At 42.1% G+C, this 72,089-nt stretch overlaps 1 protein-coding gene across 1 annotated transcript; it reads right to left on the bottom strand.

Moving 5' to 3' along the window:
* Positions 1–22,669: 22,669 nt before the first annotated feature.
* RAD23B (RAD23 homolog B, nucleotide excision repair protein) lies at positions 22,670–64,690 on the bottom strand. The gene is made up of 10 exons (XM_068973739.1): positions 64,294–64,690; positions 46,726–46,807; positions 43,598–43,677; positions 40,582–40,850; positions 37,221–37,276; positions 33,042–33,169; positions 30,075–30,207; positions 28,401–28,528; positions 27,561–27,731; positions 22,670–22,890 (listed from the first exon to the last, which is right to left on the bottom strand). The coding sequence occupies exons 1-10, from the start codon at positions 64,357–64,359 to the stop codon at positions 22,777–22,779; spliced, it is 1,227 nt and encodes a 408-aa protein (XP_068829840.1). The 5' UTR covers positions 64,360–64,690; the 3' UTR covers positions 22,670–22,776.
* Between the last annotated feature and the right edge of the window lie 7,399 nt (positions 64,691–72,089).

Raw genomic sequence — 72,089 nt, 5'->3', positions numbered from 1 at the left:
CCCTTCCTCATTAGAGCCAGTTCTCCTCCCTTGCTCTCAGCCAACAGGTCTAGACTCCCCAGTCTTTGAGTGTGGGGCACTGTTCTGTACAGAATGGTCGAAATTTTGAGCTGAGCCTTACAGGAAGACTAGTCAGTCAAGCAAGAGACAGGTTGCCAAGACCAGTAGGTGTGAGAGTGCTGGGTTTTCCAAAAATGATGGCTCTTCCCATGTGTCTGGACCTTGCAGGTGGCCTGAGGGGATGCAAGGAGAGATAAGCCTAAAGAGGTTAAGAGGGACCAATGCAGCGAGCAATGGATAATGAAACTGGCTTATGGCTTGGAGGGTCCATGATGGGAGTCAAACCAGACCTCTAAGTCTCGAGGCTATTTTAAGCAGGATGGAAAAAACCCAGAACTTTCTGGGTGCTTCCAGCTACCCCACAACTGATTGGCAGCAAGAACAATATTTTTGTTGTTGAGTGAACTCATCTGTTTTTCTTCCCAATTGTAAGTTCCTTATGGATAATTCTGTTTTCCCTAGATTTACCCATCTACCCTTCCCATTGCTAGGATGGTTTCAGATGAAGATGATCTTTTCTGAATTTGAGAGCAGAAATACTTAGAAACATGCAATTATAAAGTCAGAAAGGTTTTGATTACTGGTATGAACGAAGGATTAGATTAGAATAAGAAAAAACAAAACAGATAGCTGCCTCTTAGCTTGGCCTGTCTGCAACACAGCAAAACAGATCAATAAGTTTATTACTAAAACCAGGGGAGAAAAATTCTCTAAAGTTTAATGAACAAGAAATGGTACAGAGACTTCCCTGATGGTCCAAGTGGTTAATAAGAGTCCATGCTTCCAATGCATGGGGCATGGTTTTGATCCCTGATAGGGCTTCCCTGGTGCCTCAGATGGTGAAGAATCTGCCTGCAAGGCAGGAGAGCCAGGGTTGATTTCTGGGTCAGGAAGATCCCCTGGAGAATGGAACAGCTACCCTCTCCAGTATTCTTGCATGGAGAATTCCATGGACAGAGGAACCTGGCAGGCTATAGTCCATGGGGTCGCAAAGAATCGGACACGACTCAGCGACTAACACTTTCAGTTTCTCAGGGAATTAAGATCTACATGCTGCGTGGTGTGCCCAAAACAACAGCAAGAGATGGTCCACAGAAAATAATAGCATGATATCTGTAATTTCTAACTGTATGTTTATGACATGCACCAGCACTTACTTTGACAGGCCGTCTTCATTTTATTTTTATGGACATGAATGTATTTCTAAGCATAACCTAGTTTCCCCAGGCCTCGCCAAACTGTGGGTAGTCTTGGGGTTACATTGAATAGTAATAACTTAATTTTTTCAGTTTATGCCAGTAATAAGCAAAATAATGCACCCTTCCCCTCAACCCAGATGTTCACATCCTAATCACCAGATACTGTGAATGTTAGTCATATGGCAAAGGGGAATTAAGGATGCTAATCAGTTGACTTTAGGATAAGGAGCTAATCCAGGCAGGCCCAGTGTAATTAGAGGGTTCAGATAAGAGGGAGACATGAGAGTCAGTTGAAGGGGTAGATGTGACAATGAAAGCAGAGCCCTGAGTGATGTGGCCGCAAGCCAAGGAATGTGGGCAGCCTATGGAAGATGGAAAAGGCAAGGGAAACAGATTCTCCCTCGGCACCTCCAGAGAGAAACAGAGCCCTGCCAACACCCTGATTTGAGCTCCGTGAGACCCCTGGACCTCCAGAACTGTAAGATAATAAATGTGTGTTGTTTTAAGCTGCTAATCTTGTGGGGATCTGCTGGAGTTGAAATGGGAAACTAATCTAATACCTTTGCTTGCTGCCCCAGGAGCTGAGCCCTCTCCACCCACCCCAAGTCTCACTGTTTATTCTGGACAGGCATCCCCGGCTGACTCATGAGAACTCGTAAACACGGCCCCCACACTCTTCCACTCCATCTCCTTTGGTGACATGTGATGTCTGTGTTACCTTTGGGCCATGCTCTCCACCGCTGCAGGTGTCCGCTGAGAGCACCCAGGCCCATCACCAGGGATCCCTGCAGGGCACACAGAGCATCAGGGGCTTATACTTCCCAAGCGACACTCTGTCCCTGCTGCCCTCAGCCCTTCACACCCCCTTCAAGCTGACCATGAAGGAGCTGAGAGAATCCCCCTTCCCACAGTCCATCTTTTTCACCCAGGCATCTGGTCTCACGAAGTGTAGCCCATGTCCCTGTGTGATACCATTTGCTGGCAGCCCCAGGCTCTCAGGGGGTGGTCTCTGGGGAAGGGCCAGGATCTAGAGCATCCCACCTCAGCCATCTGTCCCGTCATGGCCCTCCCAAGGCTGTCACTGCCACCTGCCCGGGTCCTTCAGCTGCAACCCCTCCCCTACACACAGACTTTCTGCACACATGCCCACTCTCGCCAGACGTACCCAGGTGTATATCCATTCCTGCTAAGGCCACAGAGATCCCCTTCCGTGACCACAGAAGAGTCCCAGTTTTATTTCCCCACCTGGCCCCTAACTCCTGCTTCTACAATCCTGAGGTCCTCCACACTGAACTGGGCCACCACAGTGGTTTTTCAGGACCTGCCAGCAGGGTAGAGCCACTGCGAAGCTTTACTCCCAGGGGCACGGGCACCCAATCGTCCCTTTTCCACCTGCAGCAGCTGGGACACCCAGCAGAGAGGCCAGGTGTGTGCCCTCACAGACTCATTTGCCAAGGTAGCCTCTCTGGGAGTGAGATGCGGATGTGGCTGCAAGTAAACTCTATTGCGGACACGCCCCCACCCCATCGCTAACAGAGCTTGCCCTCACCCCCTGATGGCCAGCGAGAGTGGGCAGGGGTGACCCTGCTGTCCCAACCCCGGCCTCTCTGGAGGACCCCAGGTGGCCGGCTCCAGCTGACAAAGCAGCGTGGGAGAGGGGGGAGAGGAAGGGGTTTCCTGCAAGCTGGGCCAGGACCCACCAATCAGATCGTGTCTCGGCAGCTGAGTCTCTCGCGGAGCTCATTTGCATAATTTGGTTCAATATTTACCGAGCCAACCTCATTTTCTGGGCTGTCTCCACGGCAGACAGCTGGGAAGGCTGCAATTACGGCATTACAGGCGCACAGGGAAGCCGCCGTGAGCGCACACCGAGACGCAGCTTCCAAACAAATGCGGCCCCGGGGAGCCCCCGCCGCAGCTACCGCACATCTCTGCAGCTGGAGCTCTGCCTGGGCCGCATCTGCAAGCCAGCTCCACCCCGATACAGCCGACAACCACAGCGACTTTGGCCACGGCAACAACAACTGTTACCTTTTATGAAGCTAATCCTAAGAGCTGACCGCGGCTGGGGCTTAGGTGCAGGCACTGGGCTAGAGTCCCTCGGTGGAATTTCTCACTTAACCCTCACTGCCGCCCTGGGAGGCAATGAATCTGTGAGGACTGTTTCAGGCCACCGTTCAGACAACATGAGACTTTGTTAGCCCAGGGGGAGCCCCGGCTTCAGACATAGCTGGGTTCAAGATGAAGAAGGCATCATCAAGACTCTTTTTCTCCAAGGAACTGCTGAGGTCACTCAAGGAGGCTCCCCACTGCGGCAACTCCAGTCTGGTGCGCTGAAGTCTGAGTGCAGCTGCCAGAGTCCCTGAGACTCACTCGGATTGAACGGGCAGGGAAATTTACTTTTCAAGGGAAGCCTTTTGTGGTCCAGAGTGGAGCGAAGAGAGGAGAGGGAAGGATCCAGGGCAGACAGGCAAAGGATGGGCATATTGGTCCACAACTCACTGAAGCTGCCCTGGAATGCAGGTTCCTTTAGGGCAGGGACCCATCATATTTACTCCCCATCACCTAGAAGTGTCTCTGGACATGAGAGGCTCTCAGTAAAAAGCAACTGATTGAGGCTGATTTCTGTTTCTTGAGGGACTGGAACATATTTGAGGCTTAGACAGCCATTGTGTGGATAAAAATAGCCATTCAAGTCGGACTGCCATGATTAAATGAGAAAATATAAGCAAACATGCCTAAAAATACGGACACCACATAGGGACTCCGTAAGAGTGCAGACTTCATAGACTCACCCATTTCCCAGTTGTACTTGGCCATGGTAATCTGACGCAGATGGACAGTGATTTCCTATAGGCTACTTGTGTCTCCTGATACAATCGTTTTAAAAAAGGTTTAGGGGGAAGAGAGAAACAGGTCATGGAGATTAAGAGGCACACACTTTCAGTTACTAAATAAGTGAGTCACAGGAGATGAAATGTGGGAATATAGTCAATAATTATGTCCTAATATTTTTGTATGGTGACAGATGGCAACAAGATTTATCATGACCATTTTGAAATGTACAGAAATATCAGATCACTGTGTCGTGTACCAGGGACGAACATACTGTTGTAGGTCAATGATACTTTAAAAACAACAAACAGACTCATAGAAAAAGTGATCAGATTCATTGTCACCAGAGGTGGAGGTTGGGGTGGGGGAATTGGATGGAGGCAGTCAAAATGTACAAACTTCCAGCTAAAAGATATATAAGTACTGTGATATAATGAACAGCATGATAAATATAATTAACACTGCTGTAAGTTATATGTGAAAGTTGTTAAGATAGTAAATCCTAATAGTTCTCACCACAAAGAAAAAGATTTTTTGTCTTTCATTTTTTATCTATATGAGATAGTGTTCACTAAACTTATTGTGATAATCATTTCATGATGTATATAAGCCAAATCATCATTATGCACCTTAAACTTGTAAGTGCCGTATGTCACTTACGTCAATAAACTGAAAGAAAAATAATAGCACAGGTCATTTTTAGCATGCTTTGCCATTTACAATGCACCTTTACAATAATGATCTCATTTGATTCTCTCTACACATTCAGGTTTACATCCTGATGAAGGTGAAAGAGGAGAGTGAAAAAGCTGGTTTAAAACTCAATATTCAAAAAACTTAGGTCCTGGCATCTGGTCCCATCACTTCATGGCAAATAGAAATGGGAAAAGTGGAAACAGTGACAGACTTTATTTTTTTGGGCCCCAAAGTCACTGTGGACAGTGACTGCATCCATGAAATTAAAAGACGTTTGATCCTTGGAAGGAAAGCTATGACAAACCTGGACAGCATATTTAAAAGCAAAGACATCACTTTGCTAACAAAGGTCTGTATCGTCAAAGCTATGGTTTTTCTAGTAGTCACGTATAGATGTCAGAGTTGGACCACAAAGAAGGCTGAGCACCGAAGAACTGATGCTTTCAAACTGTGGTGCTGGAGAAGGACTCTTGAGAGTCATTTGGACTGCAAGGAGATCAAACCAGTCAACACTAAAGGAAATCAACCCTGAATATTCATTGGAAGGACTGATGTTGAAGCTGAAACTCCAATACTTTAGCTGCCTGATGCAAAGAGCCAACTCTTTGGAAAAGACCCTGATGATGGAAAAAATTGAAGGCAAAAGGAGAAGAGGGTGGCAGAGAATGAGATGGTTAGATAGCATAACCAACTCAGTGGACATGAATTTGAGCAAACTCTGGGTGATGGTGAAGGACAAGGAAGCCTGGCTTGCTTAGTCCATGGGTTCACAAAGAGTCTGGACACAACTTAGCGACTGAAAAACGACAAACAAAACCTCCATGTGAATTAGACGGTAACACCTAGTATTTGTGGAGAGTTGATCCATGCCAGGCATGGTTCTAGACGGTGTGCATTCGTTCACTCCCTTCATCTTCACGAGAGCCCTCTAAAGTGGGTGTTATTCTCCCATATCACAGATGAGGAAAGTGAGGCACAGAGGGGTTAAGTAACATGATGATGGTCACACAGCTGATGAACAGCAGATACTCCAATCATCTGGCTTCGGCCCACCGTATTTAACCACTAAGCAAGATGCTGTTTTAGTGAGCTCCATGAGAAAACTTGACCTAAAATAATGCAGTGGCCTCACAAGCAGTAAGTAGCCAAGCTTTGGAAGCGAGAGCAAGTAATCTGTACTTTTCCCACTTCACAGTCAGTAAAGCCCAGTCTCTTTCCTTCCATAGTTCAAAAGTGGGTGCTCAGAGCACCCCAGTTCTCAGGGGGCAGCCACTGTGGGACTCCGGAGCCAGAACAGGCAGCCAGCAGGCACCTGGGAGGTCCGTGAGCTGGCTGAGTGGTGTGGGCAGGAGAACGGGGATCCCCTTCTGAATTCCTTTTTGCTTCACGCCAGACCTCAGGGCCAGGGAGGCCGGTGCCGGGCAGTCAGAGAGAGGGGTGTGCTTGCTGGGCGCACCTGGAGCCAAGCCCAAAGCAGCTCTGGGTGCCCCGATAAGACATCCACGCCCACACACACCGGAGAGCTCCAGGAACCATCCGAGAGGCAGATCACAACAAGCATCTCACCGAGCTGGGCCTGGTGGGAGTTTTTTCCATTCACCAGCAGAGAGGAAAACAGTGGACCAGTCAGCACGCCACACTCTGAGCCTGCCCACACACACCTGGGGCACCTGAAGGGCTTATGGCCACAAAGCCTCTGTGGGAACAGCAGGCAGGAGGGCCACCGGGTCAAAAGTTTACACCGCAGAGTCCCAATCTCTGAATGCAAGGTGGCATTGAGATCTGACCTTGGAGCCGTAAAAGGATATCAGTGGAAATCTGCCTAAAGCCAGTGATTTAATCATCCGTAATGTGCTAATGCCTCAGTTGTGAACAATGTACTGTGGTTGTGTATGATGTTAACATCAGGGAACACTGAGAGAAGGATAGACAGGAGCTCTCTGAGTTACCATTTTCTGAAAATTTTAAATTATTCCAAAGAAGTTTTGTCAAATTAAAAAAAAAATTTCTCCAGAGGGACTCTCAACCCCATCGCATGCTCTGCAGCCTAAGTCATTTCCACTTTTTGTGCCTCGGATTCTTCATGTGGGCACACAAACAGGGGGATAATGATGGTCCCTGCCCTAGAGTATAAAGAGCCCTTAGCCTTATCCGGCCCTGTAAACACGGAACAAACATGGGCTGTTACAATTATCCACACAGTCCACCTTCACCCACAGACAACATCTCCAGGACTGCCCCCAGATTCCCCTCCATGGAAGGACTTGCTGCCGAGCTGCAGAGAGCAGCCCTTCCTGGGGCAGCCAGACCTGCTGACCGAGTGATGCGGCAGGGGACTGTGGCTCAGAGGCCCAGGCACTTGTCAGACGTGGGACAGCTCTGCCCAGGAAGGCTGGCTCCAGGTCTCCCTGCGGACTGGTGGAGGCTTCATCAGGCTGCTTCGCAGTTGCCTCCCTCCTCTGCTGATCCCCTACAAATCTCTTGCCCCTCGAACTCCATTTCAGTGCTTGCTTCCTGGGAACCTTACCTGCGGCAGCTGGTCCTGGGAGCGGTTCAAGAAAGCAGGTAGATAAATGGGGCTTGGGACTGCCTGAGTCCCCACTCCGCTGGCAAGGAAGAGCCCATCACTGGTGGAAGGAGAAGCATTGGCAGGCGCCAACATACGGTGGCTATCGACTGATGAATGGGTCCTGTACCTGTGGGTGGAGTGTGCGGGCAGGCCTTGAATGTACCGGGCATGTGAAACTGAGGGTGGGGTGGCGAGTAATCGTAGCTTTAAAGATGACAGTATTAGGGCTTCCCTGGTAGTCCAGGAGTTAAGAATATGCCTGCCGGTGCAGGAGACAGGGGTTTGTTCCCTAATCTGGGAAGATCCTACGTGCCACAGAGCAACTAAGACTGTGTGTTGCGATTGTGAAGCCTGTGCTCTAGAGCCGGGGAGCCGCAATGACTGAGTCCCATGTGCTGCAGCTACTGAAGCCCGGGTACCCTAAAGCCCGTGCTCTGCAGTGAAAGTAGCCACTGCAATGAGAAGCCTGCTCACGACAACAAGAGAAAGCCTGCCTGCAGCAAGGAAGACCCAGTGCAGCCAAAAATAAATTAATAATACTTAAAAAAACTTAAGCGGAAAAAAAGATGACAGTATTAAGCGGCTATCACTGAGTATAGGTTAGCCCAAAGGTTGGTTTGGGTTTTTCTGGAACGTCTTTCAGAAAACCTGAATGAACTTTTGGGCCCACCCAATACTATGGATTCCCCCACTGAAAGATAATGAACAGCTCAGGCCTCCTGGCAGCCAGCGGAAAGGCAGGAATGGAAGGGCTTCTGCAGTTGCACACAAGCCGAGGTGCATCTTCTGTCTGGGAGACATTATAGTCTGAGTGGCTGAAATTCAAAGATATTGCACTGCTCCACCAGGGCAAGTCCAGTGAGGCCAGGGTAAAGTCCTGGGATCCCGACCTTTGGGAGAGGGACACCTGCAGAGAGGCCCTGAATGTTTCAAGTCCCCAGACTCCACGGTACCCTCTGAGCCAGAAGCCTGGTCCAGCCACCCCCTCCACCCAAGACAGTACATTGGATCCCTCCTACAAGGCAACACATGCACCTCTATCCTTCTGGGATTGCCTTGTGAAAACGAGACTCACATTCCTTTTACTAGTTTTTTTTTTTTTTTTCCTCTCGTAACATCCAAAACCTTTTTCACAACAAGGCTGGATGTGAGGTTAGTTCCTAGAGCCTTAGCTGGTGCATTGGCCTCCGGTGTTCCTGAACTTCTGGCCTTTGGAGCATTTGCTGGGTTTGGTGTGGCCGCGTCGGTTCCCAGGGCCCTTGGGAGGACCAGGGAGTGAAAAGGGGCGGCAATCCAGGGGCATGTGGCGTCATCCCGGCGAGGATGGCGCCCCTCACCAGCCTCTTCCTGGGGGCGCGGCTGCCCCCCATGAGGGCGCCAGCCTTCAGTGTGGGTGCCTCCACACCCACACAGCATCTGTTACAGCGGTCTGCCCTCCCGGCTGGAGAGCCTCGTCTTCTGGATTATCTGCAACCGGGATAGTGGCGGCGAGTTGCTGCCACTTATGAACAACCTCTAGCACAAGCTGGTTGCAGGTAGAGTTGGTTCCTCTGGGACAGAAACTGTGTGGCTGGACGAGCTTTTTGGTTCTCCTTGGGCAAGTGTTCACTCCCATGATGGCGTCTCTTGCTCAGATAGGTCCCTAAAACATCCTTTAATTCGTTTTCAGCTTTCTCTCTTACACTGAGGTCTTAGTTAGCTGAGGATGGCTTCCCAGGTGGCGTTAGTGGTAAAGAGCCCACCTGCCAATGCAGGAGACATAAGAGACCTCAGTTTGATCCCTGGGTCGGGAAGATCCCCTGAAGGAGGGCATGGCAAGCCACTCCAGTATTCTTGCCTGGAGAATCCCATGGACAGAGGAGCCTGGCAGGCTACAGTCCATGGAATCACAAAGAGTCCGACACGACTGAAGCAACTGAGCAACAAAGCAGCTGAAGACAGGCACGCATGCATGTGAGATGACTTTATTTTTGTCCAGGTAGAAGCCAGTCTCCCCAGCAGCATTCACTAAAGACTCCAGCCTCTGTGCGCTGATTTTGGCGTCTTCCCTCACATGTCAAGCTCTCCTCTGTTCCTTGATCTGCTGCAGGATTTCTGGCTTTTTTCCATTTGTCTACTTTCCCCTGAGTTACTTCTTAGGCCATGGCTTTGTAATACATCTTATCACTGTTAAGTGAGGTCGGTGTAAATAATAATTATTATCATTACAGATGAGGGCACTTAGGCTCGGAATATTTGAGTGAGTTGGCCAAGATCACAGGACTAATTAGTGGCCAAATCAGGATTCAGACCCACGTTTACTTCCTTGGTGGCTCAGCTGGTCAAGAAACTGCCTGCAATGTGGGAGACCTGGGTTTGATCCCTCGGTTGGGAAGATCCCTGGGGAAGGGAACAGCCAACACTTCAGTATTCTGGCCTGGAGAATTCCACGGCTTCTACAGCCCATGGGGTCACAAAGAGTCAGACATGACTGAGTGGTTTTTATTCACTTGCATTGTTTCAAAGACTGGGATCTTTTTACTCCACAAGGCTGTCCTCAGAGTTCCCAGGGAGCAGAAGGGGTTGGTTGGTATGGTGTTTTAACTACATTGATTTTATGCTCCCTATCTCAGAGAAGGTCATATTCCTTCCCAGAAGCAACTGACATTTCCTTTGGCTCCTGGAACCAGAGAGAAGCCACATTTTCTGCCATTGTCTGCCCTTCGGAGGACCCAGCAGGGCAAAGAGGACCAGTGCCAAGCTCAGGACCCAGAGAAAGCTTCCATGTTAGTGGGCAGTGGGCTTCCAGATTCCTGTATTGTGGCTGTAAGAAAGGGCGGAGAAGCCAGATAATTATCTTTATTTCTTTGAAAACAGATCTGACCATAGCTGTCTCCTTTGCTAAAAACAAAAATAAATGACCCTTCCCCCCACCACCCCCATTAAGAAAAAAAACAGAACCTACAGTGGGTCTCCAATGAAGCAATAGGGCACAGGCCTTGCGTTTTCTTTTTCTGTTTCTTTTTAGAAAGATAAACAACTTAAAAGATAAAAAGATAATAATTCTATCTTGTTTCCGTAATGGAATCATACAGATTCTATTATGTGCCTCAAATGTAAAACATCAATGTGTAGCTTTAGAGGCAGCTGGTCTGTTCAGCCATCTCCTTGTGTCTGGCATACAGTAGGTGCTGAGTAAATACATATGGCTGCAGAGGCATGTGGCTGAAGAATCCCCATGGTTAAGAGAGAGCCATCAGTTCAGCTGGAAAGTGACACACAGACTGGGTCAGGGCCAGACAGCAGGGAGCAGAGGGCTTCAGGTGGCGTCCCAGGTCAGCCTGGGATGTCTCCGTCACAGCACCTAGGAGAAGGCTGGAAGACCCTGTCTGTGTGTGGCTGGGTTTTGAAGGTGAACAGGCTGATTCTTCTAAAGGGGGTTTTCTCCACCCCCACCTCACTCCATGTACTGACTGTAACATAAATCTGAAAGAGAAACATAAAAACAAAAAACCCATCTGACTCCAAATCCTAAGAGCTTTCCCTGGGTTCCTCCCTCCCCGCATGCCATAGGAGGGCAAGTACAAGAGCATCTCAGATGTCGACAATCGCACTGTCTCCTCAACCCCAGTGCTTACACAGACAGAAAATCAGCATAAAGGGGGAAACAAGGGTGGCCTGGAGACAGGTCCCCATCCTCCCTGGGCTGTGTTCTAGTTATGTCAGCTTCTCTGAGCCTCGCTTCTCATCTACATGGCAGGATTAAACGAGTCAATGTGGATCAAGCCTAGTGCCCATAGTTCCCTTCTGTCCTTTCCCCTATGCAGAGCACCGCAGTGTTCCTCGGGGCAACAGAGGGCCACTAGGGGATGGCTTTTCTAGACCAGCATCTCCCCTACCTCTTCCCTGAGCTGGATTCCCCACAGAGCCTTCATCTCTTCCAGGACACAGAGATGCTTGTTCCCCCTAACCTGCAGGGTTCATCCCCATCCTCCCACCTGAAACACTGCATAGCTCTCTCTCACCACAAGGTGGGGTGTCAGGGCACGGTGGAGAGCCTGTCCTGGCATTTCCCCATCACTCAGCTTGGGCTCGAAGAAGGCAATGGCATCCCACTCCAGTACTCTTGCCTGGAGAATTCCATGGACGGAGGAGCTTGGTGGGCTGCAGTCCATGGGGTCGCTAAGAGTCAGACACGACTGAGCGACTTCCCTTTGACTTTTCACTTTCATGCATTGGAGAAGGAAATGGCAACCCACTCCAGTGTTCTTGCCTGGAGAATCCCAGGGACGGGGGAGCTTAGTGCGCTGCCGTCTCTGGGGTCGCACAGAGTCGAACACGACTGAAGCGACTTAGCAGCAGCAGCAGCAGCAGCATCTTGGGCTTTCCAAGTTCCCCCTCCAACGCTAGAGCGGCCTCCCTTCCACCCCAAACCTGCAGCAGGGCTCCAAAGCACAGTTCCTTCCAGTTCCCTTGTAAGTCTTGGGTGCCGAGCTCTTTCTGCTGATGATTGACTTGGCAAGTTTTGTTTTGGCTTTGACGTGATGTCCATAAAACAAACGTGCAAATGAGGTTATGGTCAGATATGCAGTGAGTGCACTGCACGTTGAGAAAGCAGAACAAGTGAGTAGCCCTCTGCTGGCTCCTGGGCAAGAACGCCTTCTCAGAGCTTGTGATACTGAAGCGGGTTTTAAAGGTGGGAAAGGAATTCAGATGAGAAGAGAAGAATATGGAGAATTTCTAGGCAGAGTGACCAGCACAGGTAAGTGTGTGTACAGGTGTGGAAAGGCCTGGGTAATGGGGTCGTGCTGCGCGTGGTGGAGAGGCAGGGAGATGGGCTGAAGGCACTTGCTGAAGCAAGCCTGTAAAGGGCACGGGAAGTCAATCAGAGAAGTTCAGCCTTCATTACCCTGAGAGCAGGAGTGGAAGGCACTTGGCAGCAAGACAGCACACAAGCTCCAGGTATCAGTATCCCCACCCTGTCTGCAGCAGACAGGAGGAAATCTTTCACCAGTGTGCCAGTGACTATCCCATATAGTGTATTTGGGGTCATTTAACAAGACTAAAGTGGAAAAACCATCATCTAACACAACAGTTCTCAAACTTTCTAGTCTTGGGACCTCTTCTCCCTCTTAAAAGTTGAGAAACCCAAGAGTTTTTCTTTGTGTAGGTTAGATCTACCAATACTTAATTAGAAATTAAAATCGAGAAGTTCTAAAAGTTGATTCATTTTTTAACAAGATTTCTTTTGATGTGGGCCATTTTTAAAGTCTTTGTTGAATTTGTTACAATATTGTTTCTGTTGGTTATGTTGTTTTTTTGGCCACAAGGCATGTAGGATCCTAACTCCCTGACAAGGGATCAAATCCACACCTCTTGCATTGGAAGGCAAAGTCTTAACCACTGGGATGCCAGGGAAGTCCCCCCAAGTTAATTCATTTAAAATAAACCTACTACATATTATTTTTAATTTTTGTGAAAAATAACTTGAAGAAATCAGTGACAGGAATGGTGTTGTGTTTGATCTTTGCAAACCTGTCTGTTATCTGGCTTAGTGGAAGGCAGCTGGCTTCCCACAGCTGCTCCCTCATTCCATCTGCTGTTATGCCACATTCTGTGCAACCTCTGGGAAACTCTACGATGTACCTGTGTGTGTGGCGGAGGGAGGGGGGTGAAAATAGCAAGCAGAGTCAGTGTTGTTATGAAAATGGTTCTGATGTCATAGATGCCTCAAAAGCAGTCTTCAAGCCACATTTAAGAACGGCTAAGCAAATCATCAGAGGAGCAAATAGCTGTTGAAACAGCAAGGAGGAAATTTTTTAAAATCACAGGAAGGAAAGAGACTTAATTCAGGAGATAGGAAGAGGTTGGGATGAAAACAAAGCAACATCACCAAGGGCGACGTGTGTTTGCCTCCTGGCTCTGCCACTTAGTAACTATGTAGCTTTGGCCTGATTGAAACCTCAGTTAAAGTGAAAGTGAAGTTGCTCAGTCGTGTTGGACTCTTTGCCCATGGACTGTAGCCCACCAGGCTCCTCCATCCATGGAGTTTTCTAGGCAAGAGTACTGGAGTGGGTTGCCATTTCCTGCTCCAGGGGATCTTCCCGACCCGGGCATCAAACCTGGGTCTCCTGCATTGCGGGCGGACGCTTTACCGTCTGAGCCCCCAGGGAAGCCCTGGACCTCAGTTAATCCATCTGTAAATTGGCGGTAACACTAGTGTAGGTAAAGCACACAGCACAGGGTGGGACACTCGGACTTGTAAAGGTCAGCACCTTCTCTCGGGTCCAGAGAGGGCTCCGCGAGAACAGCCTTGGTTCCGTAGCGAGGAGATATACACACGCACACAAGCCTGGGGTAGGCTATTTATGCTTCTGCAACATGGGGCAGATGTGGACTCCAGGCACATGCGTATCTTGAAAACTTTGGTTATTATTAGCACAGCTGCTCAACTCAAGGCCTGTCAAACCAGCAAGCTCAAATTCAGGCAGCATTAATGGAGATATCATGCACAGAACAAGGGAGGTAAGATCTCCTCTAGCAGTTTGCACCGCTGACACCCTCCCTCAAGTACTGTATTCATCAGCATAATATTGTCATGTGTTCTGTGCTTAGTCACTCAGTCGTGTCTGATTCTCTGCGGCCCCATGGGCTGTAGCCCGCCAAGCTCCTCTGTCCACGGGGATTCTCCAGGCGAGAATACTGGAGTGGGTTGCCATTCCCTTCTCCAGGGAGATCTTCGCAACCCAGGGATTGAACCCAGGTCTCCCACATTGCAGGCAGATTCTTTAACATTGGTGTAACTCATTCCAAGTGAGGGATTTTTTTTCAGCATGGAGGAGACTTGGCCAAAGGGTAAGGGTGGGAGGTGGCCTGGGAGACACAATTACTCTTCTCAAAGACCTGAGAGGTTGGCACAGACTCAGGGTAACCCCTAGAAGTGAACCAGGCCCTGAGGATGGCCTAGTACCTGGACAGGTAGAGGGGAGAGGGGAGCTTGACGATCCTGGAGTGTCTGAAATGTAGAAGTCTGAGCTGGCGGCAGTGAAGGCCACATCACTAGAAGTGTTCAAGTGGAGGCTAGAGATGAGGCATGGCGGCACCCACAGGCCCTTTCCAGTCTGAGTTCCCATGCCTCTGGCACACTGGAGACTGTCAGAGGAAATCTAAAGGACACAGTGAGTGTCCCGAGGGGTGGGTGAAATGGGCAGTGGGCCTTCTATCAGGCAGTTTTGCTGGGTTCTCTGCCAAATTCGATTCAGAGATGAGACATAGCTGCCAATTCCTCGGCCTAGAAACTGACAGGAGAAAAGCCAGCATTGCTCAAAAACGGTGTGTAGACATGAAAACCTTGTGTGCATGTGTTGCCAACGTTTGTGCCATGCTGACCAGCTGAATGGGAAGCCCACCAGCCCCCTGGGAATGCTGAGCTGCTAAAAGCGAAGGAGAGAGGACCAAGGCACCCAGGGATCGAGGAGGGGCACCCAGCACCAAGGCACCCAGGGGTCGAGGAGGGGCACCCAGCACCAAGGCACCCAGCGATCGAGGAGGGGCACCCAGCACCAAGCACCCAGGGATCAAGGAGGGGCACCCAGCACCAAGGCACCGAGGGATCGAGGAGGGGGCACCCAGCACCACTGATATCCAGCCACTCCTCCAGGCGCCACTCCTCATGTTGCAGAAAGGCAAAAACATCCCAGCCTCCAGGACAGGCAGTCTGCAACCACATCAGACAATCCTGGCCTTGGGAATGATGTTTTCCGATCTACTCTCTCCCTTGACCCCTACTAGCAAGCTCTTGAGGTGGGCTCTGCTTTACAGAGGAGACCTGGACACATGGCTGGAGTCGCAGAGCTGGCACGGGGCGTGAAGACAGAAACCCAGGCCCAACTCCAAGCCCAGATCTTCAGGTCCCTCTGACCTGCCCCAGCCTGAGACTCGGGACTGCAGTTGTCGGTGTGCTCTGTTTATGTCTCAGATGCGGACCCATCTGGAATCTGTCAACAGAATCCTGCTGCCCCTACAGCCAGCCAGCTGACAGTATTATGTGTCAGGTCTTCAGGATCTGGTGCCAAGGTCCCTGGGCTGAGGAGAGAAAAAACAGAGCAGACTCTGTTCTTTGCCCCTCAACTTCTTAAGTTGGCTTTTAGAACTGAAGGGATGACAGACCTGGTAAGGAGAACCTGGAGCCCTGGTAAAAATGACAAAGGTTGTCCCATTTGTACATTGCCTGTTTATCCATGCAGTGCTGACCAGCACCTCCACCCTTTGCTCGTTGAGGACAGAGATGAAAGACACAGGCATTGACTTGAAAGAGCTCGTCAGATGCTTGCTCATTCACTGTATAGTTTAATGGGTGACACAGACGATTTCAATTCAGGATTTCCACCTTCAGAGTAGATACAAGCGGCTGAGGGAATAGGGAGGTCAGGTCTCTGGCTCAAATTGGAGGGAAAGGGGGTCATGGTCAAATGAGGTCTTGTATAGTTTTGAACACAGAGGAATCAGTAAAAGAGGTGGGAACAATGGCAAACCAAATGCTTGCCTGGCCTTAGGCAACTGCTCGTTAGTTGCTGAATGCATGAATGAGGACAGTAGCATGTGCCAAGACACAGACGCAACAGAGCGCGTTTCCGGGGGAGCCGTGAATAGCCCGGCCTGTGGCTGCACTCCCCTCCCCTCGTCTGCTCCTCCTGCTGTCTCCCCGACCACCACCAGCACCTGGAATACCCACTTAGGCAGCTGAGTGGCTCAGCAGATTGTTCATATACAGAGGTGACAGATAAGCACACACTGAGCATAATGGCAGTTCAGTCTCTGTGTCCAAGAAAAGGTAATGCTATTTGCAGCCACATGGATGGACCAACAGATCATCATACTAAGTGAAGGGAGTCAGGAAGAAAAAGACATATTATTTATACGTGGAACCTAAAACATGATACAAATGAAGTTATTCACAGAAAAGGAACAGACGCACAGACATAGAAAACAAATTTTTCATTACCAAAAGGGAAGGGGTGGTGGTGGTGGTGGGCAGGGATAAATTAAAAGTGTGGGATTAACAGATACAAAGACTACATTTTGGAAAATAGTAGAATGGGAAATATGAAAAAGTATATATAAAGTATATTACATATGTGTATACATATATACCTGATTCACTTTGCTGTACATCAGAACATAACACTGTAAATCAACCGTACTTCAATAAAAGATAACTTGTTTAAAAAAAAAAAAGGGAGGGGAATACCAGTGTGAGCTCATGTCCAGCATCTGTGTGTAGGCATAGGAGTACAGGTGTCATGTTTGCTATGCGCATTTATTTTCTCCGTGTCTACTGAAATGCCTGGGAGCAGTGAGACTCCAGTAGTGTTGGTTTCTACATACAATCTGCATGAGAGGGAACCAGAGCTTCCTGCAGAAAGTGGCAAACTCCAGGGCTGGTGCACAGAGACCACCGGGTCGGTCGGAAAAGTTCACTCCGGTTTTCCCAAACTATCTGGCCAACCCAGTCCAAGAGCCTGAAATATATTATTGTGTGAGAAAGGAAGGAAATACTCAAAAGAGTGATAAGGACATGCCAAACACAGACGCTAGCTTTTAAGAGCAAAACCAACGGAAAAGTGACTGCCCGTGCAGTCCAGCGGCTGAGATTCACTTTTCAGTGCAGGTGGTGGGGGTTCCATCCCTGGTCGGGGAGCTAAGCCCCCACATGCCTCATGGCCAAAAGCACCAAAACATAAAACAAACAATATTGTAACAAATTAAAAGACTTAAAAAATGGTCTACGTCCAAAAAAATAAATCTTAGAAAAAAACAGGATAATTTGAGCATCAATATAATGATGGATTATATGCTACAGTTCATGGGGTCGCAGAGTCGGACACGACAGCGACTTCCCTTTCACTTTTCGCTTTCATGCATTGGAGAAGGAAATGGCAACCCACTCCAGTGTTCTTGCCTGGAGAATCCCAGGGACGGGGGAGCCTGGTGGGCTGCCGTCTATGGGGTCACACAGAGTTGGACACGACTGAAGTGACTTGGCAGCAGTATATACTAGTGAATAAAACAGGAATAGAGTCCATACAGGAAGGCAGATTACAAAGGAGGGAAAGAGAATGCCAGAATACAGGTGAGTGCTAATTCATAAAAGATGAAGAAATCACGTCATTTGGAAAGAGCACAGCAGTACTTTTTCCAAAAATGCATAATTTGAGTCTAGTCATGAGGAAACACCAAACATAAATTGAGGGACACTGCATAAGACAAGCACCTTGTAATCTCAAAAAAAAAAGAAAAAAGTTAAGCTCCCAAACATCAAGGCAGGCCTGTGAAACAGTATAGACTGGAAACCAACTAAATGCATGTGTTCTTCTCGACTGAAGCCTTCTGCTTTGGCAGACATCACTAGGACAACTGCAACACGTAAGTGGGTTTGGGGAAGTAGCGGGTGGGTTTAATTGGGAGCTTTTTGTGCTGTTCCCACAATTTTCTGTAAGTCTGAAATTGTGTAAGGATGAAAAAATTAAGGTTCTTTGCAAAAATGCAAACATAGCATAAAATTTATAACCCCAAAATTTAAGATACAAAATTATTTTAAAGTGGAGATAAATATTACCTTAAATGATTATCAAACAAGCAGAAGCAACCTTATTGACCAAAAAGAAATTTGAAAACAAAAACCAAGGAAACCACACAAAATGCCACCATCAACAAATAGGACTGAAATGTGAAAAAGCTGCAAAGAAAAACAAAAAAGATCACTTCAGGGTTCATAAAAGCATCCCTTGCCACACACAAGTTCTTTCATTCTCATCCAATTTTTAACCAATTTTGAGGTAACTTATTGTGTTCTTCTCATCTCCTATTGTTGGCAAATAAAACCCAGCTGATTTCTGTGATTTACTGCCAGACACTCTAAGAAAGAATTCTGAGACAAATTTGGACTTTGTCATAGAGATGGAAGATGTCAATAACAAAACTCAGGATCCACATCGAATATCCTTTGAGACTTAAGGTTGCAGTCCAACAAGCAGTCCTGGCAGACGCAGGCTTTAGGTGTGAAAGGCCACTGGCAGGAAGCCCATCTGGAGCCAATGTAAGGGTGGAAGTGCTCAGCTCTCATCACAGAAACACTGGAGAAAATTGGCGTGGCTCCTTGGGAGGCCAACCTCGCCAGGTACCTGCAGACCACCTCATGGTCTGGAGAGGAACACCATCTACAAACATTTGTAACTCATCCTGAGCCAGGTGAGCAGAGAGGATGAAAGCCTACTAGTTCAACAAGAACAGAAAATAAGTTTGCGTGAGACAGGAGGCAGAGGTCTGTGCTCCAGCTACGCGGTACCTGTTGAAGGATCCATTAGTACCCAGTCTCTGCGCAAACTGAGCTCAATGGCAAAGATCATCACGTTTCCATTCACTGTGGAATCCACAGCACATGTGAAACCAATTCATCACCAGTAATGTTTCTTTGGTGCTCCTAGCCTCCTCTTCACAGTGCAAACCCTTCTCGAGGGACCACGTTTGTCATATTAACTGTATGACAGGGAAGATCTTTTATAACCAGTTTGTCACTACTTGCTGCGGCTCCCCAAACGTCAGTGCACAGCACTCTCTTCCCTAGTGAGTCCAAGCTTCGCTCCCTACGTCCCTGTCACCGTTACTCCCACCCCCAAACTACCCACACAGTTCAGGTTCAACTGCTCTCTCCCTCCAGGGTTCCATTCACTCTTCCAGCTGTACCGACCCAAGTCTGATCCCAGGGCCCAAGGATTCGCAGATGCATTCGTTCGACTTTTCTGTTTTGATTGAGTCATCACTATGCAAAGTGCTTCTGACACCGCTTAATGCTGAATTTTGGACTTCTCTGGTGACTCAGATGGTAAAGAATCTGCCTGCATTGCAGGGGACTCAGGATTGACCCCCTGGGTCGGGAAGATTTCCCCTGGAGAAGGGAATGGCTACCTACTCCAGTATGCCTGCCTGGAGAATTCCATGGTCAGAGGAAACTAGTGGGCTACAGGCCATGGGGTAGCAAAGGGTTGGATACACTGAGAATAGCACTTTCACTTATTCACTTGGTGCTTTATTATCTTACTAAAGCACAACAAATAGTATAGCAATAGCGAAGAATTTTAGACATCACATACATGCCAGACTAGCACACCAGGCGCTCCTCCCTTTGAAAATGAATACGTGGGGGTGATAGCACAGCTCTGAAAGACCCCATGGTGGTCACAAGCAAAGCAAACTGAAGTTAAGACCTCAAGAGGCCAAGAATGACAAATAAAAGGGGGGAAAAGCGTCAAAATGTAACATATGATGGGCCTAAGTGCAATCTAAGGATGGAAAACTTTCTGTACAGGGCCATAAGGTATTTAGGTTTTGCTGGCCAGTCTTTGTGGCAACTATTCAACAGCAAACCTCTTTAGCACAAAAGTAGCTGCTTATAGATAATATGTAAATAAAGGAGCATGGCTGTGTCCCAAGAAAACTATGGGCACTGGAATTTGAATCTTTTTACATTTTTGTAAACGAAACACTGAAAACTGTAAAGGCCATTCTTAGCTCATGGCTCATAGAACAGGCAATGAGCCAGATTTGGCTCATGAGACTGCAGTTTGCTGGCCCCTGGCTTAGAACAAAGTGGAACAAAATGGACAGTGGGAAGTCAACTGGAAGAACACATTGTACCTGAGCTGCACAGCCAGGCAGTTCAGCAGAACACAGATGTGGTCAGGAAGGACTCCTGGGAACTGCTTGCTTTTGAATACTTTGCAGCAGAGGGGTTTGGAAAAGGGAGAACTCCCTGAAATCTCTAAAGCCCCCATAAACTTTGATATATACGTTCTAGGAAGTGTCCCATCTCTGTGTTGATGTTTTCACTTGAACACAAACAGGAGACCCAATAAAACCGACCTAGTGCTGGGCATTCCACACTCTAATTCACCACCAACGAAGAAAACAGAAGGATCAGTGACGGGGCACTGTCCATTTCCAATCTAAGATCCTATATAGCAAAATCATTTTAAAAAATGAGAAATGCCATGTTGGATATATTGAAAATATTTTATAATTCATTCTCTAGAATCCTAGCCATTGAGTACAGGAGAAAAAAAATCATATGGTGGAACACTTCAGTATTTTTAAACAATGTAAAAATATATTTGACTAGACGGCAGTAAGAATTTAACAAGTATAAACTTAAGCTTCTTCAGGTCTTCCACAGAGCAACTAAACAATCAACAGATTTCAAGAAACAGATGACAGAATACCTCCAATGCAAAAATTCCAAAGTCATGGAGCCACTTAGATTAAGAGACTCACCAAAATGTTTGTAAATTAAAAGATAACAGCAAAAGGTCACATAAAGCCTATTACTTTCATGGTGTCATGGCTGATTCTTTCTGCAGATAAACAGAGCACTGTAAAGAATGGCCCAAACTTGGCCTGAACTGTCTTCTGGTAATTACTAATCCCACTAGTTGTAGTTTTGCTGTCCAAGGACAAAAGCTCCATGTGATCGATCACCCCCTGATGTCACTTTCCAGAGAAAAGAAGAGGTGGCTGCTGGTTGTTTTTTCCTCTCCTTTTCTAGTTTTCACTATGCTCTAAGCAATTAAGTAGCAGATAAAATATCGTGAAAATAAATGAATACTCTGTTATCTCACCAGAAATGCCATCCCTCTTCCCAACTCATTGCTCTACCTTGAAAGATGAACATATTTACAAATCCTCATTTTATTCTGAGACATTTTTGCACAATCCATTATAAAACATACAGGTAATACAAAGTCCAAAGGTCTTGTTGTGTTTATGGAATAAACACATAAAGATTAAACTACATGATTAACATGGGAAAAAAATCATAATTTTATTTTCATAAGAGATAGGTTATGAGTGGATGATGTAAAAGCTTAAAAGTCATCACCAAACTGTGCTAAGGATTATTAAGAGATTATGTAGGATGAAATCTGTGCAAATTCATCTTCTTAACTCAGTATAAGATGGTAGAAAAAAATTATTTCTTTAGTCTTTATAGTCTTTTTAATATTCAGGAAAAGAGAGCTGAAAAAAAACAAGTAGACACACCTGCCCCCTCTTCATGATCAAATAACAATGCCAACAAAGGAGATTCCAAAGAAAAAAGCTGAGATGAAAAAAATCCAAATAAAAGCCAACATTGCTATTAAGATTTTTCTTTTAATATGCCATGAGATATCTTGATTGTATATTTTCCAAAGTACTATTCCAGCCGCATCTCCCAACCCTTCCAAAAGATTTCGCCAGTCTTTCCAATGCAATAAAAGATGCTGGATTGTAGTTCTGTCCACCTTCTCTTTTCAAAAGCAAAATAATCCTAACAACTTTAATGGTCATACATTCTTATCTAATAAGGAAAAAACATTTACAAATGTCAGAAACCCAGTTTTGAGACATTTGCATTAATCTTGAACTGAATCAGCATTTTGTGGGTTTTAAAAAAGGCAGCAGTTGGAATTCACGACTTGATGACAAACACATTTCTGCTGAGGGAAGGGGAAGACAGGGAGAGTGAATGCTGCATTTCTTCATTGGCCCCAAAGTGCTAACTCCACAAAGGGATACATCAAAAGCAAACATGCAACCGTGGTTTTTATAACTTTTTACTGCAATATAACAATGAAGTAAACAGTAATTAGGCAGCTACCAATTTACCCCCCAAAATAAACAAACAAAAAAAATGTAAACAGAAAAATAACTCTGCCTATACTTGTACAGCTTCGCAAATCATGTTAGAAGGGTCTCACATTCAATGATCAAGAAATTTAAAATAGCAGTTAATTATTTTCATCTTAAGAAAATGTTCCCCATCTCCCCCCTTCAACCCCAAGTATTTACCATGAAAGAATGGGCTTTCTTACACATTAATTTTATACTTATTTGAAGCAGCAACAATAACCATCAATAATTTGGCATTTCTGTTTACAGTCACTCCCATTTTTTTTTTCCAATTTCACACAGCCATTATCCAGTGTTGCCATAAAATAGGGACTGTAGATTCTAGGTAGCAAAGATTCTTTCTGAAACCAATGTTAAGTCAAAGAAATATAAAGCAGGGCATTACACTAAATTTCTGGATCTAGTACACTAAAAAGAGTGAAACCTAGGAAAAGTTAACTACTGTTTTATAGAAGAAATAAAGACCTGCAAAAGCTGATTTTTGGTTGTATAATATTGTACACACTGTGTGGATCTGCGGCATCTGCTAGCTGAAGCAGACATGCACTGTATTTATCCCTGCCCTATATCCTAGACCCTCCCTCCCCACCCCCAACAATCTACTACCTTATACCAAGTATTGTGGATATGAGCCCAAGTCATCCCAGACAATCCAGTGAACAAAGTTAGTGTAATGCACTGGTGTGAAGTGTGAGATTAAAAAAAAAGTCCCTTTCAATCTTCATCAAAGTTTTGCTGTAGAAGAAAATTGGCAGCCAAGTTCTCATTCTTCTCACAAGCAAAATATGCTTGTATCACAAGTCCTTCAGGAAATCCTAATGCCTTTAACTGAAAGAAAAGAAAGAAAACATATTATGGAGTCATCATTATTTGAAAACATACTATAAGGGATGCAAAAACTTGAGAATTATAGATGAATTCATTCCTTTCTGATCATGGAGCTGCTGTCCAATTCAAGGAGCTAGATGGAACTTGGGGCCCTTTCCTGTAACCACTTACAAAATTCTTTGCTCCTAGTTAAAACTTTGATGCTAAATAGATACTTTGATAATACTCACTGGCATTAACACTAAAAGTTAGTTGCTGTGGTAGTTTAAAAATAAATGACCCTACAGAAATCTGTAAATCAGATGGCTTTTAGTACATAAGCGGTGAAACTATGGATGAGAGCAACCGGAGGTGGAGGTGAGTTTAACTACCTAATCCAATTATTTGTTTCTTGTTTGTTTTTTTTTAAAGCCATATCCTTAATAAGGGTCAAATATCACTCTTAACCTCCTTGCTTTATGAAACACCTCATACTACAAAAATGGGTGGTCAATTATTAGTAGTATTACATGACATACTTTTGAAGTCAAGACATACAGTATTCTGTTTTTATCTGCTTAATTTTTGTAGCACTTTAAAAGGTGATATGATCCATTTAATTTTATTTTCATAGTCTATTGAAAATCACTTGCAACTCAATAATCACTGCTTTTAAAAGCCTTTAAACACTCAGGTGAGGAGAAGGCAATGGCACCCCACTCCAGTACTCCTGCCTGGAAAATCCCATGGACGGAGGAGCCTGGTAGGCTGTAGTCCATCAGGTCGCTGAGGGATGGACACGACTGAGCGACTTCACTTTCACTTTTCACTTTCATGCATGGGAGAAGGAAATGGCAACCCACTCCAGTGTTCTTGCCTGGAGAATCCCAGGGACGGGGGAGCCTGGTGGGCTGCCATCTATGGGGTCGCACAGGGTCGGACACGACTGAAGTGACTTAGCAGTAGCAAACACTCAGGTGAATTAATCTAATTTCCCAGGTGCCATACATTTGTCCCTTGCATTAGACTGTATCAAGAAAGGACCTTTATTTAAAAACCAGGCAAAACTCCTAATTCAGCATGATTATACTCATCCATGAAAGGAGAAGAAACTAAAAAATGATTTTGTTATTTAGGTCTTGTCCACATTAAAGCTGGGCTAGCTGAAGTAAAAGGTAAATAGGGCACAATCCAACTATATATGCTTTACAGTAAGACACAAAATTTAGATTGAAAGACACAGTATGCTGAAAGTAAAAGGATAGAAAAAGACATATACCATGCAAATAATTACACAAAAAGAGAGCTTAAGCGGCTATATTAATACCAGACAAAACAGCCTTCAATTAAAATTGTTACTAAAACAAAGATATTTTATGATGATAAAACAATCAAAAAGACTTCATTGCAAACAAAGAGAACAACAAAGCCCCCAAATACATAAAGCAAAAACTGACAGACTTGAAGGGAAAAATGCAACAATAGCTGGAGACGTCAATATTGCCAAGTTCTGTAACGGATAAGAGAAGGCAGAAGACAAGCAAGTAGAAAACCTAAAAAAATGCTAAACCAACCAGACCTAAGAGACACGCACAGAGCAGCGAACAGTGGCAAGTCGCACACCCTTCTCAAGTACACACAGAACAGTCTCCACGGACCAGGTCAGGTCGCAAAACAAGCCCCGGTGAGTTTCTAGGGATTAAAGTTACACAAATTATGTTCTCTGACCACAATGGAATGAACTCAGAAATCAATAAAAGAAGGACATTTGGACAATTCATAAATGTGGAAATTAATAAAACCCTAAAAAACCTACAGATCAAAAACTGACAAAATTAGAAAATACGGAGATGAATGAAAATAAAATGTCAATACACTGAAATTTACGGCATGTTGCTGTAGCAGTTCTTGCAGAAGTTTCTAGTTGTAAATGTCTACAGGTCCAACTCAGATACTGCAAGTTCGGCTACAGAATACTGCTATTAAGCGAATATGGCAATAAAGCAGGTCACAAGAATTTCTGATTTCCCAGTGCACACGAGTCATGTTTACACTATACTGTAGTCTGTTAGCTGGGCAGCAGCATCACATCTAAAAACCACTGTATATACTCTAATTTAAAAATACTTTATTGTCGAAAGTAACCATCGTAACAGTCAAAAACCTTCAACTGGTAAAAAAAGGACTTAACTGCAAAATGTAATGAAGCGAGGCACAATAAAACAAGGCCATGCCTGTGTAATAAGAGATAGTAAATCAGTAATCTAAATTCACCTTAAGAAACTGGGGGGGGGGGTGGTGGGGGGGGAGAAGAAACTAAATCTAAAGCAAACAGAAGGAAATAAAATAGAGACTAGAAAAATACATAATCAATAAAACCAAAAATTCTTGCTTTTTTTCCCTTTAAATCAACAACATTAACAAACCTTTACTGAATTGACAAGAAAAAAAAAATCTGAGAATTCATATGACTAAATCAGAAAATAAATGTGGGAACATTATTATTACTTTTTATAGAAATGAAAGCAACAATAAGGGAATACTAAGAACAGCTCATGCCAACAAATTAGACAACATATATGAAACAAATTTCTAGAAAAACAAAAACCACCCTGACTCAAGGAAAAAAAAAAAAACAGAAAACCTGAACAAGTCCTATGACAAGAGACTTAATTAGTAATCACAAAACTTCCCCAAAAGCCAGGCCCAGATAACTTCACTGGTGAGCTGTACCAGCAATTTAAAGAAAAATCAACACCAATTCTTCATTAACTCTTCCAAACGAGAGAAGAGGAGGGAACTGACTCCGTAAGACCAGTACTAGCCTGACACCAAAACCAGACCAAGACACCGTAAGAAAACTACAGACCAATACTCCTTACGCAAGAAGATGCAGAAATCCTCAACAAATCACTAGCAGGTCAACTCCAGCAACACATTAAGAGCATTAAACACCACGCCCATAGAGGATTCACCTCAGGAATACAAGGCTGAGCCAACACAGAAAAATCAATCAGCACAACAAAGTACATTGACAGAAAAAGGGACACGATCACATGACCATCTCAACACACAATCGACAAAACCTCACATCCTTTGTGATAAAAACATCCAATGTAATAGAAATAGAAGAGAACTTCCTCAACCTGATGAAAGGAATCTAATGAAACCCACAGCTAACATCAAACTTAATGGTGGAAGACTTAGTATTTCATTTTCCTCTAATATCCGGAACAAGACAAGGATGTCGGCTCTTATCACTGCTATTCAACAATAGAGGAGGTTCTGGCAGGATAATTAAGCAAGTTAGTATATATGTGAATAAAAATAAACAAAGGACACCTGAATTGAAAAAGAAGTAAAACTATGTCTACCTTCAAATGATCTTACATATAGAAATCCTAAGGAACACACACAAATTAAGAATTAACAACTGAGTTAAAGAAGGTAGACAAAATTGACTTTTGGTATACAAAACTGCATGATACACAAAATTGTATCTCCATATAACAATGAACAATCTAAAAACTGAAATTAAGGAAACAATTCTAGGGACTTCCCCGATAGTCCAGTGGTTAAGACTTTGTGCTTCCAATGCAGGGGTCATGGGTTTCATTCCTGGTCAGGGAACTAAGATCCCATATGTGTTGGTGTGGCCAAAAATAAATAAATAAAAAGAACACAATTCTATTTATAACAGTGTCAAAGAATAAAAATAAGTATTTTCAATAAATGGTGCTGGGCAACTGGATATTATACAGGTGAAACATATCAATCTAGACTCCTGCACCTCACATTATAAACAAAAAGTTAACTCAAATGGAGCATAGACATTTTTCATTACGTAAATGTAGTAAGAGCTATAAAACTCTTTCGGGAAAGCACAGGCTCGAGTCCTCTGACCTTGGGTAAGGCAATGTTCGTGTAACACCAAAAGCAAAAGCAACAAAAAGAAAATTTCCCCAACACAGAAATCAAGAACTGACAGTCTCAAAAAAAGAAGTTGCTACAGAACAAGTGAGGCAATTGTCTACTGTCATTTCTATTATTTGAGGAGGTAAAACAGCACACTATATAAAGTATCTTTTAAGAAATACTAGTTATAAACCTTGAACACTTATATGGTTATGTCATAAAGACAAATTAAAGCTCAGATGATTTTCTAAGTATTAAGTTATACTGCAATGGCACAACCTGTACGGGTTGACCTCATAAGGGTGAAAAGAGAATTGAAATATCAGGTTCTGATATCCACTATACATATTTTATATAATTCACACACATATATTTATATTTAGAGACAACAGTGAAATAAAATTTGAAATATAAATTTAAAAAAGGATAATCTTGAATTGAGCGTATACTTTTTTCTTCTTGAATTTTAAAACATCAATGAAATCTTTAGCTTGATTTATTTATAACAATTTCATGCTAGACTGGTATTTAATGCTGGTTCTTGGGCTTCACAAAGAACATGATGAGAGTAGGGCTGAGAAGAGACTGTCTCCACTGCAATCCCTACATGAATAATGCTCTATTGGGCTCTGCTCAATAGGAGCTATCTTCCACGATGGAAATACTCTGTATCTAGGCTACCCGATGCAGGAGCCACTAGCCCCAGTGACTACTGAGCATCTGCAACATGGCTAGTGTGACTAGGAACTGAACTTTTAAGTTTTACGTAAACTCACCCTTTCTATAGCTTCTTTTTCCTGAGGCGTTACTTGAATGTAGTTCATATGACCACTTCCAGCTTCTGCGATTCCTCCACTGCCACCTCCTCCCCCTCCTCCTTGACCACCAGCTTCTTGAACTGGTTCATTTAACATCTGAATAAAATGCTCCTGATGTTGGCTAATTTGCTGCAGTGATTTAAAGAACACAACAACAACACATTGTTATAAAGTACCTCCAGGAAAATAAGAACTCTAATACAAATAAAAAGGAAAGCTACAACTCTGCAATTGCATTATTTTAGAATGATTCTGGATTAGTCAGCCTTTGGAAGGATGTATTTCTGAGTATTTCTGAAGGAGGTAAACAGTGAAGAATTAAAAGAATTCAAATTCTTTTTCATAAACACTCCACTCCCCCATTACTATTAAAAAACTACTTGATGGCTAAAAGAAAAATTATATTTATGCCTATATTATTTTTATCTTCCACAACTAGCAGGCAGTAGAATGCTACACAAAACTCAAATACTTCATGACCTGAACAATAAAATAAGCCCACAGGTATGTTTTCTAAGAGGCAGTGCACCTCTAGTAATAAGCTTGAGAAAGAGAGATTTAGAAAATTAAATATTTCTTTCTGCAAAAGTTTCTCATAAAGTGTTTCCCAAACTTAGTATTTGACTAAATTAACCCCACCCCAACCCCAATTCTCTTTTTATCAGTACCTCTATAACATTCTCCTGAGGGTAGCTTGGAAGAACAGTTTATACACCTGGTAGAGGGGAAGGAGTACCCACTGACTTCTACAAAATGTTAATACATCCTAACCATTTATGAAACTGATTAAACAGTCACCTGAAGTAACTGTGGATTTTCTCGACCTATCTGTTGCAGCAATGCTGGAAGCAGGGAAGGATTCTGTTGAATAATTTGCCTCATCTGTTGAAACTGAGGCTGATTCCGTAAAAATTCAAGAGGGTGTCCTAAAATAAACATAAACATTTTTAAACAAAAATAACAAACATAATTTAGACAGCAAACATTGTGAAGAAAAAAAATGATTTGAGTTCTAAGATGTATATAAAATGAAGTAAGTAATGACAATCTTCAAATTGTACCAACTTGCAAGTCTTATACTGCAGAAATTATTCCTACTAGCTCAGGTAGAGAGTGGGTTTGCCAGGTGGTACTAGTGGTAAAGAACCTGCCTGCCAACGCAAGAGACATAAGAGATGCAGGTTCAACCCTGGGTTGGGAAGATCCCCTGGAGGAGGGCATGGCAACTCACTCTAGTATTCCTGCCCGGAGAGCCCCATGGACAGAGGAGCCTGGCGTGCTACAGTCCATGGGGCTGCAGAGTCAGACACGACTGAAGCGACTCGGCACAGCACAGCACACGACGCTGAGAGAACAGAACACTAAAAGCAGGACGTTTTCCTACAACTGCCTGGGGCGCTCAATCTATCAAAGAACACCGACAACCTGTGCCTGCATATACTCTATAAAAAGCATTAGAGGCTGTTTCTGATGCTCAAAAGTTCCTAAGAAATATATATACCAAAACCAAGAAACACAAAAAAACCTACCCTCTTTAACTGTATTTAAGATTAGTGAGAATAGAATAGATGTACGTTCTTATCTCCTGCATTATTCAAGGCAATCATTCAAATTAAAATGGCCACAGAGCACGGTTATTTACTCTTCTTTGTATAACACTAGTTTTACAGAAGAAAACAAGACTCAGGAACTAAGTTATTCAGTAAGTGCCACTGGACGGAACAGCACCCCAAACCTGAACCAAAGTTCTGCTTCCTCCATTTCCACACTGAATCTCAGGAAATGAAAGCTTATCCTCTGGGAGACTGTACACAAAGTGCTTAGGGATTTTTATCAACCAGAACTGACTGCCATAATTAGAGCTAGGAAATACATAAAGGAATGATCTCTTCAAAAGTAACAGTTTGAATTCCTTTATCAATTTTACAGAAGAAAGAATGAAAGAGAACATTCCCAGGCCTCTCACAGGCTCTAGGCTTTGCTTCCTAGTCAAACCTTTGCCAACTCAAGTGTGGGTGCTAGTCAGTAAAGATACCTGAATTCAAGCTTTGATTTCACCTCTAGATACAAGATATTAAATATACTAGGTTTCATTTTCTTGCTTCTATAATAACCATTAGGATCCTGCTGGCGTTGGAATTATATTTTATGATATTTATAGGGAGAGAAAGAGACAAGGTGCGCAAACCACTCTGAATATAACACTAAATGCAAGCTGGGAAGCATCTCTTCCTTAGAACAAGCTAAACAGAAATATGTCCTTTACCAAAACTGCAGTGATGAAGTTTAAAATAAGAGTATCTTTTATACCCACGTAGTATAGTTTCTTCTGGGCCCTTCTCTAACAGTAAAAGAGATTTTAAGAATTATGCTGCTCTGAGAATGAACGTCACCTCCAAAGAATTTCAGGTTAAATTACTTTAAACTGAAGATTCATGGCCATTTCTTCCCCATCAAAAGATTCCACTTTACCTCCAGAACTTGCTGTTGTAGTTGTTGCTGTCGTGGTTGCTGCAGCTGCAGCCACTGAAGACTGCGGAGCCCCAGTGCTCGCTGCTGGAGGGGGGTCAACCACAGCCTGGCTCTCTCTATCTCCAGGAATTCCCTGTAACATGATTTCCAAGCTTTAGAATAGCTCATCATTCAAAGTTAGTTAAATATTACACAGAATAAGAAACTTTGTAAGTCTATTCAATATCCTTGTCTAATTTCTAAAAGCATCAAACAGATGTCTGCTTCAATTCAAAGTAAAGGATAAACACAAACAAAATCTGCACATATTCAAGATTAGAAACAGCCTCAATGTGGTATGGATGAATCCATATTGCTATTATATACAGCAGCACTGCCCAACAGAACTTTCCATTTTGGAACACCTCTGTATTTATGTTGTCCAATAAAAATACCCATTAGCCACAAGTAGCTACTGAGACCTTGAAATGCAGCTAATGGTACTAAGACACTTAAAAAAAGAGTTAAGTATTAACTTACTTGTACTTAACAGTACTCAATAGCTACCCAACTAGATAGTGTAGATCTAAGACATAAAGGAATTTTAATAATTAAAAAAAAATCATGAAATGATTTTTATACAGCAACACATATTAATATCTAACACCGAAGTATCCGGCCAGATCCTAAGCTTGCATATAATACTGTCCAACATTAAAAAGCTAATTTTTTAAATTTTCAAAATATCAACACAAATCTTATTAGGACATATCTGACTTTTTAGTTCAATGGTTAAGACTCTGCACTTTCACTGCAAAGGGCATAGGTTCAATCCCCGGTCAGGAAACTAAAATCCCACAAGCTGTGTGGTATGGCGCAAAGGAAGAAAGAAAGAAAAAAGTAAATGGGTATAAAAGAATCTTCAAGTTTTGGGTGATAATTTTTCTAAGTTTGTGACATTTATCTTCTGATGTTATTATAACTTAAAACTGCACTAAGATTTTTGGAATACCCTATTTTGATAAAAATGATTTATAAGACTTCTCACATATAGCTATCAAATAATCTTTATAGGTTTTGGAAAGGCAATAAAGGAGAAAATACTGTATATGAATATGAGATGGTACTAGTAATCACTTCCATTTCCCAGTAAACCAGAAGCTAAAATCATAAACATATAAAGAATGAAGGACAATAAATAGCAGGATAATAACTGCTGTATTAGATGTCCCTCTAGGCACTGCAAGCCACCCACCAATTTACACCCTTAAATGAGGAGCTATCAAGTGTGGACAAACTGTATACAGATCAAGGGTCCAAAAGCCTCCATCAAATTCTCAAAAAAGTTAGCTAAAGTCAGAAGTTAATCACCACTGTTACAGATCTACCTCAAATCCTCACACACAAGATTTAGCTTTTTGTTAGATTATTACTTCTTCTTTCTGTACACTCACTTGCACTTATATAGATTCATCAAAAACTAGCAACAGTTCAAAGCATCAAAACAAGTGCCTGCTTCAATTGAAACTAAAGGATAAACTGTTTCCATGAACCTCTCATCTATTTATTTGCATTTGATGCTAAAGAATAGCAACTGTGAAAAGAGTAATTCATTTTTTTTAAATCCAAAAATTTCAAATCTACAGGGTCAAATATTTGATGACACCATTAAAATAATGCAGAATTCCAAAATCAGGTATAACTTAAAGCCATTCTATAAAAGGAAAGGCAATGTTTTTATGTAATACACATTTTTGGGGGAGGAATGAGGGGCAACCATAAACTGATCCACAATAACTCTCGATCCAGTATGATTCCTCAATTTCAAACTGATAATTAAATGAACTTTCAAGTGGACAATGGGACAAAGAATTCAAAAGTTAAATGGTATGTTAAGATTTTCTGAACCTCATGCCAGTAAGCAGGAAATGACCGGAGGAGAAGCAATTATCTGCTCATGACGGGGACTCTTCTGAAACTACTCTCTGAAAAGGAGTTTCTACCAGAAGCACACCTAGAAACAAGGGAATGGATTGAGCTGTGGGCGGTATTCTCCAAGGAGTTAGGATCTGAGATGATGTTTAGGGTAATACAGACTTTTGATAATACTCTAACACACCAACGACAACTGCAGAATAAAATCTTAAAACTAAAAAATTAATCCAATATTACTGCAAACTTTTACAATTTGCTTTTGGTCTGTGTCACATCTGTAAAACAGACATTCATTGTCGTAAAATATCAAGGGTTTCAGTTCATGCCCATAACAGTCTATTTCTCAAAAACTTTTATTAGTAGGGGAGTCTACAACCTAAAATTCCCCTAAACCCTTGTGAAAATCTGGGATCTGAGTTGTCCAGATAAATTAATTATCTGAACTTTTCAGCAAACTCTCCCAATTTTTAAAAGCTAGAAACTAATTACAAAAATTTACATAGTATAAAATTTGACTTGGACTTCCAACTTGAAACTTTCACTCTACATAGTACATCCAGGATGTTTGGCAGGCAAAAAAGCTACTGAAATGTTGGATTCAATTAGTTTGAAAACCTGCCCCACCCTTAGCCCTCTAACACATAGCTCTCATCCTCAGAGGATGATATAACTAGGTTAGACACTACTACCCCAAGTGGATAGCCAATTTTAAAACCCATTTAGTCACATTTTCTGATTCAAAGTTTATCACAATCTTTTAGAAGAGGTTATACTTTATTAACAGAAAATGATAATGCACTAAGAAAAATACTGGGTTGACCGAAAGGTTTGCTCTGATTTTTCCTTAAGATGTAATGGAAAATCCCAAAAGAACTTTTTGAAAGCCCAATAAATGTCAATAAAAGCATTAATTAAATCAACCCAATAAAAGCATTATGCAAATGAGCATACATCACCATTATCTTACGAACTGCTACTGTTTCTTTAAAATTTCTGTTTCTTTGAGATTTCATCCTTAAACAACTAGAACCAAGAAAGCAAAATGTTTCTCACCATTAAGAGATACTCCACTGCTCTGTCAGGGTTGTTGAAACTGGCTCTCAGGGCTGCAATTACTTGCTCTCGTTCATAGCCCATTGACATGATCTCAGTTACCATGTTCTCGTAAGACTGACCTGTCACTAAAAAAAGATATGTGTGTGGATGGAAGAAGGGAAAAAGGAAAAGAGAAAGAAAATTCAATAAACAAACATTCTCCACATAATTTCAGTGTGTGTGTATGTAGGCATGCACTGTCAGGCACTACAGTGTTAGGAACACAACGATGAGTAACTAAAGCACACATACAACTACTACAACATACATGTGGTAGGTAGAACAATCCACCTCCTCCCATCCTTACAAACTGTAAGTTAGGTTACAAAGCCAAAGGGAATTGAGGTTGCTAATCAGCTGACTTTAAGATAGGGAAATAATCCTGGATTACCTGGGTTGGTCTAATGTAATGGTAAGGGTCCTTAAAAGCAGGAGCAAAGCAGATGAGAGGGTCAGAGAAATAAGCGGGGACAAGTTAGAGAAAAAAGCAGGGGCAGAGATGTTATGGGCTTCTTTGATGACAGAGGAAGGCGCTATGGCCAAGGTATGTGGTCAGTCTCTTAGAAGTTAGAAAGGACACCAAACAAATTCTCCCCGAGTCTCCAGAAAGGAATGCAGCTCTGATTTAAGCCCAATGAGTTAGCCTCTTTATTTTAGTCCAGTGAGCTTCACGTCAGATGTCTAGCCTACAGTACTACAGTAAGATAATAAATGTGTTGTGTTACACCACTAAGGTGTGATACAGAGCAGCAACGGGAAACTAATACAGTATGTTAAACACATAATAAAAATATCAAGTACAAAGGTAGCACAAACATATAACCGAATTAGGAAGTCGAGGCTGGCAACCTGGAAGAGGAGACAAATGAACTGATTTTTGAAAGCAAGAAGCGGGGACATTTCAAGCAATCAATTGTGCTATAATAAGTTGTTTTCCTTTGACACCTTTTATTATCAAAGCAGAGGGGAATAGGGGTTGGAAGCAAGAAAGTCAGAATGTCTCATACCATATAAAATGGTACAATTATCTCTATAAGTCATTTCCCAGAGATCTCTCCAACCCCAACTCACTCTGTATGGAAATGTCAGAAAACACTCTGATTTAAAGCAAGTTTTCCTAACAACTAGTGATGATGAGCATCTTTTTATATTTCTGTTGGACTTTTGTACATCTTCTTTGGAGAAATATCTATTCAATTCCTTTGCCCATTTTTTTTTAAACTATTGAGTTGTATGAGTTCTTTATATATCAAGGATGTTAACCTATCATATACATATATATAGCTGCAAGTATTTTCTCGCCATTCTATAAGTCTTTTTACTTTGTTGATGGCAAAATTTTCAATAAAGTTCTAACAGCTATGAAAATATAGCTTAAAAAACTAAGTATCACTGAGCAAATTCAACATTTGGTATCTTGTTTAATGACTTTTCCCTTCCTATTCCATTAAGTACTCAACTTTTTAATTACCCACTGATACAATTCTAGCACAAAGCACTCAAGTGTCAGTATACTTTCAGTAATCTAGTTCTCAGATAAAGAAAACATGATGTATCAATAATAAAATCAAGTGCTGTGGACTATCAGAACTATATTATTTTAACATAGTGTTTTTCTCACTCAATTCTCACAAGAACTCTATGAGGCTGAGGCTTATTAAAAAGATTAACAATTTGATCAACGGCTATTAAGCCATGGTGCAGAGACACAAACACAAGCTGTCTAGACCCTAGAGCTCCCACACCTAATCCTTAATGCCATGCCTCCTAATTAGTCAAGTTATAAAAACTCAAACAGAAGTGTCTACATGCAGGCTGGGTACATTTTAGATCCTAAAGGTACAAGGGAAATGACTCCTAGGAAAATTAGGGACAATGGACAACACCAGACAGAGCTAATGAGACAGAAGAAATAGTGAAGAAAATGTGATTAAGAATGAATTCTGAACTTACCATCTAGGATAGGAGGTGTTATGAAAGGAACAATGACCTCATTAGATCTGCCTTTTAGAAACTCCACTGTGGCAAGGAATAGACCAGTTAAGAGAGTAATGCTAGAGCATCAGGAAGGGAGGGACGTCAGCTGAGGCAATTAGGTGGTAGTAGAAACAAAGATCCAGAGACTTTAGGAAGGAGATCGGTAGGACTCCTAGTCTCACTGGTCAAGAGAGAAGAGGTCAAGGTTGATGCTAATACTTTGGTAGAGCATGGATGATGATGGAAGCAAGAAAGGAACAAAAGAGAAGAATCAGATGGAGGAATAAAAAATTTGTCAATTTTGAATCTAAGGAGTTTATGGAGGTTATAGGTTTTCCAGCTGACAGCTTCAAGAATGAGGCTTGGAAGTCAGAGGGATATACGTACTGGAATTTTAACATTGAGAATCCTTGAAAGTACAGCTGACCCTTGAACAATGTAGGTTTGAACTGTGTAGGTCCACAAATAATTGGGTAACTGCATTCCTAGCATACTTCTGTATGCTCCATGGCTGGCTGAATCTGCAGATGCAGAACCATGGACAGAGGCCTGACAGTAAAGCTGTAGATGTATTTCTGACTACACAGAGTTGGTGGCCCTAACCCCTGTGTTATTCACGGGTCAACTGTGTATGAGTGGTATTTTACTATTCCCATGGTCTGAACTTTGAACAATGACCTAGAGCAGAACCCTAGAAAAAAACTCACACATTTAAGGACCAGGCAAGATAGAAAGAATTAAACAGGAAGCCTGAGGAAGGAACAATCAGAGATACAGTTCAAGAAAGAGAGGTGTCACAGAACCCAAAAAAGAAACATTTAAAGAAGCAGGGTATTGACGTACAGACTGGATAAATTAATGATTAAAGGGTAAAGGGATCCTGAGACCGTAACAGCAGTTCTAAGAGATGCAGATGTAAAAGGTAAGACACCACCATCAGAGACCACAGCAGGAGCAACTAGAGCTGTGCACTCCTGGCCTCCTGCCAGGCAGCATCAACGCATTCCAACTGAAGCCTAACAGCGACAGCCGGACCCTCCAACAGCATCAGGGGGGAGTGTAGGCTGGTTCCAGCTCTGAGGCTACAGAGCATTTTACACATCCCTGGGTAATCTTGAGCTGTTCCAGAACCTGTGTAACAACTTCCTAAGATTAAGCTTTTACTGTCTGAAATAAGAGTGATTTCTGTTTTCCTGCTTGCTAGACACTAAACCCATACTCGTATGGTAGCAGGGTAATCCCAGAAAAAAGTCCTCACAGGTATGAATGTGGGTTTGGTACACCCAGGAGATCTTAGGCTGATTAAACAACTACTTTGCACCTTTGTGCTTTTCACATGGCAATCAGGGCATCACAGAGTTCAAGCTCAGTTAGGTCAGAGGGCCAGCCCGTATCTTATGTGATACTACTGCTGCTGGAACCTTGCTGCTGCAGCAGCTACACAGAGCACCCAGAAGCCCACCCTCCATTGAAGCTGCACCCCCACTTGCTCCAGTCTTCCACCTCCCCACCATTCCCTGTGGTACAGAAGAGCACCAAAGGGCGGGAGCGGGGCTGCCAGCTAACCTCCGACAACAAGCACCTACAGCAGGCACTGTCCCAGGGCAGTCACGGTGTAACCCAGTTACAACTGTAACCCAGGGACAGTTACAATGGGAAACGGGCTACTGGTTCTGACAGATGTACGTGTGAAGGGAAGACGGAAAGTCATTACCCAACAGGTAAAAAGTCAGGATAAAAAGGTATTTTCACTCTAAGTGCAATACAAGCAACAAGATGCAGATGGGGACCTACAGGGCTACAACCTGGAATAAAGGCTGGAGATGAATGAATAAAGATGAGATGTGAGACAGATTTAGTAACATCTTACACTCATTTCAAAGACACTTCCTAATAAATGTATACACAGATTAAACTTCATTTTAAAACCCATATTTGGAAAATGGAAAATATATCTGCTTTAAAGAAAGAAGTATGCTTAACTCTTAACAGCACGATTTAAACGATTCAACATATAGAACATTAATTTACAAAGTCTTCAGTAACATCAACTGAATTATTTAAATCATTTAACCACCTGATTATAAGCAACCATGAAAATGATCTAGAGAAATGAAGCCTCTTCCCTCTTATAAAGTAATTCACCATGTAGATACTTACCAAGTGCACTTGTTGCATCTTCAAAAAGGTTTGACCGAGAAGAATCACCTGATGTACTGTAAAATATTTTCAGAAAATCATATATCAGAAAGTATATAAAATTTACCTTAAAGCTTAGTAGCTGTCCAATTTGTACAGACTCTTTGGTTTTAATTAAATGCATAAGTTTGGCTACAGTGTTTAAAAAGGTTTCCAGATTAAAACCCAGAGCTTTATCCATAACATTTATGGCTTGGGAAGAATTCTAATACTCATTCTGTTCTGAAAATCCATCATTTAAAGAACTTACAAATAATCTGTAAGTCAAATCACAGTCAAAGAAATACCAAAAGCTGTGCATGATATAGCACATATAGAAACTGTATTTGGCTGGAAAGGCCTTGGAAGTCTTTATATAGCAGAATTTCACTTATATCTTATAGTTAAGTTCTGAACACAGAAGCTGCAAGAAAGTATTCAAGCAAGGAACATAGCATAAAAAAAATGCAGAGGCAGGACAGACTCGAGCTATAACCAAGTTTTAAACCAGTTTAAAAGGACTAAGTTTTCATGGGACTTCCTTGGTAGCCCAGTGGCTAAGACTCCACGCTCCCAATGTAAGGGGCCTGGGTTTGATCCCTGCCGGGGAACGAGATCCTACATGCCACAACTAAGAATTGCTGCAGCCAAATAATATTAAAAAAAAAAAAAAAAAAAAAGCAGAGGAGGCATCTCCTGATCTCCCAAATATATTAAAAAAACAAAAGGATTAAGTTTTTGTTAGGCAACTGAAAATGAGTCTAGAAAACAAAGTAGACACAAATACGATAATGAAAGACCAGGAAGAGGAGGCCAAAGAAAAATGAGGTTAACAAAACTGGTAAAGACAGCAGTTAGCAATTTAAATTACAACATACACAAACACAAGATACACATATACCTGTGTCCCAATTTTACAAACAAAACTCAGTAGACTTCAGTTCTGAGAAAACCCTACAGCACCGCAAGACAACGCAAATACCCAACTTTGAATTCATAAATTATAGTATCCTCAGTATCCTTGCATCCCCAGGTGCTGTGGGCAGGGTTACTGTGGCCAAAGTGCCTGGCATCCTAACACTCAACATGACTGGTAAGGGTAAAACAATCATTTGGTATAATTTTTAATGTACCTTCATTAACTAATGTGTGGAAGGCAAAACTTCAAAATGAAGTTTTTGAACTATAGTTCAACACTCTATATATACACACACATGTATGTGGAAAAAAGCTCTCCTGCCCTGGACCCCACCCAGAGACAACCGCTACTTCTAGTTTCTATATGCTGACTTGTGTTTTACTGCTGTGTTTTGGAATAATTGCATGTCAGAAGAACTACAACTGGCTCAATTTTTCCCAGAGAGGCATGACTTTCCATTTAATTGATCAAATGAAACTAATAAGAATCTGTTTGGCTTCCAATCTTTAAATTCTTTCTGTACTCAAATTTATTAATCATTTCTTTCATGACTTTTTTTGCATTAAGACTGTTCTTCCCATGTTCTCCTCTAGTTTATGATTTCACTTCTACATTAAATCTTTCTCTGTTTAAAGTTTATTTACTCTTTTTTCTTTGGGCCACACTGTGCAGCATATGAGATCTTATTCCCCCACCAGTTAATCAAACCCATGCTGCTTGCAGAGCCCTAACAACTAAGCCACAAGGGAAGTCCATAAAACTTATTTTTATAAGATAACCTCCAGGTAGCTAGACATTTACCCCAACAGCATTTCCCAGAGTGGTCTGAAATTATTTTTATCTTATATTAAGTCCCTGTATGTATATTGGTCTGTTTCTAGACTACTATTTCACCAAGTAGCCGTTCTAATAAGAGCCATTCTAAATTTGCAATCACTACCATGCATAACACAATTCATTACCTGGCAGAATTAGACCCTTCATTAATGTTCTTTTATAGAACAATCTGTGCTATTTTTGCACACTTTTTTCTTTTTAAACCTTACAGATAACATGGAGATACCATTTAACCACCATTCAAATCTTGATTCTACCTCAACACTCCTCCCCTTCCCCAGAGGAAACCATTGTATCAGTTAGTGTGATGTCCCTCTGCTACTGTTTCTCTACACATTAACCTGCTTACCCACAGAAAATATGAATATTGTCATGTGGTTTTTGTTTGGTTTAGGTTACTGACTCTACTGTTCTGCAATCTGCTTCTTTTCACTCGATTAACAAAGCCTTGAAGCCACGTTTATTTAACATGCATATACACTGCATGCTTCACCTGGCCTTCACTCCTGGGTATTAGGGCTTCTTAAACTTTAGGAAGCCTAAGAATGCACCAGTTTCACTGTTCAGTTTTTCAAGCCGTGTCTGACTCTTTGAGACCCCATGGACTGCAGCACGCCAGGCTTCTCTCTCAGGGACTCTACTAGAATTCACTAGTACAGCTTGTTAGAAAACAGACTTCTAGGACCCACGAGTCGAGAATTCTGATTTATAGAGGTCTGAGGTGGAGCCTAAGAATTAATTTCAAAGTAACTCCCAGCGATGTTGATGCTGGCTATTTATATTTACCACCACACTACGGAGAATTCCATGGACAGAGGAGCTTGGCAGGCTATAATCCATGGGGTCGCAAAGAGCTGGGCATGACTAAGCAACTATCACTCAATATGAATAAGCACAGGTCTCTAATACCAACAAATAACAAGTCAAGTCATGCTCTTACTAATGGAATTTAAGTTGGTTCCAATCTGTTCTCAATTACAAGCAGTACAGTCCCTGTGCACAAGTTTGGTTTCTCTTCAGTAGATATCAAGGAGTGGAATTTGCACTGTAATAGGCAGTTTTTACTGCCATCCACACTTTACAGATGAGGAAAAATCCAAAGATGTTCATTTCTTTTCTAAGGTTGCTGCTGCTGCTGCTTCTAAGGTTAAGACCAAACAAACATCAGACCCGAACACAATACCATGTAGCAACTGGAAAAACTTACTGATACGGAAAGACATTGATGGCAGATGCGACAACAGCCAAATAATACACAACAAACAATGACTGGGGGACAACGTCAAGCTGTTTATATGTGAAGCTATAATATACTGTCCGGTTATTTTATATAATCTGCTCATTCTTTTGCATCATTTGTATTTCCTAATTTCTCTATACAAAAGTTTTTTTCCTTTCTCCCTGGGAGAAAAAAAAAAAATCCAGATTATGGAAATTTAAACAGACATAAAAAGCATACTATTTTAGTCAGGGTTCAAAGTTTAGATACAAAGTTTGTTTGATCCACACAATAATCAAAACAAATACACGCATGAAGTAACTGTTTTGAGCACACTCCCATGCAATTTCCTAGAGTCCAGTTCTTACCTGTCAGTCGATGTGGGGGTAGTGGCCACTGGTGTTTCTATGGGCCTCTCTGCAGGCTTCTCTTGTTTTGTTACACTAGCAGGTGCGGGTTCGGAAGATGCTGTCGTTGATGCTGGAGTGACAGAGGCAGGTGCGGGAGCGGGAGCCAAAGTGGGGGCAGGGGCTGGGGCCTGAGTCACAGCCGGTGCTGTGGAGGAACTAACTGTGGTAGTGGTGGCAGAATTTGATTGCTGAGTTGTAGCTGGTGCTGGTGTTGTCACTGCTTTAGGCTAAACACATTACAAAGCAAAATCACGCATTACAATAAAATACTACATTATTACCTGACCTCTGGATGCTATAAACAAACATAACAATACTAATACAAATTTTTAGATTGAAAACAATTTTGTAAGGTGACATAATGAGTGATCAACAGCAGCAATCTGAATCATTATGTTACACATTCAAAGCTGATAAGAGCATATACATCAACTATCAGTCTCAATTAGTTCTAGCCAATGATTTCAGTCTTAGGATCATTATGAAAAAGAATCAAAAAAGCAAATATTTTAAAACATAAAGAATGTGTATATCCAAAATAAACAAATAAATAGAAGAAACACATAATTTACGCCCTAAACTTCATAATTGAAGTTTCCTCGTTACAACTTCAAAGTATTTATCATCATTTGAAAGCATTATGAAAATAACTTCCTTGAAATTAAAGTATGAACAGAAGTATGATTAATGAACATGCCAGATAATCTGCTGTATTTTAGAATAGGGAAGAAAATCCCAATGTTGATCAGAAGCCAATGGGTTTAAGTACAAAGAGACTAACATTACTTCTGAGATGTATATATAGTTAAACAGAGGCCAAATAATGTTTTAACTGCATGCTCAGCACTTTCTGAACTAAAATCAGAGCCATAAGTATTCCCACCAAGCAAAAAGCAGTTACATATGAGTAAAAATCATACTATATGAGTTTTATCTTCCTCCGAAGGCCTATCAATGCTCACGACCTACTTAGTTCATAACTCTCCTAAGGTAAAAAGGTAACTGATTTGCTGGAAGATGAGATTAAAATTCAACATAATTGCCCCAGGTATAAATCAATAAACTGTAAATGAGTGGATTTGTGTCTTATTCTAACTGAGCTAGTATAGAGTGTATTAGAAAAAATGTCTTGTGCAAGGTAGGGGGATGGGATGTAGCATCCCTCCTTTGCCTATATTAAGAGTCTTGAATTTGGCTCTGTAATTTTTATTGCCAACATAATTTCCTGTAAATTATTAATGTTCTATAACTCCAACTAGATAAGAATGTAATTCAAATGCATTATGCCCATTTACTACTTCCCTTAAGATCAATACTGATTTTACATATATATATTATAGTTATATAATATATATATTGTGATTAATATAATACTATAATATACCATGTCCTTAAACCTCACTCTAAACAGTACCAAACCCACCTGCTTTTCAAAGGTCCTCTGCTTAACTTTTGATATTAATAGTTTTTTCTCTCTTCTTTGTAATAAGGGAATTTCTCACTGCTTCCAAAATGTTTAACTGTAGCAGTCTTCTTCCCCTTCTAAAAGCTGGCCTATGTAAAATAAGAATCTGCTTGGCTCAAAGTAGCTGTTTTTCAAACACATGCACCTATTCTGAGACCCAGCCTGCTTGCTTAGTTATGTTAATACTAAAGGAAATAAGACCATAACAAATACATGCCCAAATGTCTGTGGCTACCAGACATACTATGTATGATAAAATTAAATAAGGGAATATTATTCAGCCCTCAAAAGGACAAATTCTGGCACATGCTACAATATAGACAAACCGTGAAGACATTTTATGAAGGAAAATATTAATAAGTCACAAAAGGAAAAATACTGTATGATTCCACTTATATGAGGTACAAAGTGTAGTCAAATACACAGACAGAAAAGGTAACAGTGGTGTCAGGCTGGGGCACAGCATGGGTATTTACTCTTTAACAGGTACAGAGTTTCAGTTTGGGAAAATGAAAAAGTTTTCGAAATGGACGGTGGTGATGGCTACATAACAAGAAGGAGCCATACACTTAAAAATAATTAAATCTGTACACTTTATGTTGTGCATTTTATCAGTTTTTGAAAAAACTAGTTGAGACAAAGTTTCCTCATATGATTCTGTTCATCTGTATTTAAAGTTTAATATTTTTTAAATAATTAAGTGCTTAAATATATATAACAAAATATTTTAAAAATTAACCCCAATACATATGAAATGTTTAACTGTTTGTTTCTTACTATAAAAGTATGCAGTAATTAAAATTCATTTGTTCAACTCTTATTTTCTACTGCATATATTCCTTTGAGACTTAAAAGTCTTTGACAAACTGGTTTTCAATTATTTACTTAAATTTAGTTTGGGTGCTACAAGCAACACTATTCTTAGATTACTAGGAGCTCAGAATTCAGATCATAATTCAATCTTAAAAATGAGCGTCATAAGTACCACCACTCCTCTATCTGTCTCACTCCACTGCATATTTACTCTCTCTCTCTTTTTCTAGTTTCTAAAAATCTATCTCATTGACTAAAAAATATCACGGAAATTTTTAGTCTATATGCCTTTTTGGCCTTGAAGCATTTGTTAGGTCTAGCACATCGTTTAGCCAAGTCCTTTTAAGGCATTCTTAATAAAAACTATAAAATATGAAACATTCGAAGAATCACATTCTCCAATTACATAATTTGTGATTTTACTAATCCAACAATACCTAATGATGTTTAACAGGACATTTCATATATCAACTGTTTCAACATATTTAAAATTATGCTCAAACTACAAATACATAAAACTATTAACTTTATGGTGGACTCAAAGCAAACTGTTAACACACTTAGTAACTAATAAGTGCATGCCACTATGGATGTATATATACCGTTTTCACTTAAAAAGTAAGTGTAAAGACAGACTTGGGATCTTTTTCTTTAAACTCTCATGGATAAAGATATATACAAGAGGCTGACACTTACTTTTGTCACCATAACTACCACGAAGTTTTTCTCATCAATTTTATATTCTTTTAGAGCAGTATCATCATTGAGGATTTTGCCTAGTACATTAAGAAAAAAACATATTATTAAAGGCACCATAAACTGTCTTACACTGAGGTTAAAACAATCATAAACATTAATTTTATCAATTGAAACTTTCCGAAAGAAAAACATTAACCAATCTGCCAAGATAAACATAAATGGATACAAAATTAATTAAGAAGGCATGAGCATCTGAGTAAAAGACAGCAAACACATACACTGTAGATATTTGAATCCCAAGCACTTCTGAAAAATTATTTATAATTTAAAAAAAAAGACTTGCTGGGTAAGGAGATATTAACTAGGTCCTGAGAAATGGGAGACCAAATGAAATTCAATTTTGAGATGCTCAAAGAAACACCCCCAACCCAGCCTAGGAATAACCTATAAACCCTCTTGATGGAAGGAGAAAAGAACTTCTTACTCCCACAAATACTGGATACCTGCAACACAGAAATGTTTCACTGCCATAAAAAGTAAGATACTCATAATGACTTGGCACACAGAAATGGCAAGATACAGAACTGAGTAAGCCACACGGACTATACAAGACTTCGGGCATGCAGAACGACAGACGTAAGGTCAGGATTCTTCCAGGTTGCCTTTTCCTTGAAATTAGTTTTCCATTTTTAAAGTTACTGAATCAAAAGCTGCAAGCATTAAGACAAAAGGGAACAGTGTCTCTGTCTGCATAGGAATGAAAAAAACAGCCAAGAGTAGGAACCAGAAATTCTAGTTTTATATCTGCCACCAACTACCCATGCCTCTTCAGGCTTCTGAATCCTCATCACAGGGCTGGTGTTTCTCTAAACTACCTCAGTTAAAGTACTACAAAATCTCTATCTCAAAGACAAGAATCCAGGGGTAAGCCAAGATCCATCTTACTGACATCCGCAATCAAAGTGCTCAGTATTTCTTCTAAAGAACACAGAGAAGAATTCTCCACAAAATTCACCTATTAAGTCTATTTTTAACACACTTTCCTGGTTACTAGTGAGGCTAGTTACTGGGCAACTTCCTATTCATATCCTTTGCTGCTTTTTAATTGGGTCATTCTTTTCCCTATTGATTTGTCAAGAGCTCTTCATATAATCTGAATAATAATCTTTTTTTCCTGTCATTTATTGTAGTGTCTTTTGACATAAGGTTTTCTATATTCTTCAGTCAACTTTGGTATTTTATTTAAAAACAGATAAACTTGTAGCTTCCCTGGTGGTCCAGTGGCTAAGAATCCACTTTTCAATGCAAGGGACACTGGGTCAATCCCTGGTCCCAGATGACCTGGCATGCCACGGAGCAGCTAAGCCTGCAAGCCACCCTACTGCGCCCAAGTGCTGCAACGACTGGAGGCCCTGTGCCTTCAGTCTGTACTCCACAGCAAGAGAAGCCACTGCAGTGAGAAGCCCACACCCCACGGGGAACAGCAGCCCCTGCTCCCGACAACCGGAGGAAGCCCACGCGCCACGATGAGACCTACCATAGCCAAGAAATAAAATAACATTTCAACAGATTACAGAAGATGCTCAGTTTGATGGGGAAACTAAAGAAAACACACGCAGAACAATAAAATTGGACCCCTATCTTATACCACTCACAATGATTAACTTGAAACGGATTAAACATAAGGACTGTTACCATAAAACTTCTGAAAGAAAATGCAGGGAAGAAAGCCAGCAATTGTGGCTTTACCGACAATTTTTTGGGTATCACAAAGAAAGCCCACACACCCAAAATTCGACAAATGGACTACATCAAACTCAAAAGCTTCTGCATAGCAAAATAAACAATTAACAAAACGAAAAGAATTCTACAGAATGGGAGAAAAATTTCAAAACCCATGTGAGTTATGTGGCTAATATCCAAAATACATAAAGAACTCAGTAACAAAAAACCCAAACAATCTGTTTAAAAACTGCCAGACTAAATATAAATCAACATTTCTCCAAAGAAGATGTGGAAATGGTCAAGAGACAGATGAAAAGATGCTCAACACTACTAAGCATCAGGGAAATGTAAATCAAAGCAAGATACTACCTTTCATTTGTTAGAATAGCTTGATGAAGGAGACAAGCAGGGCTGGTGAGGTTATGGTGAAAAAACAATCTTTATTCACGGTTGGTGGGAATGTAAACTGGTCCAACCACTACGGAGAATATGGAGGTTCCTTAAAAAGTTAAAACTAGATCCACCGTGTGACCCACTGTGTGTATGAGCTATGTCTTTCTTATCCATTCGTCCCTTGATGGCTGTCTTGGATTGTTTCCACATCTTAGCTATTGTGAATAGTGCTGCTGTAGACATGGGAGGGTACACGTCTTGTCAGAATCCTGTCCTCACTTCTCTGTGTACATACAGTATTATTCGACCACGAGGAAGACAGTCACTTCCTATCTGCAACATGAATGGACCCTGTGAACATTATGCTAAGCAAGGTAAGTCAAGCACAGTATGCTATCACTTATATGTGGAAATGTATGTGGAATTTAAAACTCTGAACTTAAAAAAAAGTTATTTTACCTTGGTGGTTACCAAGGGTTTGGGACATAGGGGAGATAAGAGTGATTGTGTTTAACAGCACAGACTTGTAATGAGTATTAAATAAGCCATAGAGATCTAATGCACAGTATAATGAATACAGATAATAATATTGTTAATTCTGTAATGTGGTAAATATCACTACAACAGCAATCATATTACAATATGTATCAGAGTTAACACTTTGTACACTTTACACTTAAACAATGTCACACAAATAACATTTTTTAATTCAAAAAACAAAGCAAAACAAATACAGCCAGTTACACAATGCTTATGAAAGAAAAAATTAACAAGCAAAACTAACATCACTGGATGGAGAAATACATAAAGCAAATGTGAAAATGAGAGGACTGAATATTAATAAAATAACATTCAAATGACTGTTCATTCTCTGCCTTTATCTCTACAATGTTTCTGACAGAATCAATTTGTATAGGCTACAATTCTTAAGATGGCAATTTCTAAAACTAAAAGAATATCATAGTACACATGAAAATGGCATGTTAATTTCAGTACTTAATTCATACCTGCATAAATTAACTTCTGACCTGCTACAGGAAAGGCATCTTTACCCTTTTCGGATTCAATCTTCTCTTTCAGTGCTCTCACCTATGGGAAAAATTTTAAAATATTTGAAAAAAATCTAAACAAAGGAAAATCCAGAATCTGAACAAAGGATGCAATATAAAAAGTTTATACATATTATTGATTCCAAAAACTTAAAAGATCATGTCTTCATAATATTATGTAAAAAAATCCTATTGATAACCCGTACTATTAGATATGGTTAAGTATAAACTGTTTTACCATCTGTTACACAGATTTTTTTTCCTTGAAAGACTTTCTTAGCTGATTTTAAAAATCTATTCAAAATAAATGTTTCAAAAGCAGAAACTATGATTCTCATTATAAAGTTTATGCGTTTATTTCCCACAGAGTAGGCAAGTAAAGAAAAGCTCTCTAATCTAAAAGGTTTAAGAAATAAGGTGGTCTTGTCTACAATGATAAAAAGCAAGTTAAATGTGAATGTCAAAAAGCAAATTATTTACCTTAAAAGTGGCTAATGTTTCATTATAATCACTTGAGGGAGCTTAATAAAGATCAATTAAAGCCTAATTTCTGAGTGTGGGTCTGGACATCAATATTTTGTAAAAGTTTCACAGCTGATTTCAAAGTCTGGCCAAGGTTGAGAACCACTGTATTACTTAAATGATCTTGAGCAAGTTGCTCAGTTTTTCTCAGCATCAGTCTCATCCATAAAGAGGGACTCGAATGGATCATCTTTATGGTTTTTGATCTCTAAAATTACATGACAACAGGTTCATCATGAAGTACTCAGAAAACAAATGTAAATTATTTCCGAAGTAGGGTGGCACAGAAGTTAAAAAAAGAAGAGACATCATAAAACTAAATTTCACTTACTGCCCAAGAATCAAGGGGAAAAATCTCATTTCTTTCAATTCCCAGAATACTTCTGAAAATTGTACAAGTCGATAGTTCTGAGCTTTACATGGAAAATTGTCATGGATACAAAAGGGAGGGCTCCTCCCCAAATCACACTGTTACTATTAATGTAAGTAGTAGCTGAAATCAAAACCCAGACCTTCTGACTCCAAGCTTTAGAGCAGAGTATTTTGAAAATGTCACATAAATCACCCTTGCTATACTTATCATCTTCCTGAAGTGGGTCAGTAGCATCACTGCTATTCTGTTATTTCCCAAGGTGGAAACCCGTCACAAGAATCTCAACCACTAAATATATATATGAGTACGAGAGGGAAAGTAGGGCAAACAACAACAAAACACCCCTCCAATCACTTTATTACTAAATAACACTGCTTCAAAGAAACCAACACTGTGATTAAAGAATACGAAGAAATAACAATGAGAACTCTATATGCATTAATACCTATATGATGTGATTTAAAAAGTAATCACAGACTAACACCAAACATTTATTATTGAACGAAAATTAACAAACTAAGCATGTAATCACTGCACATGGTGACTGCAGCCATGAAATTAAAAGACACTTACTCCCTGGAAGGAAAGTTGTGACAACCTAGACAGCATCTTAAAGAGCAGAGACATACATTACTTTGCCAACAAAGGTCCGTCTAGTCTAGGCCATGTTTTTCCAGTGGTCATGAATGGATGTGAGAGTTGGACTGTGAAGAAAGCTGAGCGCCGAAGAATTGATGCTTTTGAACTGTGGTGTTGGAGAAGACTCTTGAGAGTCCCTTGGACTGCAAGGAGATCCAACCAGTCCATCCTAAAGGAGATCAGTCCTGCGTGTTCATTGGAAGGACTGATGTTGAAGCTGAAACTCCAATACTTTGGCTACCTGATGCAAAGAGCTGACTCCTTTGAAGAGACCCTGATGCTGGGAAAGATTGAGGGCAGGAGGAGAAGGGGATGACAGAGGATGAGATGGTTGGATGGCATCACCAACTCAATGGACATGGGTTTGGGTGGACTCCGGGAGATGGTGATGGACAGGGAGGCCTGGTGTGCTGCAATTCATGGGGTCGCAAAGAGTCGGACACCACTGAGCGACTGAACTGAACTGAAAAAGAAAAGCTCAACCTCATTAATTACCAGAAGCACAAAATTAAATGTCAGATTATCATTAATCCAATAATGGTCACACTGGAAAAGACTGTCTTGAATAATTTTTGGTGTTAAGTGTGAAGAGAAGGATATACTTTCAGAATGAGAGTATCAAATGATATAATGTTTTGTGGACAATATACCAAAATGTCTCATTGGCAGAGGGTGTGTGGGAGGGTGTGTGTAGATTCAACCTGGCAATACCACTTTGGGTCATGCATCGAAGAAAATAGGAGAGCTAGACTTTGAAACCAGGTTCACTGACCCGTCCAAGCTTCTGGCATTATTCCTTTACCTCAACCCAATGATCTTCACTTCCAATCCATTTAAGTCATCTACTCACAGCCATTCAGAACACAGGTTGAATCTCATCATCCCCAAAATGCTCTTCAAAATTATAATAGAAGTGCTAATCTCATCCCATCAACTCTCTCAGTAACTGTTCACCACACCTGGTCTTGCATTCCATTCCAACTCTGGTCCCCTGAGCCTCTCCTTTTGTTCCAGCTCTGTTCAGCTTAGACAATAATGCCACTGCTTCTGTCACCTCCTAACACCACACGCTTGTCTTCCTACTGCTCCTGCCAGGCAAATTTCCACATATGGAGCAACACACCTGAATTTTCCAGTACTCAAAACTGACATCAACCACTCTGTGGTGTCACACTCTTCTACGTTACTTAGCTAACAAATTTCACCTTTAACACCTAACCAGCTACCTAGCCACATTCACAGTCTTCTAAATGTTACTGAAGAAGAGGAAAGACATTCCCAATCTTTCTGTTCCCCTGGTTAGCCCTCTCTTCCATCCTCCACGACATTGCTGTTTCAAATCTGTACTCTCCTCTAAATTTGATTCCCAACACTGGCCCTCTCCCCGCAGATGACTACTTTCTACTTCATTCAAGACACAGACAACACTCCAGGAGCTCACACTCTCAACTTGCTGTTTCCAAACTGACACAGGGGGTTTTTCTGCATCCAGATTCACCTCATCTCCGTTTCTTCTCTACTACATGAAAGGTATCCCTCTCTTCAAATCTAATTCCTGTTGTCCCTCCAGTACCTTGCTGAATTCGTTATGTTTCCTATCCCCTCATCCACTTTTATTTTCAACCTCTCCCTCAAAGCCAGTTCACTTACATTCACATTTACACAGACCTAATTCTCTATCATCTTAAAAAAACCCCTCCCCCAATCTGTCCCCTGCTAGTTACACTCTCCTCCCTTTAGTCTCAAGCAATTTTCACGAAAGTTGACTACACATTGCTTTTGCTTACTCACAACTGCATACTTCTTACTCAAGAGTGCAATACAATGCAGATCAATTGAAGCATGGACTTTGTTCTCATTTTGCTGCGTATTTTCTGCAGCAGCGCTACTCCTACAATGACAGTAAGGTGGCCCCCCCAGTACCCCTGAGTTTAGCAGCATCAGCCCCCGACGCGTCTTAATCCTTCTCCATAGTATTTCTTGACCTCTCTGTCACGGCTGACAGCACTGACCCACTTCTCCCTTTCACACTGTCTTACTTTGGATTCCGTAACACTGAACTGCTCCAGGTCTCCTCCTACCTCTGCTCCCTCCCTTCTGAAATGCCCTCCTGGCCCAGACCTTTAAGGGTTACTCAAGGCTATGCTTTTGACTGAATTTTCTTTTACACACTCTTCCAGGATAATCTATCTCATCTACTTCTAGTTTTAAGAACCAATTGGATGTCACCTGTATCTCTAGCCCAGTTCTCCCTTGACCTTCACTTTTGCATATCCAACTCTACTAGAAACCTTCACAGGATATCCCATAGGCATTTGAACCAGAATGTATTTGCTGAAGGATGGTTTCTAGACTACTTTAAGTCTTCTCTAACCCAATCAAGCTGAGCACCATTTTGAAACAGCTTATACTTCAGAAAAGCCTTCTTTTCAAAAGTTGTTGTGAAGTAGGAAAAGGTAGCAACTCTTGCACGTGGCTTCTCCGGGAAAGGTTATGTCCAGCAGCCAATGTAGTTATAACTCCTTTAACACAGTCAACAAGAGTCCAAAATGCAGCACTTGAGTGCAACCTCAAAAATGACAGAGTGATCTTTGTTCATTTCCAAGGCAAACTATTCAGTATCACAGTAATCCAAGTCTACGACCCAACCCCGAATGCTGAAGAAGCAGAAGTGGAACGGTTCTATGAAGACCTACAAGACCTTCCAGAACTAACACCAAAAAAAGGTGTCCTTTTCATCATAGGGGACTGGAATCCAAAGTAGGAAGTCAAGAGATACCCAGAGTAACAGGCAAGTTTGTCACTGGAGTACAAAATGAAGCAGGGCAAAGGCTAACAGAGTTTTGCCCAGACAATGCAGTGGTCATAGCAAACACCCTCTTCCAACAACACAAGAGATGACTCTACACATGGACATCACCAGATGGTCAATGTCGAAACCAGATGGATTATATTCCTTGCAACTGAAGATGGAAAAGCTCTATACAGTCAGCAAAAAACAAGAGCAGGAGCTGACTGTGCCTCAGATCATGAACTCCTTATTGCAAAATTCAGACTTAGGCTGAAGAAAGTAGGGAAAACCACTAGACCGTTCAGGTATAACCTAAATTAATTTCCTTACGATTATACAGTTGAAGTGACAGATTCAAGGGATTAGATGTGATAGACAGGGTGCCTGAAGAATTGTGGACGGAGGGAGGTTCACAACATTCTAGAGGAGGCTGTGATTAAAACCATCCCCAAGTAAAAGAAATTCAAAAGGCAAAATGTCTAAGCAGAGCTTACAAACAGCTGAGAGAAGAAAAGCGAAAGACAAGAGAGAAAAGGAAAGATATATCCATCTGAATGCAGAGTTCTAAAGAACAGCAAGGAGAGATAATAAAACCTTCTGCAGTGATCAATGAAAAGAAATAGAGAACAGAATGGGAGAGACTTGAGAACTCTTCAAGAAAATTAGAGATACCAAGGGAACATTTCATGCAAAGATGGGCTCAATAAAGGACAGAAATGGTACGGACCTAACAGAAGCAGAAGATACTAATAAGAGGTGCCAAGAATACACAGAAGAACTGTACAAAAAAATCATCATGACCCAGATAATCACGATGGTGTGATCACTGACCTAGAGCCAGATATCCTGGAATGAAAAGTCATGTGGGCCTTAGGAAGCATCATTATGAACAAAGTTCATCATTATGAACAAAGTGGAGGTGATGGAATTCCAGTTGAGCTATTTCAAATCCTAAAAGATGATGTTGTGAAAGTGCTGCACTCAATATGGCAGCAAATTTGGAAAACTCAGCAGTGGCCACAGGACTGGAAAAGGTCAGTTTTCATTCTAATCCCAAAGAAAGGGAATGCCAAAGAATGCTCAAACTACTGCACAATTGCACTCATCTCACACGCTAGCAAAGTTATGCTCAAAATTCTCCAAGCCAGGCTTCAACAGTCCATGAACCATGAACTTCCAGATACTCAAGCTGGATTTAGAAAAGGCAGAGGAACCAGAGATCAAGTTGCCAACATATATCAGATCATAGAAAAAGCAAAAGAATTCCAGAAAAACATCTACTTCTGCTTCACTGACTACACTAAAGCCTTTGACTGTGTGGATCACAACAAAATGTGGAAAATTCTTCAAGAGATGGGAATACCAGACCACCTGACCCGCCTCCTGAGAAATCTGTATTCAGGTCAAGAAGCAACAGTTAGAACTGGACATGCAACAACAGACTGGTTCCAAACAGGAAAAGAAGTAAGGCAAGGCTGTATATTGTCACTCTGCTTATTTAACTGATATGCAGAGTACATTGTATAAAATGTTGGGTTGGATGAAGTACAAGCTGGAATCAAGATTGTCAGGAGAAATATCAATAACCTCACATATGCAGGCTATACCACTCTTATGGCAGAAAGTGAAGAGGAAATAAACAGCTTCTTGATGAAAGTGAAAGAGGAAGAGTGAAAAAGCTGGCTTCAGTGCAGTGCAGTTCAGTTCAGTCGCTCAGTCGTGTCCGACTCTTTGCAACCCCATGAATTACAGCACGCCAGGCCTCCCTGTCCATCACCATCTCCTGGAGTTCACTCAGACTCACGTCCATTGAGTCCGTGATGCCATCCAGCCATCTCATCCTCGGTCGTCCCCTTCTCCTCCTGCCCCCAAAAGTCAACATTCAAAAAACTAAGATCATGGCATCCAGTTCCATCACTTCATAGCAAATAGATGGGGAGACAATGGGAACAGTGAGAGACTGTATTGTCTTGGGCTCCAAAATCACTGCAGATGGTGACTGCAGCCATGAAATTAATAGACACTTGCTTCTTGAAAGAAAAGCTATGATCAACCTAGACAGGATATTAAAAAGCAGAGACATTACTTTGCCAGCAAAGGTCCATCTAGTCGAAGCTATGGTTTTTCCAACAGTCACCTATGAATGTGATAGTTGGACCATAAAGAAAGCTGAGTGCCGAAGAATTGATGTTTTTGAACTGTGGTGTTGGAAAAAGACTCTTGAGAGTCCCGTGGACTGCAAAGGGAGCAAACCAGTCCATCCTAAAAGAAAGCAGTCCTGAATATTCATTGGAAGGAGTGATGCTGAAATTGAAGCTCCAATACTTTGGCCACCTGATGCAAAGAACTGACTCACTGGGAAAGACCCTGATGCTGGGAAAGACTGAAGGCAGGAGAAGAGGACGAGAGGATGAGATGGCTGGATGGCATCACCGACTCGATGGACATGAGTTTGAGCAAGCTCTGGGAGTTAGTGAAGGACAGGAAAGCCTGGCATGCTGCAGTCCATGGGGTCATAAAGAGTAAAACGTGACTGAACGACTCAACTGAACTGTGCTGAGTCCCGTGTCAATGCTTCCATTAAGTCGTCTCAAAAGGATGGGCCTAATACTAAGCACTACAACCAGAGTAAACAACAAGTTTCTCCTGGTTGAAGCAGGGGTATGGAGCTATACTTTCATTTTGCTGCTTATTTCCCCCTAAAGGATGGTAGTTTATCACTGATTAGAGACAGAATATGGTTAAGACTCAAGAAATTATTTTTTTTCTTAGCCACATACTTCTCTTTTATGAAATCGTACATTTTAAAAGAAAAACATACTCAACACCTTCTACTAAATATAGCTAACATCGCTTTTTTTACCCAAAAGGGAGACAATCATAATAGTTTATTGAAAAAAGCCAACGCAAAAGCAGATCAGTTATCCTTTTCATCCCATTCTGTTCTGAGGTAGTTGTCTCTCACTTCTCCAATATTCCTTACATTAAATCCAGTGGTTCCAACTTATCATCTAACTACTTTCCAATGTGAACACTATATTGTATCCCATGACACTATCTTAGTTCAGGCCAACCACCATTAAACGTAGTTATTTCCACGAATTTAAGTTGTATGTTTCAGATATAAAAGTAATGTCTTTTAAATCTTATCTCCATAGTACTATGATGTTTTGCAAGTCAGTCTTCCTACACATCACTTAGTTCATGAGTGCTAATACTTACCATGTGTCAGGCAGTGTACAAAGAGCCTCACAACATTTAACTCATTTACTGTGTGTTAGATCTCTATTTGAATCCTGGCTGGTTATTCAGACAGACTTAGTATTTGAAAACAACAAATACTGCTGAGATTTGTGAACACTGATACAGGCATTTTTGAGGCAATCTGCCATCCTTTGACCCCAAAATTCCACGTCTAAGAATCAATACTAAAGGGATGTTCACATAAATACTTCAAAGATACATGAACAAAATACGTGTAGTACACTACTTACTGTAATACTGCAAACAACCCTAAATATCCATCAATGATGAAATGGTAAAATACATTACTGCTCATGCATACAGCTGTATAGTTATACAACACAGTAAGAACACTGACTATATAAAGAAATTCACAGAATGCATGTACATTAAAATGACTGGAAGAAATATTTACAATTATCTTTAAAGACAAAAGCAATGGATTTTTAAATACACGGTGTTGTTTTTATGTATTATATGCACACATTTTTCTGGAAAAAAAAAAAAAAGACAAGCAGCATATACAGAATTCGACAGTGGTTACTTAGACCAGGGGCCTAAAGCCTTTTGCTCTTTACTTTATACGCTTTACTTACCATAACAAGTCTCGACTGTTTTTAGTAATGAGGGGAAATTTAAATAGTTTAAAAGAAAAAACACCTCATGGTACCCTCTTCCAACCATTACTAATATTACACAAGAATACACTGCAATTTATGAGATCTCACTAAAGCAGAAAATTCTGGATAGTAGTTTGAACACTACATAGCCTAGCAAATTAAAAAATTAGTAACAGCAAATAAGTTTTAGCCATTAACCATTATGTATGTTAGTCACTCAGTCGAGTATGACTCTTTGCAACCCCATGAACTGTAGCCTGTCAAGCTCCTCTGTCCATGAATTTTCCAAAAAGAGTACTGGAATGGGTTGCCATTCCCTTCTCCAGGGTATCTTCCCAATCCAGAGACTGAACCTGGGTTTCCCACACTGCAGGCAGATTCTTAACCATCTGAGCCACCAGGGAAGCCCCCATTAGCAAAAGGAAACAGAGACCTAAAGCAAACTATGTTTACAATAGGATTTCATACATTTACACTATGGGCAAAACTTTTTCCTTTTTGGTTCCTTGGGCGGTATCCTTTCATTTGATAAACTAGTGCAGGCACCAAAGAGTATTTCCTGGATCTTTCCCACAAAGCAGGTTTCAGGTAATTCTAAACACAGAACTGATTATGAAGATGTCAGCTGACATTAATGCAACAGGAAAAATCTTCCCACTGGACCAAAGGAATGAAAAAATGTGGCACAATCTTTTTTTTTTAAACTGAAAAAATAATTCAGATTACAGTATTAACAATGTGCGGATAACAGTAAACAAAGACAGTAACCCTCATTCTCAAATTAGGGTTACGATCTAGAAGTTACTATTTTAAGTATAATTCAAAATTCATAATCCATTCTCCCCCAACAGAATGATGATTCTCCCCCAACTATGATGATTAGGATCCTAAAGCCAAAGAACTCAAAGTGTTAGTCGCTCAGTTGCGTTCAACTCTATAACCGAGAGCTGTTGAATTGCAGCCCTCCAGGCTCCTCTGTCCATGGAATTCTCCAGGCAAGAATACTGGAGTGGGCAGCCATTCCCTTCTCCAGGGGAATCTTCCCAGTCTGGGTCTCCAGCATTGCAGGCAGACTTTTTACTGTCTGAGCCATCAGGGAAGCCCCTGGTAACCAACAGCAGCTACTAATTTCTTTCCTTTTTTTTTTTAAAATAAAAAAAGTCTCTCTATTTATGCCAGTTTAATCTATTCTACAATATTATGAATACATTCCTAACAGTATGGTCTCATCAAGATCAAAACAGACACAGACTTTGAAGACAGTAAAGCAGAAACTCCCAAGTTACCTGTAAATTTTAAAGTTTCTATACAGGCAGAGAACGGATCTAATACACTACAGAAAAAGCCACCCACCTAATACAACTGGACATGCAGAGGGCAGGACAGAGGGAGAGACAACAACTGCTATCCACCTGCTCAAGCATCGAGGACCTAGTCACACACACTAGTCATTTGTAGCTGGTCTATTTCCTCTGCTGGAATAGGTATACATAATGTTAAAGGGTTTATAAAGTTCATTCCACTATAAAATTAGCTGTCAGAGAGCCAAATGCAAGGAATGCATTTATCCAAACTTACAGGCAACAGACGTGTGGTGTCCTTCAGCAGGATTCACTGTTCTATACCAAGTTTAAATTTATAACATTTCTTTCCAAAAGCAACAGAAATTTTATACACTGTCTATCAAATAATCTCAATTTCCAAGCCTAAAATGGCAGAATACTGCTCTCAACACTGAAGTTGCTTACTACATCAAGCTGAGAAAATAAAGATATCTCACACAAACCATGTTCAAAAAGGACAGTGGAAAAAAACACTGATCACAATGAATGGAAAACTGATAAAAACAGGAATTGTTTTTTAAAAAATTGCACAGATTTCTGATTTCACAATTTACCCAAATTTTCAGATCCATGATCTCTTCTGCTTTTCACACCAACTCTATGAGGAAGGCAGGTAAATTACTATTACTCCCATTTTACCTTTGAGAAAACAGATTTACAGATTTAAGTACTATACCACACTCAAAGATACAAGGCAACTACAAAGTGGTAAAAAGCTCTCCTCTAGCATAGGGAACGGTATGATGTATTTGAAAGAGCAAGATGTTAAAAAGAAAAAAAGGGCAAACAGATTCAAGAGCTACTCTTAGGTTCTGCTGTAAGGAAGAGGGGGAAACGGGACAGCAGACAAATGTGGAGACAAGGGAGGCTTTTATTAAAACAAGGACATGGTTTAGAAAGCCCTAGAAATGGAAAAATCAATGATGAAGAAAAGGAGAACTGATGGAGTGATGTCCTTTATAAATGAGAGTTTAGGATGTTGTGGGAAAGTGAAGGAACTGGCCTTAGATAGCACTATCCACAATACAAAGCTATCTCCACAATAAAGAGAGGCTGTTGGGTAGGGAACTCTGCTAGGATCTTGAGTAAGTTCTGTCCTGACAGTTTCTATGTTCTCAATAAAATCTCAGATCTAGGGTCATCAACTGAAAATAAAGAATGGAGATGACATGAAACATGCCTATGACACCAGAAAAATGAATTGACTAGTAAAACGTACGACTGCCAGTACGAAGGGCTTGACGATAATTATTGTTCAGGAATTTGAGACAAGGAGCCCACCTGTCCAGTTTCCAGTAGCACAGGGGCAAGCACAAGCACAGACCTAATCATATCTGGGGTTTTTCAAACAAGAACAACGGAGTGAGAGTGGGGCCGTGCTGTTAAGCACTGTCACCAAGCATACAGTGTATTATCTCAAACTCACACAAGCTTCAAACAATCCTGAGACGTCAGTATTTCTGTGGCTGTACTCTCAACTTTACTGATGAGGAAACAGGCACAAAACTGGGTAACTTGCCAAAGATCACATCACATGGCAAGTGCTATGGCCAGGACTGAAAGCTAGGCAGCCTGGCTCAAGAGACATGCTACACCTGACCCTTGCAAGGGAGTGATTATAACCACTGGCTCTATTTTAGCTGGGCAAAAGTAGAAGCCCAGAGGGGAGGGCCAGAGAAAAGCAGTATGGATCAAATGGATTTAAGTTTCATAAGAACTGGAAACAGAGGAAAGTTAAAGTGAGGTACCAAAAACAGATTACTGTGGACAAGAGGAAGAGCTCCAGTTATTTGCTGTGATAAGAGCTAGTTACCACTCCTGGGTCTGAATAAATGAGTTAAGTAGAAGGAAAGCTCACTAGATGTGCAATTAATGAATGGAGATCAGACTGTGGGCAAGACTATCATTCAAAGACAGTGAAACTACCAAGGCCATTGACTGTGACCTCAGGCAAGTTACTAATCATGCTGGTCTCCAACTCTTCTTTTTAAAACACACACCATTACATATTTTTCACAATTCTGGTTTGGTTTTTTTTTTTTTTTAAACAATGCCCACCACAGGCTATGACACTCAGAATTACTGTGATTGTTTTCACATGTCTCCCATGCATTCCTCAATTCACTGAAACCTAACTTCTGGCCCCACCACTTCAAGCAGACTACTCACCCGGTCACTTATGACCTCCAAGTTGCCAAAACCAGAAGTCATGTTCCTTGTTTTCATCTTACTTTTTTGCAAGTAGCAGATACACTTGACCCTCTCCTTGTCTTTGAAACTTTTCTCTTCTCTTGGATTCTTCCTTCTTCAAAGGTTGCTCCTTGACTGCCTGAACTTTTCACTACTCAGTCTTCACATGGTATATACAATACCCCAGGTTTCAGCCCTAAGCCCCATTCCTTTCCATTCTCACCAAAGTTCCTCAATTCTAGTAGCATATAAGGGATAATTTAGGCACTTGGGCTCAATTTCATCAAGAACGGGCACTGAAAAAGGTTGAGGCAAGATGATCTCATCCATTCCCATGGACTGAGGTCAAACATACATGTGGCTTGTCACGTCTCTGCTGCTGCTAAGTTGCTTCAGTCACGTCTGACTCTGTGCAAGCCCACAGACGGCAGCCCACCAGGCTCCCCTGTCCCTGGGATTCTCCAGGCAAGAACACTGGAGTGGGTTGCCATTTCCTTCTCCAATGCATGAAAGTGAAAAGGGAAAGTGAAGTTGCTCAGTCGTGTCCGACTCTTAGCGACCCCATGGACTGCAGCCTACCAGGCTCCTCCGTCCACGGGATTTTCTGGGCAAGAGTACTGGAGTGGGTTGCCATTGCCTTCTCCGTGCCATGTCTCTAACCCCAGGCAAATTTCCCTCTGGAGTTGAAATTCATAGCAAATCTTGCCATTTCCACCTGAATGTTCAGTAGGCGTCTTAAATGTAAGTCTTTGAGTTCCCACCCCAATCCCTAAACCTGCTCCTCTCCCAACCCTCCATATCTCAGCAAAGAACATAGTGTTCACACAAGTTATACAACTAAAACCTATACTTAATCTTTGATTTCTCAACTTCCCCCACTACAACCCATCATCTGCTCTACCCTTCCAACCATATCACAAATCCCTCCAACTCCAATCTCTACTCTTACTTCCCTGGTCAAAACTTCAACTCCTGAAACTGTTGTGCAAGCCTCACTGCTCTTCGTACTATCTGTTCTCCAGACAGCAAAGTAACCTTTCCAAATCATAAAAGAAATATTTTTTCTGCTCTGCTTAAAAGCCCCCAGAGGCTTCCTATTTTACAATGAAAATCTCCAGTTTATTACAAAGCCCTACAGGCCCTGGCCTCTTGCCTAACTCTAATCCCTCACCTCTCTTTCCCCTCACCTACTAGAACAATAAAACAGGCCTTTTTTGATTCCCACCTACTTTTTGATTCCCTCACCTACAAAACAGGCCTTTTTTAATTCCCAAAGCACACCCCTGAAAGCCTTTTCCTAAAGAAAACACTCTCCCCATCTCTGAGCGCTTATTATTCAGATCTCAGTTTAAATGTCACCTTATTTAGAAAGGGCTTCTGTGACCAGTCAATTTAAAAGTAGCCACCTAGTCATGCACTATCACATTACCTCACCCTATTTCAATTCTCTACATAACTCTTACCATTATCTGGTTTTGAAAACTTGTTTTTCAACTGATTTATCCCACTATAACGTACGCACGATGACAGCAGGACCTGACATTTTTAGTTAGTATTCAACCAATATTAAACAAATTAACATGCAAAGATTGAGGGATCACTGACTTGGCAATTCATCAAAAAATGTATTTAGTTTATTCAAAAGATCTTTACCAAATTCTTGTTGCTGTTGTTTAGTCTCTAAGTCATACCTGACTCTTTGCAACTCAATGGACTGTAGGCTCCTCTGTCCATGGGATTTCCCAGGCAAGGATACTGAAAGGGGTTGCCATTTCCTTCTCCAGGGGATCTTCCCGACCCAGGGATAGAATCCACATCAGCTTCACTGGCAGATGGATTCTCCACCACTAAGCCACCGGGAAAGCTCCCGTAAATGCTTCCTGTGTGCTAAGCACAGAGACAGCAAAGGTCCGATGCAAGCCTGCCAGGTTCCCCAGGTACTTCCAGTATTCTGTTTTACCAAAATACCTTAGTTTCACCTCTGTGATATAGCATTTTAATACGTTAACTACTTAAAGGTTTTAATAATCTAGGAAACTTTCAAAATAAGGCACCAACTCCAGCACAACTCTATTATAATACAATCAGTCACGATGGGAACAATGTGCTAAAAAATGATAGCTAGTAAATCCTATATACAAAACTAGTACTCAAGCAGTATTTTGCAGCACAAATGTATCACAAAGTGAGATAAGTCTTTGCAGATTACTGTACAGAACATCAAATACACTGTCTATACTAATTAAAACTACTGTACTTTAGCAACTGTCTTATCAAAAACTTCCAACGTATACACTTTGCTTTGTTGTGACTTATGTAGTATTTCAGCTTGTGCATTTAATGTCTCACCTCCAACTTACTGTTGTTTTTCCCCCAGTTATTTTATAAGAGGGGATGAATTATTATTGTAATAACAATAAAGACTTTTGTAATGGTTAACACTAAACGCAGTGCAAGGTAACGGTCAAGTAAATGGTACAAAATGGCAAAGTTAAGAAAGTTTCACTGGTTTTAAAAAAAAAAAGGCAGGGGAGGACTTTCAACATTCAAAAACTAAAGCAAATATGAACATCTTAAAAACAAATCCTCCTGCTTTTTCTACTGTGTCCGTCTCCTACGCTATAGCCACCGACTGAGCTAAGACTATGTAAATACGTCTCCCCAAAAGCCCCAGACCATGTCTCCTGTGTCCTTGCATTCCTCTGGTTCTGCCAGTCAAAGCTTACTGAACACTTACTTGTTGAGCAAATGAATCACTCCCATGATTCCTCTTATCTCTTGGTCCTCTTTCACTCATTTTTGCTCCTACTCCTCTCAAGCTCACAAGAGTTTCTACACCAGCCATTTCAAGTTACTTAAGTAATTTAAGGTTCCTTAGTTACTTCTAGGTAAAAAAATCAAACCTCTGAGTGGCCAACATAGAGGTTTCAGAGACCAAAATCTGTTCATTTTATGTGAATCTCCCTAAAAGTCTCACTAAAATCCCATTTTTTCCCCTTTATTTTAGATTTATTTTCCTAATATCCTTGGCTATCTAGTTTTCACAAACAGGATACTTACAGTCTGCCGATAATTATATAATTTTCATTGCTTCTTTTCTTACTGGAATGCTCTCAAATACAGTATTAAAAATAAACGTTAATTTAAAAATCACTATAAAGATGCAATTAAAATAGCTCTAATGTTTTCCCCATTTCTGAAATTTAAGTCCATTAAAGTAAAAACCCACAAGTCATTTTAAAGTAAATGTTCCAGAATATCCTGATTAAATGTTTTCATTTCTTGTCCCAGACTAACAATGTTAGGTTTTACATTTCTATAAACAGCAGCACAATTATACTTGGACAAACAGCAACAAAAAACTGAAGAAGCAACTCTGTAACTAAGCTTTCTGAAAATCTACCTCCAGAAGTATATGTTTATAATTCATATAAATAAACTGGAAAATAGCAACATAGCTAATTATCTATAAAAACACAAATAGTAACATAGCTAATTATCTATACAAACACAATATTGGCTCTAAGATAATGAATGCATAAAATGCCTAAAGAACAACACAAATCTAGTAGAACATAAAAATTTCAGTGGAGCTGTAGAAAGTCACTGCATATCTTCAATAAACCCAGAAATATAAAACACACACACACACACACACCCCCTCAAACCTTTAGGTTTCAATAATTCTGGAACTAATTGTGAATACCAGTTGGTTAAGTTCCTGCAGCACCAACATTACAAAAAACTAAAGTCAATAGCTATTTTATGGAAAATTTTGGCTGAAAACATTACACAGCTGCATTTTCACTTCCATCCTTTAACTTACAAGTACACAATAAGCAGTAATATTCAGTAATAGCAATCCACAGGTGTTGTCAATTTTGAGGTCACTGAATTTCTCATTGAAGCTTGGTATCTCTTGCACCTTTTAAGAATTTATAATGTAGCATATTTACACATATAATCAAGTGCCTTGAACTAAAACCATTTTGTGCCACAATTTCAAAAAGCTTGGGAACTACATTTTTAAAATGAAAATTCAAGATCACTCAAAGGTACCCATTGATTAATAATGGATTCCATTTACTGACCACCAATTAAATACTATTTAATCTTCACATCTTTGTAAAACAGGTACATAGCAAATTAAGTTAGAGCCGCAAATGGGAGCTCAGGTTTATTTAATTAACCAACACCAAGTAGTCCTGTATGGATGTGAGAGCTGGACTATAAAGAAAGCTGAGCCCAGAAGAACTGATGCTTTTGAAGTGTGGTGTTGGAGAAGATTCTTTAGAGTCCCTTGGACTGCAAGGAGATCCAACCAGTCCATCCTAAAGGAAATCAGTCCTGAATATCAGTGGATGGACTGATGCTGAAGCTCAAACTCCAATACTTGGCCACCTGAAGTGAAGAAATGACTCACTGGAAAAGACCCTGATGCTGGGAAAGATTGAAGGCAGGAGGAGAAGGAGACAACAGAGGATGAGATGGTTGGATGGCATCACCGACTCAACGGACATGAGTTTAAATAAGTAAGCTCCGGACAGGGAGGCCTGGCATGCTGTGGTCCACAGGGTCGCAAAGAGTCGGAAACGACTAAGCGACTGAACTGAAGATCCCCGACATCCACCAAAACTGAATCAATTATTTTGAAAAATACAGATGGGCAGAAAGTTGCTGCTGTAAATACAGCACTGTGACAACCTCAAAGGTGTACAGACTCACATTTCCACAACACAAGAAGTTTACACTGAATGGCAATTTTTAGATCTTGGCATAAAGTTGTACTGACTTCAACACAGTGGCTTTTTGCAGTCACAAATACAGAGGATGACATGAGAATTTAACACGTGAAGTTAGAGTCGTTCAAGAGTTTACAGAAGAGATTCAGAGTTTTTATTTTCTTTATTTCTCCTCTGAAAGGCTATTATTTGGGGGTTGGGTGCAGACTTCCGATCCTACAATTTCAAGGCTTCTAACACAGGGAACTTGCTAATCTGGAGTTAAGTTTGCGCCTGGATTTATTGGAAGGGCTCTAATGCAACAACCTTCACCACCAAAAAGGCCTCGAAGTGCAATCTACGTATGGGTGTGGGCTGGGTGGCGGGAGAACTGCTGCGAAACGATTCAAGATTTATGCAAATAAAATGGTCACCAATTCTGCGGCGAAGAGGGCAAAAAAGGCATTTTCACCACCCCTCACACTCACACTCTGCGGCTGACGGAACCTGATACCATTTTATTTAAGGCTCATTATCTCCAGTTACCACCTCCAAGACCTCAGCGCCTAACCAGGTCCACGCAGGGATAGTGGCGACGCCAACCTCTCCCTCCCTAACCTGTGCACCCACACCCCGGAGCGCAGCTCGACCGCCCAGGCCACCCTGACCTCCCCTCCCCCTCTGGCCCCTCCACCGAGAGCGCCCAGGCCGAGGCCTCCGGTGCCCCGCTAACGCGTGCTTCACGCCATATGCCACCCGGGCTTCGGTGTCCGACCACTGCTTCCCCTCACTCCTGCCACAAAGCCCACAGCCCACCCTGAAGGTCCAGTGGGCCGCACGCTGCCGGGTCCCTGGCCCTACCCGCGCCTGGAACCCGCAGGCCTCATAAGCGCCCGGGTCCCTAGAACCCCGCTCGCCATGCCCTCTCGGGTGCACCGCGGCTCTACCGCTCAGGCTGCGCTCGAAGCTGAGGTCGGGGCCCCGCACGCGGTCCCGCCGCGGCACCCCCAGCCCAGGCCCTCCCGGCCCCTCGCGCGAACCGCCCCCGCTCCGTGCCGGGCCCAGCGCGCCCCGCCGCACTCACCGTCTCGTCGGGGTCGATGTCGATCTTGAAGGTCTGCTGCTGGAGGGTCTTCAGGGTGACCAGCATGGTGCCGTCGCGCAGCTCGGCTGCCGGGCCTGCTCCGGGTGCTGGCCGCTGGGCGGGGTCTGTGGCCTGGCGGGGCCCCGGGGTCGCCCGCGCTCCTCGCGCACTCGGGAGGAAGGCGGTGGGGGTGGGGGCTTGTCACATTCGCCCTGCAGAGCGGCCTCTCCCCCAGCCCTGGCTCCCGGCCGCGCCGCTGCCTCCGCGACTGCGGCCTTCCTCGCGAGCTCGGGCCGCCGTGCTTCCTCACGCGCCCGGTTACCAGCCACTGGGTCTGTAGGAAGCGCGAGGGGCTCTGCGAGAGCAGCAGAGAATCCGCTAGCTCACCACAGGCTGGTGGCCGCCATCATCGTGACTCGCCGAGACGCGCCCTCCCCCCACCACCCTAAAAACCTGGGGGGGGATGGGGCCGGGACGGCGGAGCGCGCAGGCGTAGGGTGCGGCGAGGCTGTGCGCATGCGCAGGCAAGAACTCCGCCCCGGAATTGGGGCGGGGCGGATTGCCGCTCTGGAATGTCGGCCGCCTGGATGGCGCGTGCGCAGGCGCAGTCAGTGGGCGTCTCGTGGGGGGCGCTCAGGGCTTCCTCGTCGCGTCTGTTTCTGGGGCCTTCTCCCGCCCGCTGTCGCTCCGCCTACGTGCAGACTCCGCCCGGTTGCCTGAGTTGCGCAATCCGTAGCCGGGGAAGCGCTACGTGGAGACAGGACAGAGTGGCTGGCGAGCCTTGGAACTGGGGAACTAGAGGGCGGTAGGTCGGGGCGAGGTTTAAGTGAAAGGATTGCGGGCAACCAGCGTAGTGGGCCAGCGCTTGCTATGTGGCTGAAGCCTTGTGCTGGGATTCATTTACCCTGAGAACACTGATTTCTGCGCTAGACCACGTTAGTGGACCTTGCGCCTTTCGCCTAAATATAAGATCAAGTTATATCACTTCCCCAGGCAGATCTGTCCAGTGGCACCTCATCTCATGAGTAAAAGTCAGAGTTCCTAGAGCTGGGTACACAGCCCCTACCTCTTAACGTCTTATTCTCTCGGCTTGCACTAGACGTTGTTGGTGGATGTTCGGCAAATGCTCTCAACCTGAGACTCTACCTTCACCCTTGCTGTTTCCGCTTCGAGTCCTCTTTTCCTCTATACCTGGGTGGCTCGACTTCTCACTTCGTTCCAATCTTTGCTCAGATGTCGCCTTCTCAGGGAGATCGACTCTGGATACCCGACTTAAAACAGCAACTTCCCTAGTTACGTTACCCTGCTGTGTTTTCTATAGCACTTCAGTTCAGTCGCTCAGTCGTGTCCGACTCTCTGCGACCCCATGGACTGCAGCACGCCAGGCTTCCCTGTCCGTCACCAACTCCCGGAGCTTACTCAAACTCAAGTCTATCGGGTCGGTGATGCCATCCAACCATCTCATCCTCTGTCGTCCCATTAATACATATTTATTGGGTTTATCATCTTTCTCCCTTCAGTAAATCACAGGCAGCTGCACAGAGACAAAGATTTTGTGTTGGGTGATGCACCCCTAGCACGAAGAAACATGCCTGGTGTGTAATGCAGGCACAGTAAATATTTTTGGAATCCATGAATGTGCGCTCGGTTTCTCATCAGTAAAATGGGAATAATAATAGCACTCAACTTCATTGATTATTGGAGGGGAGTGTTGAATAATGTATGTAAAATCTTTGTACCAGGAACGCACAGAGTTAGCAGCCCATAAGTAGACAGCTATTTGTAGTATGCCCATTTCAGATAAGAAAACTGAAGTAAAGAAATGATGAGTAAGGTACCTGGAGTCACCCTCCTGCAGGTCCAGAATCTGAATCCAAGCAGAATGACTCCAGAGTCCATGCTAGGAGGTGCCTGGCATTCATCTCTCTTAATTACATACCTTGCTGCACATTTAGGGGCTTCCCTGATAGCTCAGGCGGTAAAGAATCCGCCTGCAATGCGGGAGACCAAGGTTCCATTCCTGGGTCGGGAAGATCCCCTGGAGAAGGGATAGGCTACCCACTCCATTATTCTTGGGCTTCCCTTCTGGCTCAACTGGTAGAGAATCCGCCTACAACGCAGGAGCCTGGGTTCGGCTGCACATTTAACTTAAAGTAATTCAAATGCAAAGTTACAGTTAGGTCACTAGCTGTATGACTAATTGCAAATTACCCCCACTGTACCAGCATCCTCACTGATAAAATGTCACTTCTTGGTTTTCTGTGGATTCTAGGAGCTCAGATCTAATTCTTCCATGGAACTTTGCGTGACCAACCTCCCTCTCCACTAACCTCTTGTTGTCCTGTTCAGACCACACATCTCCCTGTATTGTAATTCAGCATCTAACCCTCCACCCTCTGTCTTTCCCTATATCTATTGTTAGTCAGAGGGTGATCTCATCTTATCTCTTGTTTTGAAATACCTCTCTCCTGGACTTTGCCCCTTAGCTATCATTAGCTGATTGCCTGCACAGTATCTTTTTAAAAAATATTTGTGTATTTAGCTGTGCTGGTTCTTAGCTGCGGCACATGGGATCTTCGGTTGCAGTGCACGGGCTTAGTTGCCCAGTAGCATGTGAGATATAAGTTTCCCAGATCAGAGATGGAACTTGCCCCCTCATTTGCAAGGCAGTTTCTTAACCACTGGACCACCAGGGAAGTCCCAACACAATATCTTGACGAAATATAATTAGCCTCTGAGACTTAACATGGCCAAACAGAACCATTGACCCCTTCTGGGCCTCTCTTCCCCCTGAATCCTGTTCTCCCAGTTTCCCCTGATCATAGTTCATGACACCGCCATCTACCCACATGCTTAAACCAAAAGACTAGTCATTGTGCCTGATAAGTCTCTTCCCTATCTTCTTCCCCGCACCAGTCACCACATCTAATCCATTATCACGTCCTATCAACTTTTTTCTCCAAGTTATATCCCCAAGTCAGCCATTTCTCACCATTTCAACTTTTAAAACCCTAGGCTAGTCCATCAGTATCTTTCATTTCAGTTCATCTTTCCAAGAGTCGTGACCTACTCTTTGTGACCCCATGGACTGCAGCGTGCCAGGCTTCCCTGTCCATCACCAACTCCTGGAGCTTGCTCAAACTCATGCCATCCAACCGTCTTATCCTCTGCTGTCCTCTTCTCCTCCTGCTCTCAACCTTTCCCAGCATCAGGGTCTTTTCAACATCTTTCACCTGCCTCCAAAGTGGTCTCTCGGCTTCTACTCTTTTCCAACCTCCTCAGCAGTCAGAGTGGTCTTTTTCAGATACAAATCATGTCATATCTATTCTTAATACCTAATTATACTTGAGAATAAAATTCAAACTCCTTACCTGATCTTGAAAATTTACCTGACCTTGAACATTTCATGCAAAAATGGGCTCAAGAAAGGACAGAAATGCTATGGACCTAACAGAAGCAGAAGATATTAAGAAGAGGTGCCAAGAATACACAGAACTGTACAAAAAAGATCTTCATGATCCAAATAATCATGATGGTGTGATCACTCACCTAGAGCCAGACATCCTGGAATGTGAAGTCAAGTGGGCCTTAGGAAGCATCACTACGAACAAAGCTAGTGGAAGTGATGGAATTCCAGTTGAGCTGTTTCAAATCCTAAAAGATGATGCTGTGAAAGTGCTGCATTCAATATGCCAGCAAATTTGGAAAACTCAGCAGTGGCCACAGGACTGGAAAAGGTCAGTTTTCATTCCAATCCCAAAGAAAGGCAATGTCAAAGAATGCTCAAACTACCACACAATTGCACTCATCTCACACGCTAGTAAAGTAACGCTCAAAATTCTCCAAGCCAGGCTTCAGCAATACATGAACCATAAAATTCCAGATGTTCAAGCTGGATTTAGAAAAGGCAGAGGACCAGAGATCAAATTGCCAATGTCCGCTGGATCATCAAAAAAGCAAGAGAGTTCCAGAAAAATATCTACTTCTGCTTTATTGACTATGCTAAAGCCTTTGACTCTGTGGATCACAATAAACTGTGGAAAATTCTGAAAGAGATGGGAATACCAGATGACCTGATCTGCCTCTTGAGAAACCTGTATGCAAGTCAGGAAGCAACAGTTAGAACTGGACATGGAACAACAGACTGGTTCCAAATAAGAAAAGGAGTATGTCAAGGCTGTATATTCACCCTGCTTATTTAACTTGTATGCAGACTACATCATGAGAAATGCTGGGCTGGATGAAGCATAAGCTGGAATCAAGATTGCTGGGAGAAATATCAATAACCTCAGATATGCAGATGACACCACCCTTATGGCAGAAAGTGAAGAGGAACTAAAAAGCCTCTTGATGAAAGTGAAAGAGGAGAGTGAAAAAGTTGGCTTAAAACTAACATTCAGAAAACGAAGTTCATGGCATCCAGTCCCATCACTTCATGGCAAATAGATGGAGAAACAGTAGAAACAGTGGCAGACTTTATTTTGGGGGGCTCCAAAATCACTGCAGATGGTGACTACAACCATGAAATTAAAAGACACTTACTCCCTGGGATAAAAGTTATGACCAACCTAGACAGCATATTAAAAAGCAGAGATGTTACTTTGCCAACAAAGTTCTGTCTAGTCAAGGCTATGGTTTTTCCAGTAGTCATGTATGGATGTGAGAGTTGGACTATAAAGAAAGCTGAGTGCCAAAGAATTGATGCTTTTGAAGTGTGATGTTGGAGAAGACTCTTGAGAGTCCGTTGGACTGCAAGGAGATCAAAACAGTCAATCCTAAAGGAAATTAATCCCGAATATTCATTGGAAGGACTGATGCTGAAGTTGAAGCTCCAATACTTTGGTCACCTGATACAAAGAACTGACTCATTAGAAAAGACCCTGATGCTGGGGAAGATTGAAGGCAGGAGGAGAAGGGGATGACAGGATGAGATGGTTGGATGGCATCACTGACTCAATGGACATGAGTTTGAGCAAGCTCTGGAAGTTGGTAATGGACAAGGAAGCGTGGTGTGCTGCAGTCCCTGGGTCGCAAAGAGTCGGACAGGACTGAGCGACTGAACTGAACTGACCTGACCTTGGGGAGCTCACATGATCTGCCAAACTCTCTGGCCTTATCTCTTCCCTTCTCCCTCTCATTCATCATCATCCCTCTGCACCACCTTTCTTTCCTACCCCGAACAGGGCAGGCTGGTACTTATCTCTTGGCCTTTGCATTTGAGTTTATTTCAGCTTGAAATTCTCTTCCCAGATCTTTGAATGACTAACTTTTCATCATTCAGGGCCCAAGTCATAATTTACTTTCTCAGATTTCTCCAGCAACTTTAATAATATATAATAAACATACATTAACCCTTGAGGCAAGGCACCATTCGAGGCACTTTCCATAGAACCTCATATCTGAGCCCCACCCAACTATGTGATACCTGCAGCAGGAGTGCGTGCATGCAAAGTCACTTCAGGCATGTCTGACTCTGTGCTACCCTATAGACTATAGCCTGCCAGGCTTCTCTGTCCATGGGACTCTCCAGGCAAGAATGCTGGAATGTGTTGCTATGCCATCATGCAGGGGATCTTCCCAACCCAGAGATCGACCCTGTGTCTCTTATGTATTCTGTGTTGGCAGGTGGTTTCTTTATCACTAGGGCACCTGGGAAGCCCATCTACAATTCAGTTCAGTTCAATCACTCAGTCCTGTCCGACTCTTGGCAACCCCAGGGACTGCAGCACACCAGGCTTCCTTGTCCATCACCAACTCCTGGAGCTTGCTCAAACTCATGTCCATGAGTGATGCCATCCAACCATCTCATCCTCTGTCATCCCCTTCCCCTCCCACCTTCAATATTTCCCAGCATCAGTCTTTTCCAGTGAGTCAGTTCTTTGTATCAGGTGACCTTGGAGCTTCAGCTTCAGCATCAGTCCCTCTAATGACTATTCAGGATGGATTTCCTTTAGGATTGACTGGTTTGATCTCCTTGCAGTCCAAGGGACTCTCAAGAGTCTTCTTCAACACCACAGTTCAAAAGCATTAGTTCTTTGGAGCTCAGCTTTCTTTATGGTCCAACTCTCACATCCATACACGAGTACTAGAAAAACCATAGGTTTGACTAGATGGAGCTTTGTCGGCAAAGTGATGTCTCTGCTTTTTAATATGCCGTCCAGGTTTTGTTGTAGCTTTTCTTCCAAGGAGCAAGTATCTTTTAATTTCATGGTTGCAGTCACCATCTGCAGTGATTTTGGAGCCCAAGAAAATAAAGTCACTGTTTCCATTGTTTCCCCATCTATTTCCAAAGTGATGGGACCAGATGCCCTGAACTTAGTTTTCTGAATGTTAACTTCTTTTTTTGAATGTTAACTTTTAAGCCAGCTTTTTCATTCTCTTCTTTCACTTTCATCAAGTGGCTCTTTAGTTCTTCTTTGCTTTCTGCCATAAGGCTGGTGTCATCTGCATATCTGAGGTTACTGATATTTCTCCCAGCAATCTTGATTCCAGCTTGAGCTTCATCCAGCCCGACATTTTGGACAATGTACTCTGCATATCAGTTAAATAAGCAGGGTGACAATATACAGCCTTGACATACTCGTTTCCCAATTTGGAACCAGTCCATTGTTCCATGTCTGGGTCTAACTGTTGCTTCTTGACCTGCATACAGATTTCTCAGGAGGCAGGTGAGATGGTCTGGTATTCCTATCTCTTGAAGAATTTTCCAGTTTGTTGTGACCCACACAGTCAAATTCCATCTACAGTAGGACCCTTGTTTAAATTTTGTCATGGCTCTCTACCTGAAATTATTATTTTTTTAATTATCTTGGCTAAATAGTACAAGTTGGGCAGGCTGTATGCCTCCGTGTCTGATATAGGTGTGTGTGCCTAGAGTCCCACAGTTCACATAACAGATGATGGGACCCCGTCCAACTCACCAGTGCAGAGGCCACCAAGGTGAGGGTGCTTATGAGCAAAGCCTTGTAGGATAGGCCTTGAGCTTCTTCAGGAGCTATTGAGCCAAAATATAAAGATGGAAGGGTGTCATTACTTCCAAATACTTGATAACAAGCCAGGGAATTTTACTTGCAGTTTTGGAAGTTGGTCAAATGATTTCAGGGAAGAAGATGAGCAAGCAGAGATGCAACAGCTACTAACTGAGAAAATACTGGGGTAGAAAATGCCAGAGTCCCAGCCATTCATTCACTCATCAAGTAATTCTTGAGACTTTCTCCATGCCAGAAACTGTTCTAGGTGCTGAGGATACAATAGGGAGCAAAGTCCCTGCCCTCATGGAGTTTGTATTCTAGTGGAATAATAGATAATAAACTAAAAATCAATATTATAACAGATGGGGGTACTGATAAGTACTATTTTTTTTTTAAAGAACGTGAAGAAGGTCAATAGTGCTGAAAAAAGATATACTTGCTACAGAGAATGTGCCAGCTATTTTTCATTCCCCTCCCTCACCTTCTTTTTAAAAAATACGTTTTCGGCTGCATCAGGTCTTAACTGCAGCATGCAGGATCTTCATTTCATCATGCAGGATGTTTCACTGTGACACAGGGACTCTGTAGTTGTAGCTCGTGGATTCAGTAGTTGCAGCCCGCAGGCTTCGTTGTGGCATGTGCGATCTTAGTTCCTCAACCAGGGATCAGACCCACGGCCCCTGCATTGCACGTCAGTCAGTGTCAGTGTTAGTTGTTCAGTCGTGGCTGACTCCTTGGGACCCCATGGACTATATAGTCCCCTAGGCTCTTCTATCAGAGAAGGCAATGGCACCCCACTCCAGTACTCGCCGGGCAAATCCAATG

The sequence above is a fragment of the Capricornis sumatraensis genome, chromosome 6 (assembly GCF_032405125.1).
Source record: "Capricornis sumatraensis isolate serow.1 chromosome 6, serow.2, whole genome shotgun sequence".
NCBI lineage: Eukaryota > Metazoa > Chordata > Mammalia > Artiodactyla > Bovidae > Capricornis > Capricornis sumatraensis.
This window is presented reverse-complemented; position numbering and strand designations above follow the sequence as displayed.

Bases quoted from the DNA above. Each gene is read 5' to 3' on its own strand.
- RAD23B (XM_068973739.1), bottom strand. From the start codon at position 64,359: ATGCTGGTCACCCTGAAGACCCTCCAGCAGCAGACCTTCAAGATCGAC. The intron at 40,851-43,597 runs GTAAGTGTCAGC...TAATGTGTTTAG, and splicing joins TGGTAGTTATGGTGACAAAA to CCTAAAGCAGTGACAACACC. The intron at 22,891-27,560 runs GTGAGTTTACGT...CTTTTCTTTCAG, and splicing joins AAAAAGAAGCTATAGAAAGG to TTAAAGGCATTAGGATTTCC.